Here is a 71,134-nt window from a genome sequence, read left to right on the forward strand (position 1 = left end):
GAGGGGGGGATGGGGATGGATGAATGCCTGAAGGGGTCAAAAGACACAAAACAAACTTCCAGTTATAAAATAAATAAATCCTGGGGATGTAATGTACAGCTTGACTATAGTTAATTACACTGTATTTTATATTTTAAGATTGCTAAGAGAGTAGATCTTAAGAGTTATCACAGGAAAAAAAATTGTAACTATGTGTGGTGATGGATATTAATGAGATTTAATATGGTGATCATTTCAAAATATATAAAAATATTGAATCATGTACATCTGAAACTAATATAATATTATATTATATATCAATTATATCTCAATAAAAAAAGAAAATTCAAGGTGGATAAATACTCTCTTTTCAAGAAAAAACATTCTCCAAATAATGGAAAATCAGTTACCTGTTGTTTGCTAGTTCTTCCTCCCTCAAATGCTCTATCACCAGTGGTTTACCTCCACAGCTGTATGGCAGCTGAGAGACAGTTGTTCCTATCCCCCATTCATTTTCCCTAGAATAATTTGAGGTGGTAAAATTAATCTACCTCTAATGAGATCTCTTTTTCTGCTAGAAGCGCAAATAACATTCAACTACTGGTTTCTGACGGATTTGTACCCACAGCTTTGTCTTTCCATTTCTATGACATCAGAAAGGACATTTTTTTTTTTTTTTTTTGAGGTACGCGGGCCTCTCACTGTTGTGGTCTCTCCCGCTGCGGAGCACAGGCTCCGGACGCGCAGGCTCAGCGGCCATGGCTCACGGCCTAGCCGCTCCGCGGCATGTGGGATCTTTCTGGACCAGGGCACGAACCCGTGTCCCCTGCATCGGCAGGCGGACTCTCAACCACTGCGCCACCAGAGAGCCCAGGACATGTTTGTTTATGCAGTTTATCTGTACATTTTTTAGGTCACTTTTCTATTTTTTTCTTCACATCTTTATTGGAGTATAAATGCTTTACAATGGTGTGTTAGCTTCTGCTGTATAACAAAGTGAATCAGCTATTCGTATACATATATCCCCATATCCCCTCCCTCTTGCGTCTCCCTCCCACCCTCCCTATCCCACCCCTCTAGGTCATCACAAAGCACCGAGCTGATCTCCCTGTGCTAAGCAGCAGCTTCCCACTAGCTATCTGTTTTACATTTGTTAGTATATATAAGTCCATGGCACTCTCTCACTTCATCCCAGCTTCCCCTTGCCCACCCCCCCACTCCGGTGCCCTCAAGTCTGTTCGCTACGTATGCGTCTTTATTCCTGCCCTGCCAGTAGGTTCATCAGTACCAGATTTTTAAATTCCATACATACGTGTTAGCATACGGTAACACGAGGACGAGGGCCTCCCCCTTCCTGCTGGACCCCTAACCGCGGGTGGGTCCCGCTGGGCTCCCCTCCCCCAGCCGCCCCTCAGGGGTGCTGGTCCCCTTGCTCCGGCCTTTATTTTTGCTCCCCCTTCCCTCCCTCCCTCCCACTCCCCCAGGACCCGCGTGGCTGGAAGGGTCCTCGGTGGGCAGGGGATCAGGCCCGGGATCTCAGCAAGCTCCCAGGGGCCCAAGTGGGCAGGGGAAACCTGGCCACGCTCCCTTTTGATCCTCTGCCCTCTCAATGGTCCCCCACTTACCCTCTTCGGGCGTGGGATCCCTTCCCCTCCCCCAGCCGCCCCTCAGGGGCGCCAGTCCCATCCCGCCTCTACTTCTCCTCCCCGCTCACTCCCCACATGCCCCACGTCCTACCTGGTCGCTGAGGGTTCCTCCCGTCCCCTTCGGTGTCCGTGGTCCCCCACCGGTGCCTGATAGGTGCCCTAGTTGTGAGGAGACGCGAATTCTGCGTCCTCCTAGTCCGCCATCTTGACGCCACCCCCTCCCCCCCAGGTCACGTTTCTAAAAGTCAGCTTTGTTAAGGTATAATTTATGTTTAATCAAATTCACCTTTGGAAAGTTTCCAATTCAGTGAATTTTGGTGAACGCGTACAGTCATGTAATCACCGACACGCTATTTCCATCACCCTAAAATGTCCCTTTGTAGTCACCCCCTTTCTCCACGTCTAGGCCCTGGCAGCCTCGCCCCCCACCCCCCATCTTACTTGATTTCTGTCCTGAGGGCACTCTTCCATCCCTATTTTGTGTTATCATTTATCTTTAGGCAAGTCTCTCTACCACGCAGGATCCTGCTTTGTATCCCTATAGAGCCACATGTGGTACCTGGCACCCAAAATGTACTCAGGAAATAGGTGCTTAAAAAATAAATGAATCACTTGTTTTTCAGATGTTGCCAAATCATTTCAGAGACTCTGCTCTCTGATTTCAGGATGTGCCGTTTGAAAAGGGGCTATTAATGCTGGGGAAAGATTTCTCCTAGAGTTTTAATTTATACAGTCTTAAAAAAAATGGGCCACAGTTATTTCTAACTTCAGAGATTTTGCTGAGCATTTCAACCATTTCCTTAGACTTGGGACTTACAACTTTGCTCAACCAGCATGTGGGCCTCTGACCTCTCAACCTGAATAAACAGATGGAAATAGAAGCTGGGATCAAACGCAGCTGCTGCTCTCTCCTCCCCCTGTTCTTGCCATCTCTGATCTCTCCACCTCCACCGGGCATGGCCCAGCCTATCCTCCGGAGCTCCCCTGAATAAGTTCTATGAGATTCCAGACCCATTTCATGGATGACTCCGGGGGTGGAATCTGACGTTGGCTTAACGTTTCTCATCATGCAGGGTGTGACCCAGCTGCAGCTGGCTCATCAGGCAGGCTCAGATTCCTCTGGTCCTTCCTAATCTGATTCTTCTTCTATCTTGATGTGCATCCAAAAGTTGACATTCCTAGAGAAATGACAAGAAGAGGTGAACAAAATTCCCCCTTGTCTGACCAGTTATCTGAAATGGCCTAGTTCTCGAAGGGAACTGCCCTTTCTTGAAAGGTGTTGGTGCTTTCCTCTAGACTGGCCAGGTGCCCCAAGCCGATGGGTCCCTATGCACTTTCTGTGGGTTGGCAGTCCTTGCTAGGCCCTCTGCTCAGCTGGCAAAGGCCCAACAGCTCAGGCACATGAGAGACCACTTCTTCCCTCCGGGGAGGTTGTACCTTGCCTCCCAGATGCAGTCTTGGTGCTGGCATCAAATTGGTTCCAAATGGAACCTCATTCCCTTTGTCCCCCTTTGCCCTCACACTTTGCCCCGTGGCTTCCCTGGAACAGCTCCGGTGAAGGACGGTTTCTGCTCCAGGATGTAAGCGCATCGCTGCCAAACCTTTCGAAACCTGAACTCCTGATACAAGGGGGGTGGGGGGGTGGAGGTGGAGGTTTCTGCTACCTGCTGCTAGGTAAACAAAACACCAAAAAGGTGGTGCATTTGGACACATGGAGTAATTGTGTAGTTCATAACCCTGTGGACAGATAAAGTAGTAATCAATGGAAGGGAGCTAAAGAAATTCTTACTACAGTAATGATGACAGGTTTGTGTGTGTGTGAGAGAGACAGAGACAGAGAGAAAGAGAGAGGGAGGGAAAAAGAGAGAGGGGAGAGGGAGAGGGAGAAGATGGGGGTTGGGAAGGGAAGGTTCAGGGAAAAGGGAAAAACAAAAGGGAGAAAGAAAAAAGAAGGGTTAAAGTCGAGGACAGCATATGTCCTTCAGGAGGATCTTCTAAAGCTGCGACTCTCAGACTTTTGTTTTATTACTATCATAGTAAGGAATGTATTTTACTCCACGCAGGGCGCGCGCGCGCGCGCGCGCGCACACACACACACACACACGTATAGAATAAAACAGAAAATAAGTTTGCGCGTAGCCAGCTAGAAGAGCAGGGCACTTATTTCCATCACACATCAGTGCGTCGGGCGTCGCGGGCGCTAGGGCAGCCCCCCCCCCGGCCGCACCCAGCCCCGCGCTGGGTCAGCCGCCCCGCCCCACCCCACCCGCCGCAGGGTCCCCGGGTCACCACCCCCGCGGGGGAGGAGAGCGACCGGGGCGCGGCTCTGGGCTATGGGCGGCAGCTCCCGCGACGGCGGCGGCGGCGGCGGCGGATCCGGACGCGACGCGGGATGGAGACAGACGAGCAGGGCTGCGTGCGCGCGTGGTGGCACATGGTCGCGTGGAACCTGAGGTGAGTGCACGCCGCGCCCTGTGCGCCCCGGCAGCGCCCCGCCGGCTCCGACTGCCCGGAATGCGGCAGAGGGGGTACCGCCGAGCGGTGACGCAGGGCTGGTGGCCGAGCGCTGACTCCTGGGGCTTCGGAGGCCCCCAGAGCTCTTGGACGGCTGTATCCTCAGCCCCAACCCCTACCCGCGGCGGCGAGACTCGCGTGTTTGATTTTTCAGGAACCTATGTCCCTTTGGGGCTTCTGAACTAGAGATTCCAGAAAGCTGGTTCAGGTTCCTGTGCCAATCTCTTTCTTATCTGCCTTGACATTTTAGTAACAGCAGGACGGATTTTAAAAAATAATAATAGTGACAATAATAATTGGTGTTGTAGTCTTGGAAGGCATTCTGTTAGGTCAAGGGCCTATCTGTGTAGATGGAGAAGGATCGGAAGGCCACCTCCCTGAGTGTGAAGCGTCTGGCGTGTAAAGAACACCTCTCCATAATGCTAGAGATGCATGGTACATTGAAACCATAACTTGGCATCATTGCCTGTGCCTAGTTCTTATATCCTTTAAATGTGAAATGTGTAGGTCAGCACAGGTTTTTCATTTTCTTCCTTCCATGAATCCTTGGCTTGAGCAGTAATCTTAGACTACCTCAATCGACCAGCAATGTACTGACATGACAGTCTTGTTTGCGTTGAAGCCAGGTATTGGTTGGAGACCTTGGACCCAAAAGACTGCGTGTCTTGTTTTGTTTTGTTGGTGTGGGAAGGTATTGGCAATTTTGTTTACCTTTCTTCTTTCTATTCCTTTGTTTTGCTTTGTTAGATTTTTGCTGATTACAAGATATCCAAAAATCATATCCAGGCACAGGAGACTTCACTTTGGAATGACTTGAGTGGTGAAGACAAACAGCAATCTCCTTTCTTCTCTTCCTGCTGTGGCTGAGGGCAGGAAGCAGAGAGCGGCCCTCTTCTGGCCCAGCGGTGCAGGCCGGAGCCCCCTTTCTGTGTTGGATCTGAACACCAGTCAGAATGTCCTGACTGGCTGCACTTTTCACCATCACGGGCCTTACCTCCCAGATACGGTTGTTCTGGGAAAGCTAGCATTTACCACCTTTTAGTGGATGGCTGATTATTTAACATTTATTTGGTAGAGAATCAAAGCTGCAGTTCACGCTTTTAGAGAACAGCCCACTTTGTTGATAGTGGAGTGGAGATGGGGATTTGGGGCCCCTTACTTGCCTTCGTAGTTACTAAAAATAATCTCGAGATGCTTCGTGAAAGAATAAAATACTTGGGCATTTCTTCATCTGAGCAGAAAATTACTGATCTAATTTAGGCCGTGCTGAGGCACAGACTGATATCCAGCATCCCGAGTCCTTTTTGTTTCTTGGAGCCTGGTTAGTTCAGCAAACATTCATGGAGGGTTTGCTGTGCACCTGGAACAGTCTGTAGCTGTGGATCTATTGTGATATGTTGTGAGACTCAGGGAGAACATTTAACCACGATGTTTTCAGTGATTACTTTTTTATTTTATTTTTTTTGCGGTACGCGGGCCTCTCACTGTTGTGGCCTCTCCCGTTGCGGAGCACAGGCTCCGGACGCGCAGGCCCAGCGGCCATGGCTCACGGGCCCAGCCGCTCCGCGGCATGTGGGATCTTCCCAGACCGGGGCACGAACCTGTGTCCCCTGCATCGGCAGGCGGACTCTCAACCACTGTGCCACCAGGGAAGCCCTTCAGTGATTATTTTTTAATGCCTTGGGGATCTATTTATCTATTTTACAAAAGTCTCATCAGATTTAGTTGCTTCTGAAGATGGATGGGCCCAGCAAAGTAAATCTCCACTTGCAACTGATTTTCTTCAAATCAGAAAAATGGAAGCCATGTTCAGGAAAGAAGTTGGGGGAAGCCGAAGGGCTATTTTCCCCTTCATTTCTCCCTATTTCATCCCAAGTTTTTACTTTTCTAGATAGTGCTTAGAAAATCCCCATGAGAAGGCTGATAAACTTATCCATCCTCACCAGAGTATTGGACATCCCACTCCCTATCAGGCACTCATCTAGGCCCTGGGCACGCAGCCATAAATAAAACAGGCAAAATCCCTGCTCTTGGGGAGCTCACATTGATTAATTTTCAGTTGTATCAATAATTCAAAACAGGGAAGGAATCCCTTCCCGTCCCCCAAAGCTACCAATAAGCCTTGCTTCCTTCTCCCTTATGAAAGAAATACACTCTTCTTTCTGTTCTCAACCTTTCATTCAATGAATATTTATGGAGCTCGGCCCTGTGCTAGGCAGAGTGGAATGTAAAAGCAGTATTATCTGTCATGTGGTTCTTGTGACAGATAATACTGGGGAGACTGGGGAGACAGGCCTGATAGTGGGAAAACAATCAGAAAACAATTCAGGGTCAAACTGAGGCCCCGATTATAATTAGTGGGATGAAAATAGGGGGTGAAAAGAGGAAAAGTCACCATGAGAAGATCTGTCTAGAGAAGCTTTGAAAAAAGAGGGACACTTAAGTGGATGTGAAGGAAAGGGAGGATTTGGTTGGGAGGAAAGAAGGGAGGAGGACACAGATGTAACTTGGTGCTTGGTGAGTTGGTGATCAATACATGTTGGCAGGATGAATGGGCACAGGGTGGATGTGTAGCATGTCTTAATATTTGGAATCGTTGTCTTGCCCAATGTGGTCAGAGTTGGGCTTCCCAAAGCTGGTACCTCTGAGCATGAAGGAGAAATGAATCGCCCTGTAGCAGCTGGTTCCACCAGGTTTTGCCAGTAAGGATCATCCAGTTAGGTTCCGTAGCCCCTGTGGGATGCGGTGCAGTTACAGCCACAGCTAATCAAAGGGCAGGCGAAGAACACCAAAGCATCAAGGTGGCTGTTTGATGTGCTGGCCGTGAGCGAGGATTGGGCTGAAACTGCATCCTCTGCTCAAATAAGGTCTATTAGCCACTGGTGACTTTTGATCCCCTATTGATCTAGGGGAAGTCAAACTGACAGCCCCCTAGTTAAAAGGAGCCGTTGTGCATTATTGATGCTGTGAGGGATGTGGTCACTCTGTTCTCTTCCCGCAGCAATTCTCACAGAAGTGCCTTGAGCTATTTGAGAGAAGGGTCCTGTATGAATTATTCTTTAAAAACAGAAACATATTTCCCTCTCTTGCCCCTGCTTCCCAAGCACCCTGCTACCTGTAAAAGGTAACTTAGCGGGAGACTAACAGGCAGGGTAGTGGGAGTTCAGAGAGTCAGGAGAAAGAAAGCCAGAGCCAGTCAACTGGAAGGGAGCATAAGAATTCAGTTCTGCTCATCGGTCTGGGCTTGATCTGTGGCTCAAAGTGGCTCCTCTGGGTTTTGAATTCTTATCTCTAAAATCAGAACAGCCATATCCTTTGCTTCTGACCACCTTCATGGAGGCTATTTTAAAGTATGATACAATCATTTTCATTTCTTTCTTGCTGATTTTATGTGTAGGCAGTTGCCCATGGCTGATGTATTTGAAGAGCTGTCCATCACCCTTAGCCTGCTTATCTTTTCCACTCCCAGCAGAATCGCTGGAAATTCATCAGCGATTCATTATCTTCTGCCTCCATGCCTTTTCCAAACATGTATAAGTGCCCTGATTTTTAAGTTACTAACACTTGAGGGAGAACTTTTTTAGAGGTCTTTCTTTGATGACTTTGGTTATCTTCTGAGGATACGGGAGCAGGAAGGAAGAAAGTGGGAGGAAGGAGGGACCCTGAGAGGAGCAAGGGTGCAGAAGGGGAGAAAAGGATCCTGAAACAACTCTAAGAGCTGAATTTTACCAGAGCCCAGCCTTGTTCCTGGGGCTCACTTTTGCTTCAAGGATGACAAGTAGAACTCACCAGGACTGTGACAGCTCATTGGAGATCACCATGGAACTCTGGGGTTGTACAGACCTGGGTTCACGTGGCTCTGCCATTCATTGGCTGTGTGACCTTGGGAAGGGTCCTTAACTTTTCAGCCTCCTCATCTGCAAAGTAGAGGTAATAACAGTTGTCTTCTAAGATGCCTGTGGTCTAGCAGAGGAATCAGGGCAGGGGAGACAGTGCATCAGAAATGCTTTCCATCCCCTACAGCCTCACGATTTGATTACACCGATGGTCTTCACACGGGCCGTTCACAGTAGGGAAAGGGACTCTTGTCATCGACGATGCGGACAAAAACTGGGAGCAGCAGGTGGTGACACTGACCTCCTGTGTCCCTCGTTTCTCAAAGGTAGGAGACACTCAGTCCTCACGGGAGATGTGGCTAGAGACAGAGGTAGCCTGAGTGAGCCCTCATGGACAAACCATAACTTGTCTGCTGGTGGCCCCCAGTCTGGATGGTTCGTGTCACAGGGGGCAGTAGAATGAACAAGATGCGCATGGCCCCCCGTGTCCCATTCCCTGACCAGGCCCTGCTGCGTCCAGCCTCCAGGTCCCCCCCGCATCCCACGCTGCTCCTCACAGCCCCGCCCACCAGGGATGTCGCCTCAGATGTGAGGGTTTTGTCTCATTGCTTCCCAAGACCCAGCCAGAAGGGGCGGTGGGGATCTGACGATTGTTCATTCACTGCTTTAGACTAATAGTAAGAATAGCTAGTACATACAGCAGTGAACTGCGACGTGGTTGAAAACTGTGGCAACTGTTAAACAGTCTGAATCCTGTTTCCCGGTGACTTCGGGGTCCAGCCTTGGCCTTCTGTGGGGTACACTGAGGAAACAAGTCTGGCGCGAGTACATCCATGTCCCCTCCCCTCCTGTCCTGTCATACCTGGGCTTTCTGAGCAGCTGGTAGGGGCCCTGACTTACTGCTTTCCTCTCCTGGTTCTCCCTTAGTGCCTGATCTGGATCTGCCCTAATTACATACAGTTCCGTAAAGGATTTGGCTTAAATGCCAACCTGCCTGTAATTCCCAGTGTCAGTCTGTGAAATCTGATTTGGAGGTTAAAAGGAGAAACGAACCGAGACAACACTTGGACTGATTTTGAATACCTTGTTTGTTTCACAATATCTTACAGATCTTTCCCATACTCCTGTTCAACACTCAGAAGAAAAACTGCCACTCTGTGCGACAGCTTTACAAGTAAATCATTAAAAGAACATATTTTCCCTCCTCTGATGCACATCTTGATTTTTTTCAACTTTTGTGAGTATGTACGTTTTGCGAATTTGCCTTTATATTTTTTTCCCAAATAGAGAACTTACTGCCTTTACAGTTATGGCATAATGAAAAAGATATGTCAGTTATAAAATTGTGGCTAGACTTAAATGGTCTGAAACCTATTTAATATTGGCTTTGGGGTCTAGGATGAATCCTTGCAAACTGTTGGGATAGATAGAAAAATATGGCCTTGTGGGTAGGGTTTCAATTCAGAAGCTCAGTCTTCAAATTGGCTATTAATCTGTATACCTTACTGCTTCCTGTATTCTGTGCCTTTTCTCTTCCTCTTCTTGCCTGTATCCCTTGAGAGAGAGAGAGAGAGAGAGGTTGATGTGAGAAATCTATTTTCCCGTATTTTTTCTACCAAGTGCTGCGTTAGTCAGTGCGACACACAGTTCTTCTAGAGCACAGGTGATGCTCTCACCTGCATGTCTCCAGGTGTATGTTGATCTTGGACATTTCGTGGCTTATGACTAATGACTAGGTTTTACTTAGTGCAAAAAGTAACTCATGACTTAAGTAGCAAAATACTCATTACCTTCTTCTAGACCCTCTTACTTTTTAGGTGAATGTTCTCCTTTGCTTTTCGCTTGAAACGGGGATGAAGACTGAATAAACTCCATTAGAGGCTGTAACACTGGTGGTATTTTTAAGTCTAGCTTTAGTTTTTTTTGGGGGGCGCAACTCTTTGCGGGCTAGTCCTAGTTTATAAAATAAAGTACTTTGCTTGGAACTGAGTGTAGTAGCTTGCAACTTAGAAACATGTCAATCATGAGGCTAATTACTTTTTTTGATTGTGATGAAAAGACATGGAATTGGATTCTGGGAGTTGATAATGAATTCTACTTTCCAGTCAAAGCACCATTTCTTGTGGATTTAAAGAAACCGGAGTTAAAGATTCCTCACACAGTGAACTTCTACATCAAAGTTGAACCTAGGGTGATTCTGGGAATCTGGTGAGTGCACTGATTGGACCCTGGGGTGCTTGGTGGGTGTGGCTTTCATATCTCAAGGGCAGAGGTGAGCAGTGCTCTGTTACTTGCCTGGGGAGAGGTCGGTGTTCCTTGGAGGAAGCTGTTCCACACACCTTCCCTTTATAGTGAAGCTTGACTTGCTTGCATTTGCTTTTCAGGAATCTTCTGTTGGAGTGTTGAGTCTTTCAGGTGCCTTGGGTCTGTCTTCTTCCCTGCCTTATTCCTCACCCCCTTCCCACCCTGCTCCAGACCCACTGGCCTCCGTGTATAGAAGCCATGCTCTGTCTGCAACATTTCTTTCTCTCTCTGCTCCCTCTGTTCCCTCCTTTTGCCTAACTAACTGCTGACCCATCTCTTGGGTCTCATTTTAAACGGTAATTTTCAGGAAAGCCTTTCCTCACCCCCCATTTTCGGCATATGTTAGTGCAACCTGTGCTTGTCCTTTACTGCATTTATCCCCACTGTAATTGAATAAGTGCTTGTGTGACTATCTGATTTGTGTTTGTCTTCCTTATGAGACAATAACTTCATAGGTGGAGGACTTTGTTGGTGGGTTTCCACTGCTCAGCACAGTGCTTGGCAGAGGGCACTCCATAAATACTTGTCCATCAAGGCCATGAGCATCCTACTGTTTCGCTATGCTGATCTCAATATTTTCTTCTGTTTGGTTCACCTACTTGTTCTTGGCTGCCAGTTTTCCAGTGCCCTGTTTTATATTTCATCTCCCTGAGTTTAAACACGTGATCACAGAATGTTTAGGAACCAATATGGATGGGTTCACATAACGTCTTCCTAATCTGCAGGGTACAGTTCCACTAATAGTGTTGGAATTTGAAAACATCTTTATTCTTTACTCTTGCCCCATCAGTCCTTGTTTGGTGAGTCAGCTGTCCTCATGACTGGCTTATCTAGCTGGCAGCAATGCCTGTCTTTGCAGTACAGAGGCCTTGGGGTTTGATGTCAGACTTCTTTTGCCTCTAAATGATTGAGAGACTGGGACTTCCCTCGTGGTCTGGTGGTTAGGACTCTGCACTTCCACTGCAGGGGCATGGGTTTGGTCCCTGGTTGGGGAACTAAGATCCCACATGCTGCACGCGGTGTGGCAAAAAAAAAAAAAAAAAAGATTGAGGGACTGAAGATTTATCATCACATGGCCAATTCTCCAAGTCCCCTGGTGACATGTCACATGGCAGTGTTTGTGTTAGCAGGGTTCATTCATTGGTTTAACAAGGTGGAGGGGGCTTCCCTGGTGGCACAGTAGTTGAGAGTCCGCCTGCCGATGCAGGGGACACGGGTTCGTGCCCCGGTCCAGGAAGATCCCACATGCCGCAGAGCAGCTGGGCCCGTGAGCCATGGCCGCTGAGCCTGCGCGTCCGAAGCCTGTGCTCCGCAACGGGAGAGGCCACACCAGTGAGAGGCCCGCATACCGCAAAAAAAAAAAAAAACAAAAAACAAAACAAAAAATATGGATTCCCTAGGAGAGATCACCTGGAATTCTGATCACGGGTACTGGGGGCCACCTGGCTAATTCTAGGCTGGAATACTGATGCCTCGGCCTGCTCTCTGTGGTCCCAACCTTGCTTGGTAACCAAGAGCACCTCCCAGAAGGCTGGCTCTCCTTTGGTGCACTGCCAGTCCCTCTGTGGGCCTGTGTCATTATGGTGGGTGATGAGTATTGGCTGTGACTGCGGGTCTCAGCATGGGGGAGGGGCGACGTGCCTCAGAGACCCACAGACCTCGCTGTGTCTCTGGGAGGACACTTCAAACTCAGTGACAAGGTCTGGAATCTGCCCCTCGGCTCCCTTGCCTGTGTCTCTTTTACTCACTGTCTTTTTGTGTCAGACGATGGCTTTCTCAAGACTTGCCGTTGCTCAAGGGGCTTTCTTGAGGTGTATGTTTGAGTCACATTTACAGAGATTTCCTGTGAAATCAACATTTTTCAACATTGCTTAACATTGTTCTGATTGTGTAAACTTGGGCACGGTGTTAACAATGCACTTTTATTTAAAGGGTCATGTGAATCACATAGTCACGTCTGCCCTCTGAGTGAATCCGCTCTCGCCCTCAGTTATCCCAGATTTCCTGGTCAGCTGCACCTTCCTCTGTCTCCACCCGGAAGTCTCAGCTTGGTCTCAGCAGTACTGAGCTGGGAGGAGGCCAAATGACAGATCACAGGGAACCTTGATGAAAACAGCGGTTCTCTACTTGGGATCCATAGAAGCCCCAGAGGGTCCACGAACTCCCAACACAAAACTGTACACAAAATTTGAAGAGTGGATACATTTTTCGGGGCAGTGGGTCCATAGCTTTAATTACATGTTCAAAGGGCTCCATGACCCACTAAGGTTTAAGAAACTTGGCTCTAAAACAAATTCAAATGGTTTTTTAAAGAATCCTCTGCCTTTTGAATCATCTTTATCTCCCTTTTATGTGGTTAACAGAGAGGAGACTGTGGTTCTTTTGGAAAAAAGTATTTCTTGTACCTCCAGGGCTGTGAGTCTCTCTCCTTCACTTCATCTTGCACCGCATGGCAGAGCGGACAGGATGCAGGCAGATCTTCCTTTAGTGAACTTGATTATATCATCCCTTTTTCTGAAAAGCCACTTTCTGGAACTTTTTTTCCTTTAGCTTCTAGAAGTATTCTTAGAAATAGGTTTTGCTGTGCAGCAGTGAAAGGAGATGGATTGTCAGCAGTTCAATCAAATGCTTACGTTGAGAAGCTCTAGCGGTCCGGGCAGCTGGTGCTCACTTGGGGGAAGGCAGCGGCAGAGGGGAGCTGTGGGTCATTCATCCTGACACAGGCGCGATGGGCTATGACACCAAGAAGCATTGCCCTCTCTCCTGGTTATTTGTCTAACCTGAAAAAGAAAGGCGTGAGATCAGATGCCAGCAGCATGGTAGTGATTTTTGTTGAATTTGTCATTGTAATTCCTAATTCTTGCTTTTTTTTTTTTTTAAGCCTCCTCTACAGGGCAGCTCCTCATAGACCTGAGCTAGTAAAGGTAAGTCTGAAAGGGCCTCAAGGCACCGATTTTATGTCTCCATTTATTCTCTTCTGGGCTACAGCCCTAAGATCTTCCTCCACCCTCAGCATGGTTATCTCCTGAGAGCTCCTGGAGATGAGGGTGGGTTTGTGATGTCTGGGCCTAAAGTCCCATGAGTAGACTTCTCTTCCAGCTTTGACCTTGGGGGATCAAAACAGACGTGAACATCTCTGAGTCCCAAACACTTTAATGAATTTGTTCCTTTCATCACCAGATGGAGTTGAATTTATTTGCTTTTTCTAAGGGCTAGGGGATGGGTTGAGAAAATATATTAAGTGCAAAAACCACTCCTTCTACCAGAAACAACCTTTTTGGTGGTATGGGATAAAGATGTAGCATGTCTTCTCTTAAGTCATTCAGGCCTTTCTTCAGCCCCATAAGAGGCTGGGCCAAGGGAAGGTGGCCACACCTTGGTGTCCTCACCAGCCTGCTACAGACTCCAGTTTTGGGGGGCAGCCCCTATATCTCCCAGCATGAGGAAGATGGCAGGCTCTCCACCTCGCCTTATCTGACTGAGAGCTGGCTGGCGGGCTCCTGTTTATGCCCTCCCACACTCCCCTCAGGTAGTCAGTAATCTCTCCCTTAGGTGATTCAGCCGCTTGTCTAGTTATCGATCCCAAGACCTGGTCTCTCCTCCCACAAGCCAGCTCCCACTCCAGAGCCCTTTCCTGATTTCACAGCGTTAGTGGGGCCCAGAATCGTGCCAGGCCCAGCACCCCAGCACCTTCTTCATCCTCCCTCCCCTCTTCAGACATGGCCATCCTCTCCTGTCTACTCCCCTCTCTCATCACTCCGAGGAGTGGTGGGCTGGATGCAGTTTTGCCTGGGGTGATGATGTCTATTAACTTTTAGGTTTGCTTTCCACCTTGAACTCCACTCTTGCATAGGGTTGTTGTGCATAGAGTTGTTGTGAAGGTTGAATTAAGTAAAATAGTCATGCAAAGATATGGGCATTCAACAAATGCTTGTTCCTTTTTTCCACTCTTTTTATAATACAGTAGACTAAGTTAGGTGTTAGGGGAGCACCCAGAACAATAATATCAGGGTAGGGAGAATTCAGGGAAGAGACGGGTCTTGTGTGCAGGTGTGACCAATGATGACTTACAGGGAGATAGGATCTAAGCTCATTTCTTGAAGGCGAGGGAGAGCAGTTAGAAAACACAGACAGGAGGGGAGAATGTGAGCCAAGGCACGGGGTCAGAACGGGGTGATTATGTGTTATGAAATACCTGAGAGTCACAAAGGGCCTCTATATAAGATCTTTCACACTCGTCATTCTTTTAAATCCTCACAGCACCTCTGAGTTTGCCACCATTGCCTCCACTGAGCGAAATGGAGGCTTAAAGGCTTGCCCAATTGCCACATACCCTATAGAGAGGAAATGGGACTCAATCCTGCATTTTCTAACTCCAGGCAGTCAGATGGAGGTGCACAGCTTTTGGGATGGAAGACTGTGGCCAGATGTGGATGGGCTTACAGCCAAGAGAGGAGTTTTTTGTTTGTTTAAATAGATAGTGTTCCACTCCCAAAGCTTGGTAACAGCAGATTTCAGGTAACTGGTATTTTAAGAATATTTATCTGGCGGAATTTGAAGCCAGGGAAACCAGTTAGGAGCCCCTCGCTGTGGTCTGGGCTGGAGGGGTGGTCTGACCTGTGAGTCTCGAGGGGCACCTCTGGCTGGAGAGGAGTGACGGATAAGGGGAGTAGATTGACTGGGGCCCGCTTTCTCCTTACGCCTTCGGAATTTGAGATGAATTGCTGAAGGGCTTCTCTTACTGAATTCCCCTCAGAGGAGTCCTGATTCCAGGGGTAGCAGAACCAGAAGACAAAGAAAAGAGAAAACAAGAAATCTTGCCCGTAGCACGGGTAAGAGGAGGGCAAGGGAAGGAAGGGAAAGAGAAGCAGTATTGGGATTTCCAGACTGTACCCAAACGCGAGTCATTTGCTGTGAGACCATGCAAAAAATGCAGGCCAGACAGACCCTGGGAAACCGTGCAGGTTTCTGCAAGCAGCAGGCCCGTGTCAAAACTGTGAAGCAGAAGTTTGTCTTTACTGACCTCGACCTGCATATTCTGTACCCATTTCCCTACCAAATTCCCTACCAGGCATGAATTTCCTTTTTATAATCAGGAAAAAAAAATGTTTTTAAAGGTCCTTATATTTAGAAAGTTACTATTCTCTCTATTACTACAGTTCATAGTGGGAGACTACAGCAAATGATGTACTACAGTGCTGGGGAAATGACCACTAACTCTTATTTCTCCATACTCATAAAGGAGCAGTGAAAAGCAGAAATCTAAAACTTGCTTCTACACTGAACATAATTCTTTTCTTTTTAAACTGCGAAGCAGACGTTTGCATTTATGGCCCCAGCCTACCTATTCTGTACCCACTCCCTTCCCTTGGCAACGTCCCATTTAGTACATTGAACCCCCCTCCCTGCTCAGCACCGCAGAGGAATACACATAATACTTTGTTGGTCTTTTCTCTTTGCAAATCTGTTCCAAGGAATAAACTCTGAATGAAATTCAGTCACACTGAGATGAAAATGACAGATAATAGCTTAAAGTGTACATCAGGGATATCTGCACAGTCGATTCATTCCTTCTTTAGCAAATATTTATCAAGTGTCTATTAGGTACCAGGAACTTTTCTAGGTTCTGGGGATACCACAGGGAATAAGAAAGCTGTGGTCTAACCTCCTATGAAGTTTGTATAGTTGCTGGAGAGGCACACAGAAGACAAGTATGCAATAAGAGGATTTTGAATAGTGAGAAGTGCTGTACAAGTAATAAAATGATGTGAAATGACTGGGAGGTGATGGGGGACAAGCTTCGATGGCTAGTTAGGGGGGCACCTCTGAAGAAATATCATCTAAACTGAGACTTGCATGACAAGGAGCCAGTTGTCATGGGAGAATCTGGAGGTCTCGGCTGAGGGAAGAGAAAGGCAAGGGCCCTGCAGTGGGATCAAGGCTGACATGTTCCAGGAGCAGAAGACAGCAGGGCCTGGGGGTGGAGAGGAGTGGGCTTAGTGATAGGCGATAGAGGCTGTAGCCAGATTCTGTAAGGCCTCCAAGGCCAAGGTGATGCTTGGATTTAATCCACGTGCCTTTGAAGGATGTGAAGCAAAAGAGGGATGTGATGAGGGTTTTGCACGTTAAAATGATCATTCTGGTTTCCCTGTGGGAACTGGGTTACAGCAGGGCGAGGGTGGAACAGGAAGCCACCTGGGGTTGTTGGTGTAATCCAAGCAAGAGATGAGGGCTGGGTTAGGCTGGGTGATTAGTGGAAATGGAGAGAACTGAATGGACTTGGGAGTAGTTTAGAGGCAGGGTTAAAAGTCTGAGGAAGGTGCAGTATTGCTCAGGGTTTATGTCCTTTCCTCATTTTCAGTTGAAATGGATGTTTTTAGGGCATATAAACTAATTTACCTTTCGACTTAATCAAAATATGGCAAGAGCTGATTTAGCTAGCATTCTTTTTACTGGAATTTGCCATTAATGAGGAAATTCAGCATGTTTAGAATGATAATTGTTATATTTGAAGTCCTGTGGTCATTATTAAAACCTAAAATGCCTTTTTAAAACATTGCAATATTAAATCATATTCAACAGAGTTTATAATGTTCAAATCCTTTAAAACCAATTATCTATGTATTGTATACTTTATCAGAATCTCTAACTAATCAGAATATTCTTTTCCCCAACTAAACCACTTAATTATTCTACAATTATTCACTTAATTAAAAATTAGTCTTAATTTTTAGACTATGCGTATCACTGCTCCTTTATGAGTATGAAGAAATAAGTTAGTGGTGCTATTTGTAGTTTAAAAAAAGATAAGTAAAAACCACAAAATGTTTAATGTGATTATCTATGGATGGTGGGATTATGTGTGATTTGTTTCTTCTTTCTTCCTTCTTCTATTTTCCAAATTTCCTACAATAACATGAATTACTTTTAAGACATAAAAGTTATATTTCCAAAAATAGTTTATTATATTTAGAAACTCACTACTCTCTATATTACTACAGTTCATAGTGGGAAACTATAACAAATGACATAGCTATAGGCCATGTTTCAATTTTTTTTCCTTTTTAAAAAATAGATTTACTGGAAACTTCCAGGATTTTTAAGCATGGTTATGGATGCCCTGAGGAAAGACGAACTAGTCTTCCCCAGTGATGAAAAGTAACTTAATTATGTAAAGATGTCCATTATTACTATATCTATAGGATTCTGGTGGGTAATTATCACGTGACTTATTGAATGGGGAGATGACCAGTCTGAATGAGTAGATGAGAATTCTTAGATAGGCACTAGGATTTGGGCTAAGGTATCTACAGTATCTACAATTTTTTAGTATTTGGTATTATCCTTATGTCTAATTTAATGACTTTACCAATTCAGTACTTTCTCTGAAGTTATAAAGGGAGTTGTAGGTTTAGGGTGTTTCAGGACCCTTTAAAGGTCCTGTACAGTCTAACCTAGCATTCCTTGGAGGAATCTCTGAGTTCTAGGTCTTATTCCCCATGTAACCAAAATCCACACACCATCCAGCCGAATAACCCAACAGCAACTCCAGTGACTAGAATCTGGCAAGTTAGCCTCTCACAGTTGGAGAATCTAGAGTGCCTACAAATAGACAGTCGTTATCAGTATTTCTTCTATTTCAGCATACTTGAGGGATCTAACATCCTCAGAAGTAACAGTGAGTCACTGTGGCAGGGGTGGATGGTATCAGAATTTGGAAGGGGACAGGGAAGTACTATTAGTCATTCTTCATGTCATAGCCTTTTCGAATTACCAAATAGGAAGTTGACCAGGAGGCTAATCAAACCTATTGATCTCATGTCCATCCTGTACATTTATGGGGAAATGTAAACAAATTGCTACAAAGAGTTCTCCTTGGTCCTGTGGTAGTTCTTGTTATTTTTTTGGTTTTGACTTACTTTGTTTTCGTTTAATTAAAACATTCCAGATATTATGAAATAAGGCAGAATAAGGAAAAGGTGAGGTTCTGCTAATTTTGTACAAATTCAGTGTTTTTGTTCCTTATTTTCAAAAATCACATAGGAATAAATTAAATCAAATAACCTAAGTAGGGCTTCCCTGGTGGTGCAGTGGTTGAGAGTCCACCTGCCGATGCAGGGGACACGGGTTTGTGCCCCGGTCCAGGAAGCTCCCACATGCCGCAGAGCAGCTGGGCCCGTGAGCCATGGCCGCTGAGCCTGCACGTCTGGAGCCTGTGCTCCGCAAGGGGAGAAGCCACAACAGTGAGAGGCCCGTGTACATCAAAAAAAAAAAAAAAAAAAAAAAGCTACGTAAATTGTATGAGTAAACAGAAGAATCTTGCCTGGAGGAAAAAAAAGTCACTATATGAAGCTTATTATATATGAAGTTGTTATTCCTGGGAGGGATGGAAAGAGCATTCCTTTATTTTGGGCAAACCTCATGTTTTGCTAAAGCCTTAACTTAGAAGAGGAGAAATCTCAATGTATATTTCTTGAACTGAAAGCTTTTCTTCCACTTGTTCCTAGTGTTAAATTCCTGTCTTCTCCCCTTCTTATCATACACGGTGAGGATGACAAAACGGTGCCTTTGGAATTTGGAAAAAAAGTAAACTAAGTTCAGTGGCTGACAGAAACATACTATACTAATTTCACCATTTTCTCAGCCAGCCAAATTTTGATTAGGACCTAAAGAAGGGTCTCTGACATTATAAGGGATTCTCTGCACCCCTGAATTGCTGTACCGCCTGGCGTATACAATACACTGTTGTCACTGTTCCATGAGCTGTGCAGCTTTCAGTTCCTTGGTTGTAGAGGCAACCACTCAGGGATATGCAGGGTGCCCATATCTCTGAGTTAATGGGACTAACTCCTTAAGTTGGCTGTTTCCATACCCTTTTAGGAAAATTAGACTAGGAAAACAACTGCTTCAATGATCAGCCTTTGAGTCCTTGTCTTTCTGCCCATTGCAGCTCTATGAAATTGCACACAATGCATATAGGAACAAAGAGAGGGTGAAGATAGTGGTCTTTCCTCCGGGCCTCCAACACAACTTCCTGTGTAAAAGCACCACACTCTTAAAAACCGTGAGGTAAGATTTGCTTTGCTAAATGCAATGAGGGCTGCTCTGGCTTACTTAGACCATGAGGTGGGGAACGCATGTGAGCTCATCTAGGTCCTTTTCCTGCAGAGATTTCCTGAGCCAGCAGTGGGCGTGAGGTCTGAGTACAGCGGAGAGCGAAGACTTGGTCCAGACACCACTTGTGGTGTATATTTCTTATGTAAAACTGTACTGGGCTGCTTGGGTGAGCTGAAGCTACTGACATTTCTACAAGTCACTTGCCATTTTAGTAAGGGAAAGCATGGATGCTGGGCATTATGGAATGTTCTTGTTTAGCGTGTCATAGACTACTTTGTGGAACATGCCGAAACTTCACTGTGGAGAATCAGAATTTGGTAAAAATTTGATCCCATCTAAAAATGTACAGTTACCAAATATTCTGGGGATATCTATGGATAAGGTGGTTTTTGATTTGCACCTAGACAGCAAGCAGTAGCAAGAAAGATGCTCCAATGTAGTTAAATATTTGTATTTCAGTTTAGTTAATTTAAATGGCATTAAAAAGTTCCAAGCTGTTTTCTAGCTTTCTGAATAGCGTTGGGGAAAGTCCTAGCATGCTACTCAATCTGCTATAAAATAGTAAGATTTGGCACTCATGTAACCTTTGGAAATTAACCCTTCATTTTTAGCCCTAATATAGTCATACACTTTCCCTCCCAATTCCCAGAGATACTTAACTAGATTATTATTTAATAAAACAAAACAAAATCAAAGAATGTTGTGAAAATGTTGAAGTCCAGTAAGAAGCTATTTTTTCTCAGGACATTTTACAACTTACTTTCCATTGGCTTTGTTCACCCCACTGCTGGGTTCACTGGACAGGGAAATCTTTAGGTCAGAAGGCTCCATGTTCCAGATGTCCCGGGCATACTCCTTAATTGTTCGGTCACTGGAGAATTTCCCTGAGGCGGCTATGTTTCTGAGTACCGTGATGTTCCAGGCCTTTGGATTCTGTAAACAAGAATTATACTTGTTTAACTGAATTAAATTAAATTAACGTGCATCTAAGGCTCAGGGCCTGAGTGCCCATCAAGCTGTATGACAAACATCAGGCCAAGCACATCCAAGTACAATTTATGGGGAAAGTGACAGGAGTAAATTGTAGTGAATCATAAATACATTTGTTTCACAGTTGGGAGCTGGACAGGGCAGACTGTGCTCTTCTGCTATTTTAGATTATATTTCTCTAAAATGAAAAAGAAAGTATTTTTCACTCTTACAGAAACCCTAATTGGTAATTTCTGCCATAGTTACAATGTTTTGGCATGTAAGCCTTATTTCCCGTGCTTCATTTTGAATGAAGATACCTCATCTCCCTTTAAACTACAGGGGAAAGGAAGAGACTAACATTCATTGTCTGCTAGATGCCACGTAAGAAATTTATCCCGTGGCTCACAGCCAAAGCTCGAAAAACACTACTCTAGAACATTAGCTACCATGCAGGCAAAGAATCCCATGGGAGACTTTATTCACCGACTTCTCTTTTCCTGTTTTTTCAGAATGTAGATACTCCAATAGGTTTACACTGAATCCCAAATACTCCACTGGGGTTTGAAAACAGGACCAATTAAGGTTTTATCCTAAATAAAAATATACATCTATATATCTAAATAAAATATATATCTCTCATAATTTTATGTAAAAAGTATAAGAAGCTATTTATTTATTTTTATTAACATCTTTATTGGAGTATAATTGCTTTACAGTGTTGTGTTAGTTTCTGCTGTATAACAAAGTGAATCAGCTATATGTATATGTATATCCCCATATCCCCTCCCTTTTGGTGGGTCACCCTCCCACCCTCCTTATCCCACCCCTCTAGGTGGGTCGCAAAGCACCGAGCTGATCTCCCTGTGCTATGTAGCTGAGAAGCTACTTTTTATAGCCTCGTGATTTTGTAAAGAACTCTAAGAAGGAGTTCTATGGAAATGACCAGAATATTATTTGAAAACAACAGCAATGAATTATAAACATTTAAAAGAAAAACTAAAACAGAGTCTGAAATTAGTTTATTCAGACTTTGGAAACTTACTAAAATAAGAAGAGAATAAAAGCTTCCTCTCTTCACATTCTTTAGTTAAAGGGATTATGACTAGACTTTCCAACCATGTGGGCCATGTTTTCTACGCTTCAACAATACAATTATTGTTAAGAGTAAAAGCTGCAGGGGCCTCCCTGGTGGCGCAGTGGTTGAGAGTCCGCCTGCCGATGCAGGGGATACAGGTTCGTGCCCCGGTCTGGGAGGATCCCATATGCCGCGGAGCGGCTGGGCCCGTGAGCCATGGCCGCTGGGCCTGCGCATCCGGAGCCTGTGCTCCGCAACGGGAGAGGCCACAACAGTGAGAGGCCCGCATACCGCAAAAAAAAAAAAAAAAAAAAAAAAAAAAAAAAAAAAAAAGAGTAAAAGCTGCAGTTTGCATTAATGAACAAGGAAGATGGAATAGAATGCTGGCCTTCTAGGTGGGCATCCTTTGGATCAGGGCCATCATTTTAACAGAAGGGACCATTGTGCAAAACCAACATTCACATTTGTGCATGCCCTCACTCATATTTTCCTTTCCTGCTCTGTTTCACTTGTTTCTTTTCCTATACAGCTTTTCTACATAACAAGCATGGGTTGAGATCAAGGGGAAGGAGCTAGAGGGGGCCATTTTCTTTCCTCTGTCTTTGAGTTCTTGGAGGCTGTATATGGCTGCTCTCTCCAGTGTTCGGGGAGCAGGAAGTGAGCCATTCTACTTAAATCTAGCACTGCCTCTCCTTGGGAAGTATATAAAACTCTGGTTTGTATACACTTTTGGGGGGCTGGATATGCTGTAAAGCAGCACAGGCCTTAAGTGATCCTGTAAAACCCCAATGGGATATCTGGGATGACTATAGGAACCACCTTGTCACCTGGCTTTGGGAAAGGAATAGAAAGAAATGTTAGTGCAGTATGTTTCTGTTGGAAATAGTTGCTGATATGTCCAGAGGGCAGGAGGTGGAGAGTTTATGCATTCCCACTGGTCTGCTCTATAATGGCTTTCTAGTTGGAGAGCCAAAATGGAGACTGTGTGGGCAAGGACGGCTACCTCAAGAAGCCCAAGCTGGAGTCTTAGCACAGGGCCAGCCTCCTCCTGTATCTGTTCTTCTGTGGTTTCTGCAGTTCCCTAAAAGTCTTTCCTATCAGAGATGATCGCCTTTCCATATATTTACTAAATGTACCTAGAGGGCTGGGCTCTTTGGTAAAGATGTATGACTTTGCACATGAAGGGTTACTCACGTGGCTCTAGCCCTTTTCTTTTTTCTCTATCCCTTTCCTTCCTTTTCTTTCTTTCTTTCCTTCTTTCCTCCCTCCCTCCCTCTCTCTCTCTGTTTCATTCCTTTTTCTGTTTCTTTTTTTAAAATTCAAATGTGAAACCTCCCCTCTTTCTATACATTTATATTCTATTCATATAGCACCACTCCATGGATAATCCAGGAGAGGAACTTACTTTACAATTTTCAAATACTAGGGGGGGTCAGTCCTTTCCCGATAAACGAAGGTTCAGCCTTAGAATCAATTTAGCAGATTTTTCAAATGCTGATGGTGATCCCACCCACTATTGGGTCAGAATCTCTTAGAGGGTGCTGGGCATCTGTACTTTGAAAAAACTGCTTGGTGATTTTGATGCACTTCTGGTTAAGGGCCCTGGCACTAAACAGGCTCCTCGAGGGGCCTTGGCTTTGTCCATGCTGGGGCCTCAGTGCCCAGCATGATGCCTGCCATGGAGGAGGCCCCAATGCCTCTCTGTTGAATAAATGAGTGGGTAAAATGAGTATTTAATTTCACTTTATACTCTTAGTCTCTAGGATATGCCTGCTACATGGTGGGTGCTCAATAAATATTGAATTATTTGTGACTTTTTACTTGGATATTAAAAAACCTACAAATGCAACTGAAATGTCAAATGCCAACCTTTGCCTGAATTCGGGAACAGTCAAGTTTTGATCTGAAAAACCTAAAGAGCTGCCTCACTTCCCATTTTCGATTGGTTGGTGGGGCCCTGTTATTTAGATTTAATAAAAAGAAACCAAAATTTTAATGAACTGTAAACTGGTTTCCTTTATAAGTCTCAGCCATGTACTCACCATGTACAGCTGACTGACTTTTTCTTGACACTTGACATAGGCTTCATAGTCTGCAAAAACTTTAAACCTTTTTTTGTGATTAGAAGGAAAAAACAAAAAGCTTCATTAATAGATGTGTGCTAAGATTCCATTTAAAATTCTCTTTTGCTTAATGTTAGGCATGGCTGGCTTACCAATCTGACACTTCTATTCACAAGGGTTTCAACCAGCCCTCAACCTTTCTTCCCATACGTGAGAATGTTATTACATGGATGCATCTGAAAGTTGGTTACACCCATGGAAGGAGAAAAAGAATACCAAATTTGTGGGTCTTATTCTTAAGTCTTCTCCTTGCATTGTTAGTGGAGAATATCTAATTTTCCTTTCCAAGTCTAGGTTAGCTTATCAGATCACAGATCTATGCTAATCTACATGTGTTGTAGTTGGTTTAAGATAGTCTCATCCCCTTTCCACGGCCCAAACAGCACCATCTTCTTGTGGGAACTCACCTGTCATGATAAAATAGCATGTTGACTAAGTCTTTGAAGAGGTCAGGCTGCTTGGGAGAAAAGAAGCCCTTGTCAATTTGATCAATGGCCAGCTTTAGCTCTGGAAGTGCCTCGTAGTATTCTTTTGCCTTATACCTGTAGGGTCAGGGCGGGGGATAAGAAAAGGTTCTGTTAATGTTTGTTAACGACACACTGGACGCTACATTAGCTGTGAAAAATGCATTCAGAAATATGGCATTTATAAAGTCATTATAGAGTTCAACAGGGTATAAATAATACTTAACTAGATCCTGAAATTTTTTTCCCAACTAAATTTGATTAGTTCCTTGTAACCAAAGACACTAAGGACAGTAGATAATTAAAATCCTAGTCACAGAGCAATAGTCTAATCCGGTAATATACAGTAGGATTCATTTCAAAGCAGGCTTTGTGGCTCTAAACAAGCGTTGTACAGTTGCCTTTTTTAAAAAAAGATTTATTTATTATTTATTTATTTCTTTAATTTATTTTTGGCTGTGTCGGCTCTTAGTTGCGGCACGCGGGATCTTCACTGAGGCATGCAGGATCTTTCGTTGTGGCGCATGGGCTTCTCTCTAGTGTGGTGGCGGGTTTTCTCTTCTCTAGCTGTGGTGTGCAGGCTCCAGGGCATGTGGGCTCTATAGTTGTGGCACACGGGTTCCAGAGCTCGTGGGCTCTGTAGTTTGCAGCACACGGGCTCAGCAGTTGTGGCACACGGGCTTAGTTGCTCCACGGCATGTGGGATCTTAGTCCCCTGACCAGGGATCGAACCCGCGTCCCCCGCATTGTAAGGCGGATTCTTTACCACTGGACCACCAGGGAAGTCCCCAACAGTTGCTCTTTGGTCCCACAGATTCCCAAATTTGTTGCTCCTGAACAAAAATTTACTTCCAAGGGTTGGGAAGTATATTTGACACCCTCCAGATTTTGTGATTGCTGTGGTTCCTTTGAGCAGCATCTTTCTTTACTTCTTATTTGAATCCAGGTTAATAAACCTATCCAGATATTAAGTGGAACAAGTATTCTGGGTGCTTCTATACAACCAGGCCTATCATCTACCACATTTTAGTCCATCTCTTTGAGGTCTTAAAGGAACACTAGATGGTTTAAATAATAGGCAAAAACTTCAACTACACACTGGTTCAGTTTTTTGATCACAGTAAAAATCACAGATGTGGAGAAGTGAATAGCTCATGAGGCCAGCTCTCCATGGCTGATCACAAATAGCCACGAGCCCATGTACCTGTGCCCAAGCTCCTTTCACTTTCACTTGCTGCGTGTAACAAGACTAATCTGTGGCCAAGAGGGTCCCCTGACTCATGGGAGATGTTCTGCTGTCACTCTCATGTGACCTGCCTCAATGGGACACCGGGATGGGCAGGTACCCTCCTGGGGGGATACCTGCTCAACAAGCAGGAGTACTCTCTCACCCTTTCTTGTCCAAAGCAGCCACGTCCTCTACTCTCATGCCAAAGATGAACAGGTTCTCCTCCCCGGCTTCCTCGGCCATTTCCACGTTGGCCCCATCCATGGTCCCGATAGTCAGGGCCCCATTCAGCATGAACTTCATGTTGCCTGTCCCCGAGGCTTCGGTGCCTGCAGTAGAGATCTGCTCCGACAGATCTGTGGCTGGAATGACTGCAAGCAAGGCATTAATGATAGGATTAGTGATTCTGTCTCTCTGGATCTCCTTGTATGGTATCCAAGCATTCACCTAGCTGGCCTGTTTTAATCATTAAAGTAGTACATGTACATCAAGATAAACACTCAAATGGTGTAGGATGGATCTCACTCTTCCCCTTGACTCTGGCAACCACTTTTGCCCATGTCTGATGTGCTTCTTGGTGGTTATGGCCACAATGCTAAGTAACTCTATGCTTACACTACTCTTCCTTGGTCTATAAACTTTAAAGAGCATCTATTGACTCTGCTATAAAATCGACACTACTGTGAAATAAAATTCATATTTTATGGCAAGACAAGAAAAATTTAAACATGAAAAATTTTCTCTGCCCTTTGGCCTCCTCTCTCCTTTCTCTGTGCATTGTATATCTGCATTATGCATGGACCAAACCTCCCCATCGGCAGAAATATCTACTCAGCCATAAGGAGCAACATTCTCCTAGAACCAACAAGACAACTCCTTTAAAGATAACATTCCTTCTTGATCTTGTAAGGGGTCACAATGACCCACCACTTTGTCCTTGAAGATCTGGATTGTATAAACTGTCAATAATACAGCATTTAACGTAGAGCCCTCTGTCTCGAAAAACTTCTATAACTGCTTTGACTTCTAATGGGTGGAACAGTTCTTGGAACTTTCTGAGCTGCTGTTCCTGGGTTATAATCCTCAGTTTGGCTCAAATAAAATTTTCCATTTCTTTCTTGGATGGGCTACTTTTTTTTTTTTTTTTTTTTTTTTGTGCGGTACGCGGGCCTCCCACTGTTGTGGTCTCTCCCGTTGGGGAGCACAGGCTCTGGACGCGCAAGCTCAGCGGCCATGGCTCACGGGCCCAGCTGCTCCGCGGCACGTGAGATCTTCCCAGACCGGGGCACGAACCCATGTCCCCTGCATCGGCAGGCGGACTCTCAACCACTGCGCCACCAGGGAAGCCCTGATTAATTTTTTATCAACCTTACATTTCTCTTCTCCCCCTTCTTCCTTTCAGTTTTTGTTATGGTTTTATTTTTATTTCTTCTATTTTATAACTTTATAAAAATATATCTAAACTTCTCTTTCTTGATCCTTAAAATTCAGAATCTTCCCTGACCCCTCTTTTGCAATCTGAGGAAACTGGATTGTGCCGTTCCTTCCACTCCTTACCACCTTCCTTCCACTTTCACTGCAGGGAAATAAGCCACAGGCAACTGAGGTGTGCCCAGGGCAGACCTTTCAGTCTGATTCAAACAGAAGTTCCTGCTGCCTGCAGCATCCCTCCCGTGCCTCCACTACAAAGCACAGGACCAATTCTCTGCTTTACTTTGAGAGCTTATTTGTGGATTAGACATATCTTCATTTGCACCCATAAAAATCTGGCTCGTTTTTCTTTATGCAGACAGTTCTTAAATTGTAACATCAGAGGACCCAAAAACACCTCAAAAAGAGAAAGGTCCCTTTTCAATTTGGGAAAAGGGCGAACACACAGTTGGCATTTGCATGTGGGTGGTGCTTTGTGATGCAAATAAGAAAAGAAAGGGATGTCGGCTTCTCGCCAGCCTGGCTGTCCCCACATGGGAACTCCGCACCTGCTCTGAGTGCCTGTCTGAGGCACATCTAAGCCTAGGGCTTTGGCAGCCTGACATCTGCCCTCATTCCCTGCTGCCACATGAACAAAGGACAGCCCCTCTTTCCATGGAGTGACCAGAGGAATATCCAAGGATTGGGGCACTGGTGTTCTATTGCAAAACTGGGGCTGGGAACTGAAGATCTTTTTTTTCTTTTGTAGAGCACGGTCTGTACTTTACCAAAACCTCAGGGCCACCTCCTCCAACACCCAGCCCTGAGCAGCTGAGAGGAAAATGTGCTTGCAGATGTAACCTCTGATGTGGAGTCTGGGGACAGTCATCTCAGTGTCAGTTGGGTCACCTTAAACATTCTTAGCTTAGGGTCGTATTCTGCCTAAGAGTGACACCTTCTATCCTAAGCCACTGGCTCCCGAGGTCAGCTGCCCCATTTTTCTATAACGTGTAATCCATCCCTAGCGTGTGCCCTGGCCCCGCATGGTTTGTGAGGACAGCACTACCTTTTTCGGCAAGAGACACTCTGTAGTTCTCCAGGAAGATGAGTTTCAACTTGCTTCCAACCATGGGGTCATTGTTCACCACCTCTGCCACTGAAGTGATCAGCTTTATGATCAGTTTGGCCGTGTGATATCCTGGGGCAGCCTTGGGGAAGGGTGTGGACACATGACACAATGCAGGCATGATGAAGTGGAGAAACGGCAAGAGACAAGAGCCCCCAAGTACCCAGGGAAGAGAAGCAACTTACTTTGCCACCGATTATAACTGTTCTGGGCACGAATAGCTTCTTTGGGTCTTTCTTAATGCCTGCAAAAGATGGAGAAGGGGATGGAATGGAGAACGGTGAATGGCCAGGGTGGTGAGAGCTCCACCTCTGGGGGCTGGTCGGGGGCTACAGGGCTGACTCACGGTTGTACATGGTGACCACATGCAGGCAGTTCAGGAGCTGCCGCTTGTACTCATGGATCCTCTTCACCTGCACGTCAAACATGGAGGATGGGTTGATCTTCACTTTGTACTCCTTCTCCAGGAACTGAGAAAACTTCAGCTTGTTCTCCTGTTGAGACAGTGCATGGGGCCAGAGCCCTTTGGACTCAGAAGCATTGGGTGGGTGGTCTGTTGGGGCATAAACCCTCCAAGCAAGTGCCGCCGGGAAAAGCATCCACACCGGGAAGCCTCACCTGCTTCACGTTGGAAATCTCCCGCAGGAAGACGTCGTCGCCCAGGAAGCTGTTCAGCTTCGTCAGCTGGCTCAAGTCCTTCACATAGTCCTCCCCGATTTTCTTTCCGTTTCAAGGAAAAGGTGACTTTAATCAGGGGAGGCAGTCAAGCCCACATGAGCAGTTTCTGTCAGTCTGTGGCAAGGCCTCACATTCCCCCAACATTCACACCCCACAGCACACAGAATGGCTTCATTCACAGGAGATGCTAAACATGCCATGTGGGAAGAACACTTGCTATACCTTCAGTGGTATTAAGTGTTAAAACCAGGAAATCTACCTAAAAAGGGTGACAAATAACCCAGGTTCTACTAGTTACTATTAGAGGACAAACAAAGGTCCTGTTAGAGGACCTTTGTTATCCTCTTATTAAACAGGGGTACCATCTGTGTGTCATGTGAGCACCATTCACCAGGGCCAGCTATATTACGCGTGGGATCTCTTTTTCTGAAATTAAGAATTTCAAGCTGGCTACAGTGGAGAATGAAACCAGTGCGGAGCCCTGTGGGGTTGCACAGGCCACTGGCTTGGGGATGAAGCAGGCCCTGCTGCAGACTGGATTTGCAAGTTATAAGCGCACTCTCTGCCTCTTGAATTCTAGTCAGAAACCCCCTTTCCCTCAGCACTTCCCCGTTACCTCTGCTATTAACTCTGCCAGTCCTGGGTTGCAGAGTAACAGCCAGCGCCTTGGAGTGATCCCATTGGTTTTATTCTGAAACTTGTCTGGTTCTAGCTCACTGAAGTCCTTGAATCTGGAGATGGAAGAGACACATCACTGAACTTGGCTGGAGCGGCAGGTTCCTGCATGCTGGATGAAGTTCAGAGTTAGATCTAAGAAGCAGAGTGTAGGCTTAGAAAGATTAAATAAAAGTGGAGAGAGGGGCTGACAGCAGCTATGGGTGTCATTCTAATTAGGAATCCATTTGCAATTCAAAATAATTACAAGAAAAAATCCAATCTAATCACCTTCATATGATTTCCTGGCACTGATATATATATCAGACTTTTGAGCAGAATAGTTTAGTTTCTTGTAAGTCTAGAATGAGGATGGTTCAGAGAGGAAGGCCTTTTCTTTTCCTTTTAGAGAAGGGTTCTTTGTATAGAAGACGTTACTTTTAAATATTGAACGGGGCCTTTCCTCATCTCCAACCACAACCCCGCATTCACGAGCACCGTTCTATTCCTGAGCAATGTGAGACCGACTATGACAGGGATGGAGGCTCACACTTGGTTCTTCACGATGTCTGAGTGAATTTTAGCTACGCCGTTCACAGCATGGGAGCCCACAATGCAGAGATGGGCCATGTTGATCCTTTTGCCTCCTTCCTCTTCTATCAGAGACATCCTTCTCAGGCGGTCGACATCTTTAGGAAACAAGGCGGCAATTTTCTAGGCAAAGGAAGAGAAAGGCCTTACTGGTCACTCAGGTTTCCAGCAACCCTGGGATAACGCCATTCACTTCCCAACCAAAACCTTTGATGGAGCAAAGGTAAAACTTCACTCCCACAGAGAGGAGTGAAGATGCCTAGGGAGATGCCATCTCTCCAGGTTAGTATTTTCAAAAGGATGTCATTAACAGAGCCCCATCCAGACTTGAATGCTTTTGATGTATCAATGACTGAAAGATGTTTGGGCCTCAGGTTTGGTAAGAGGAGAGACTGCAGCCACCCTTAACATCTCTAGACCTCCTTCTCAAAAGGGTTATAAGGGCTTCCCTGGTGGCGCAGTGGTTGAGAGTCCGCCTGCCGATGCACGGGACACGGGTTCGTGCCCCGGTCCGGGAAGATCCCACATGCCGCGGAGCAGCTGGGCCCGTGAGCCATGGCCGCTGAGCCTGCACGTCCGGAGCCTGTGCTCCGCGACGGGAGAGGCCACAACAGTGAGAGGCCCGCGTACTGAGAAAAAAAAAAAAAGGGTTATGAATCTGTCAAAGTGACTTACATCTAAATGCTTTTGATTCATCTCGTAAATGATTTGCAAATGTCGAGGAAGCAGCTTTTCCACCAGCTCTACGGGCCAGCGCTCCAGGGCTTCCGGGAGCACTGTATGGTTGGTGTAGGCAAAGGTCTTCTGGGTGATCTCCCACGCCTGGGGGGAGAGGGGGCTCAGTGCTTGCCTCTGCAGGAAAGGTGGCCTGCAGGTGTGCCCCATCCTGCAGGCCAGACGCTTCCTCAACTCCTGCCCATCAGCAACAGGACAATTCTATCTGCATGTATAGTTAGACACAATTCCGCTAGGTTCCTGAATGGTCCAGGTAATGGGAACATGTTTTTTTTTTGGGGGGGGGGAGGAAAAGCAGTAAATGGTCTGATAAAATTTAGGACAGCATGCTGATAAATCTTCTCTCGTATCCTAACTTGTCTTTCATTTATTAAGTAAACAAAACTTGAGGAATAAAACTTCAGTAATGTTCTGAGAAAGTACAAAGTGTGTTTAAAATCAGTGGGGACACCTTCAGTTAGCTGTATTCTGAGGCTAGAGAGTTTAATTTCGAATCCTTTTAGACACAAAAATGGCAAACACAATATAAGCCTTAATATAGCTACTGAGCTGTGTCCCATTAGTAATGTGTTTATTTATTTCTTAGTCCTACTCCCTGTAAAGCAGTAAGAACTAAGACATGTCAGCACCAGGGCAAAGTTTACCTTTCACTGTTGGAAGTTAGCAACAGTAACTTATTTTGAAAAACTGTAAAAGGCGCATTTGGCAGAATCTCTTAACCATAGATATTCTGGTCAATCAAAGGAAAAAGAAGCCAAACTATCCAGACCTCGGACCAGGGCAATTTCTCAATATCCACAAAAATCCTCATCAGCTCAGGGATGGCGAGTGCAGGGTGAGTGTCATTCAGCTGGATGGCAACCTGCAAGGGGGAAACCGACGTGAAGGTAACCGATGGCCCAGGTCCTTGTCGTCATCCACGCCTCATACGTGCACCAAACAAAACGTCTGCCCTCTATGGAAGGCTTTAAGTATACTGTAGCGACTCAATTTTTTTTTTAATTGAAGTATAGTTGATTTAAAATATTGTGTTAGTTTCAGGTGTACAGCATAGTGATTCAGTTATATATAAATATTTTCAGATTACGTTCCATTATAGGTAAGTAAATTTCCTGTGCTACACAGTAAATCCTTGTTGCTTATCTATTTCATGTATAGCAGTGTGTATCTGTTAATCCCATACTCCTAGTTTGCCTCCCTCCACCCCCTTTGGTAACCACAAGCTTGTTTTCTATGTCTGTGAGTCTGTTTCTGATTGCTATATAGACACTCAGATTTTTTCGGCACGGAGACAGAGGAGTAAATCTGATGGAAGTCCTGATGCCCTCAGTTGTTCCCGCCTGCGTTCAGGCTGAATACTCGCCTGATCTGGGAAGGCATCGAACGCAGTTCCGGCACTACTGCTGGACCCAAGCTTAGAGGCTTTGAAACGTCGGATGACATCTTGCAAGGTAGCAGCCACCACAAAGTACTCCTGCTTCAGTCTCAGCTCCTTCCCTTCAAAAAACTTCAAGACAGAGAGACTGAGTGAGAGGGCTTACATTGCTAGGAGTGGCCAGAACATGGGTGGCGTCCCCTACCAGGGGACTTGAAGGCTAAAGCCCATGGGATGACTGGTGGAAGCTGGCAGGTTGAATGCCAAGCATCAGCCTCCTGAAACTCCACTAAAATGACAGTAAAGGGATTGAAAAAAAGGCATACTGATAAAGGATGAAGGGAATGGAGAGAAGACAACAGCAACAACTTTTCAGAAGCTGAAAAACGGATAAAAGGTAAACTGAACCAGAAGACCCAGGAAAGCTGCATCCTGACCTGGTAGTGGAAAAAAGCCAAAGGAAGAACCCAGTGTATACACTGAAGCTCCCAAAAGGCCCAGGAATTGTCAGCATTGGGTGCCTTCAGAAGTAGGGGGTGAAGAGGGGGTAAAAGGTTAATGGAGAGCCTAAGAAGCAGTTGGCCTCAGACCTCCTCTCCAGTTCCCTCAACTGGATAATCTCCTTTGCCAACTCAGGCAGAAGCTGGAGGTCTGTTCTCTGGAGATGGTATAACAGGGGTCTCTGGACTGGAGGGCAGCAAGTAAAGTTGGAGGCAGGGGTACCATCCCGTACTAAAAATGGGGGAAGAGGCTCAGTGAAAGTTTACTGAATACTGATGCTTTCAGTCTTCATCTCCCAACTGAATTTGAGAACACAGGCAGCCAGTGTTAATTCCACCAGGAAAGAAGCTGCAAGCGTCTTCTCTAGGGAATTCGACCAGCCCAGGAGGGAGGACCTAAAGACATGGACATGAGGAACTCCACCAGGAAGTGGCCCCAGCAGGTCACAGGTGAGGGAAACCAAATAGATAAATCCCAAACTAGTGTACAGAGCTCCCCAAAACTTCTTGGTACCTTTCTCTTAAGTTCCAGTGGGCAGATAAGGACCATTGGACAGCTAAGAAAAACTTCTAAAAGATGTTAAAATAATAAAAGCCAACTTAGAGGTAACAGAGATTAGAGAAAAGAATGATTATAAGAATACTATCAGTATCCTCAGATAGATTAGATATTGTATTCAAGAAATAAGAATAAGATGCTTCAAGAAAATACCTAGAGCAAAAAAAGATTACTTGGAAATTAAAACATGACAGCCAAAGTGAAAAACCCAATAGAAAGATTGGAAGAGAGAGTTGTGATTGCCCAAAATGTGAGCAAGAAGACAAAGAGATGATAAATAAAAGAAAAAAGGTAAGAAGACTAAAGAACCAGTTGAGGATGTTTAACAATTCCAGACCATTTCTCAGAGAGCTGTAGTCCTGTGTCCCCAGACTGAAAGGGTACCCAGGCGTGATAAGTGAAAGCAGACTTACACCAAAGCACACCCCCCAAAACTTTTAGTACACTCGGAGAGAGGGGGTTTGGAGAGGGACAGAGGGAGGGGAAGAGGGAGAGGGAGACTAGAAGCTTTCAAAGGGGGAAAAAAGCAGAATTCAAACAAAAGATCAAGAATCCAATTGCACTGTACTTTTCGGCAACACCAAAAACTAGGAGATTAAAAAAAAAGAAACTTTGAGTCTTCAGTATCCAGGCAAACTACCAATGAGAGGGCAAAATAAAGACATTTTCCAACATGCAAGGTCTCAAAAAAATTGACCTCACTTGCACCCTTTCCTAGGAAGCCCCAGGCACATGTACTACCAAAACAAGGGAGCAAACCCTTGGGATCCTGGAAACAAATGACCCCAGAGAGTATATGAGCACAGACGTCCTCAGAACAATGGGAAAAGTAGATCCCAGGATGACACTGGAGCAGCCAGCCAGAAGAGATCCAGAAGAGACTTCAAAAAGACTGAGTCAACAGAATACCTAAGGTGTTTGAATATATTGAGAGGAAATTTCTACGACTGGGGTAGAGTGTAGGATAAATTAGGGAAAAGTACTCAGAAAACCAAGCAAACAAACAAAACAATGATTAACTCCAGGAAAGGAGAACATTTTAAGGAAAGGAAAAATAATCATGAGATGATGACATGTATGTGCACAGATCAGCTATCTGTAGCACTGAGAGCGTCATAATAATGTAAACACTGGCTGAAGAGCTAGTGCAAATCACCATGTAATTATGTTGAGAGAGTGGGCATAGAAAACGTGTTTTTGTGGTGGGGGTGGAAGTCTATGGGAGGAAGGGAGCTAAATTCTCATCTTCAGTAGCGGGGAGTCAATATTGTAAAAAGAGGAAATCACGAAGCAGCAGTAACAGCATGTTGTTAGAAATATGGAGGTAAGTATCCAGAAAAGCAATGCAAAGCAAGGGGATGTAGTTGCTTTGGGGAAGTGGGAAATAGGAGACTGATTTTATAGTAAGCCTCAGAGAGCTGCTTTTCTCTTTAAACTATGTGCAGGTACAACTTTGATAAAAGTTTAAAAACCAAAAGAAAAATTTGAAGTCATTAATAGGAAACTGTCTAGATTGATATTACCAATGGGAATTTATAGGTGGTAGAATTTGGAAATTTTTTTTTACTTGGTAGTTTTTATATTGCTTATATTTCTTTTTTCTAATAGCATGTTTCATGGTAAAAAAATATGATGAAATCATTATTCTAAAAAAAGCACATGAATCCATCCACAATGAATTTAAATGTTTACTGAGTTAGGGAATTTTTAATGTCCTAGAAATAAAATGATTAATTAAACAATCACTGACCTCAGTTAAGTTCAAACTACTGGGGAGAGACAGATGTGTAATCAAGGCTTGAAATAAAACACGACAGTTTTTAAAAACATTTATGTTGTATTTAAGTGTATACACAGTACTTTGGGAACCTGAATATTCAGGTGATTTCTTTATCTGAGCCCTGAAAGGTAAGTAGGAATTTGAGGTGAGCACAGAGGGCCAGAGTATTCCCTGCAGGCAGAGGAAACCTGGGCAAAGCATGGAGGTGAGAAAGAACAGGGCAAATAACCCTCTACAGCTGGGACCTATTGCTAGGGCAAGATCACAGAGGATGTGTCAGAGAACTGATGACCATATAGATGAAGATACACCTAAGATTCTGTACTTCTCTTAGGGGTAAGCAAAAGCCTTAAAGAATTTTAAGCAAGGAAAAAAAAAAATCTCATTAGTTGCAGAGTGAGGAAGGGGGCAAGACTCTTGGAAGACAGACTAATAGGGCGATGGCCAAGTTGGGGAGAGGGAATGAGTCTGTTCTTGTGGTTACAGTACGAAAAAGATTGATCAACTTCTACTTAAAAACAAGCATAACCCTGAGAGCTACCTTTTTTGCCCAATGAATTTAGTCAACTTTGCACCCCATGCTAACCTAGTATGTGTTATCAATTATTGTGGATGATTATTTCCAAGTAAAGTTAGGTTTGGGCCCTACTGAAGATAGGAGGATGAATTTCAAGCCCCTTCTAGTTAAACAATCCTGCAGGCTTGGGTTTGGCTAGGCAGTGTGGCCCCAGTCTTGGAAGGATTCTTACTTTAATTTACCTTGAAACAGAACAGTCTTTTGCTTTTGCGTTACAGATTTCTTTTAAGGTACTGAAGTCACATCGTTTCTCCCAAAGGAAAAATAACATATACCATTAAGTTCCTAAAAATGCTGCAGCAAACCCACTTAATCCTCCTTGGAGATGGGTTTAACATTAAGTGGATAACACTAAGTGGACATCTGGTCTTAGGATCATTTATGTCCTAGTCCCCAAGATCCTTGTTTTGTGACATCTTTGTAGAGCAGAGTACTAGTTTGCTTGCTTCTGAGATTATTATTTTTTTAAAAATCATTATAGCATCCAGAAAATTATTTTACTCATGGAGAAGTTAGAGCTAAGTATATTTTAACCCACTAAGAATCCATAACAGTCATCTGAGATCCAGTTCCAAGTGTTTTTTTTTTAAACTAAGTTATTTTTCGTGTAAACTTTGGAATGATCACCTATAAGAAAAAGTTTAATGAGATAAATAAGTGGCATAAGAAACAAGTGTCTGCTCCTGGGTCTATTCTGAGGTCCATGACCCCACCTTGCCTTGGGTCAGAGGAGACCCATGAGTGAGGGGAAGAGGACAGGCAAGACACCTCCAGGGACTTCTGATGCAGTGGATGAAATTTCTGTTTGGAAAGGAAGGAGTGCATCACCTGTACTGCACCTCATCTTTTATAGCCAGGTTTTGTTTTGAAATACATGTACAGAGCCTCCCAATTAGTGATGGGGTCACTAATCAAGGGTGAAACACCAATTCTGATTTCATGAATTGTACAAATTCGTTTTCTTTACATGGGTGGGAGGGGAAATCTACACAATCCAGGAAGAGATATGGTGATTATTCCTCACTGAAGGAAAAAACCCAATATTAAGTATGTGCTTTATGGCTACTGAATAGGTGCTTCTGAAATAAGCTGCTTCTGTTTCCACTGAGAAAGCAAGCTTGATCACTCACATTATCATTGGGATAGAGGACCCGGGAGATGTTCTCGGCCAGATTCCGGTCCAGCACAGCCTGAATGTAGTCTCCAACGTTAACTGAGGGAAATATTAGAAAAATGAATAAACAGACGAGCCAGCCACTGTTTTCAGAAGCCCCCTGATGTCACCTGATGCTTGTTGGGTACCATGTGGGATTCCTAAAAATCCAAAAAGATTTCAGCAAACCTTCATGCTGTGATTCACATGACAGTCTAAGGGGGTTAGACTGAAGGACTGCTTTAATCATGTGCTCCATATAATGCTTTAGTCACTAAAGAGTTCGGATCAGAAACTCAGTGCAACTTGGCTCTAATTATTGGACAGAAAGATTAAAGATACACATGAGGAAAGGGAGCCCATGCTGTACTCACAGTCTCTGAGGTTAAAGTCATTGGGTGCGCGAGCGGACCAGAGGCGCATGGTGTTGACCGTGTTGTTCAGATATCCAGGCACCGGGGTGTCATATGGAAGAGCAAGGACCACCTGCGGGGTGAAACCAAAGCAGCTACTCACTGTTTCCCACATGGATGGAGGAGGTTGAACAGAGCTGGGAGACAGCAGCTGGAATCTGGTTCCTGGCTCCATCACTAACTCAAACTGTATGATCCCTAAACCGAGCTAAGGGTCCCAAGGCTGGAGGTGGTATTAGGGGCCATGTCGGTCCTCCTCCCACTTGGAACAATCTGGATGGCTGGAATGACTCAGACAGATGGTCCCAGATGGTCCTCCACATCATTTTCACGCTGACTTCCCTTTGTGTCCCTTGCCCTGATCTGGACACAGATCTTTCATGTTTCAAGATCAAGCCATTGCGCTAAGAATAGCAAAATATGATGTGCAAAGTGGTAAATGTGGATCTGTACCCATTAAAAAACAGTAATCAAGATAAGTTTCATGTAGGTTATTCAATGATCTGATTTCAAATATGGTGAAAATTAGCAGAATAGGAAATTTATGAAGATAAATATTACATATGATATTTAAAATGCTATGCTAGATTTTTCAAAGTTGCATGAAGAAGAGTTATTTTAGTGGTCTAACAAATAAGCTGATAATTAGCTGAGATGTGTCTAAGAGGTGAGCTTTGGAAAATTTAGCTCAATATTTGTGACAGTCATGGAAATAGAGAAGAACAGGAAGATGAACCATGTTTCACATGAATTTAAAATTTATGTGGGAGAAGACAATTTTCTATTTTCTACAGCCTCATCAGAATCAAGCTCTAAGGAAGGGGAATGACGGATTGAATTGGAGGATGCTAGAGATCATCTAGTGCAACTTGAGGCGTTTTGGATGGGAATGAAGCTGAGAGAGAAGTGACTTACCCAAGGTCACAGTCAGTGGTAGTGTTGAAACCTAACCCCAGATCTCTTTAATTTGGTCTGCTGAATGATGAAGGAATGAAACACTCTAGCCTCTATCAATCAGTCATATACATTCAGTCACGCTTTCATGAACATCATAACCACAGAGTAATAAATCACGTTTATTTGAATATCTTTTACTAGGAAATAAAGACCTCTGGAGTTCTAAGAGCAAGTTGTGGTCAATCAGGAGAAGTCATTTACAGAGTTGGGCTCTGAGTCTGGGTTCAAACATGACTCGTCCTTCTGACCCTCGAAGCATAATTGAGGCAGCTGGGGAAGCACGTGGCTTGGAGGTCCCTTTAGAGAACTTCAGGGAGAAGTTGCCACCTCAAAGCTCACATGAGGCTGTGCTTTCTTTGGGATGCTCCCGTCGTGGTGGGAGCATGAGAGCCAGGACTCCCCTCATGAGCAATGTCCCATCAGCCTGGGCACTTGTTCAGAGATGCACTGCAGTGTGAGGCTCCTTCCTGAGAATCCTTCTTTCCCTCTCTCTCTTCACAGGTGTCACACCTGCGTTGCAGTCTGAACGACTTCCCCCCTCCTCCTGTCCCCTTTCCCTTTATCTTTCACAGGAATTTCTGCAATAGATCACTTGTACTTCTAATTCTCCCTTCTGTCTGCTTCCCAGAGGACCTGAACTGACACAAGAAATGAAACAAATAACTCAGTTCACTGGAAGTCTTCACAGCAGGCATACATGAGGTCTGACCTCAAGCTCTCTGACCTCACTAGCTACAAATCTGGGGCTGATCAGGCAGTGGCGTCAATCCATAAAATTCTGCACAGGTTGGGTCAGCTCACCCTTTATTACATCTGCCCCATAAACTTGCCTTTGTGGGCACAGAAAAACACACTCTCCCTAATTGAATTTCTGGATGTATTATGAAAATGTCTAGAGGTGCTTTGTAAATATATCATCAGGTCATCTTAAGGTCATCAGTGGGACCTATGAAGTAAACAGAATGCTTCCAGGATTGGGAGTATAACCTGCGTACGTTTAAACAGATCAGAAGCCACTGGAAGTTTTAGACACCAAATACTTGCTAGATTAATACCCAAAACATATGAGAATTCTTTAGGCATATTAACAATTGATTTGTTGCAGTTCTTCTGATCATATTTGTAATCAACTGCAACTTAGTTGTGGTCTATTGTTTAACCAAAATAAAAGGGAGGGGGTGGATAGAGGGAAACATCTTGAAATTACAGTATTAGTTTATTCCTTATTATATATAATGACCTATTTTAGCTTCTAATCCATTATTTCATATGCTGAATAAATCATGTTCAGGTAGGAAAAACTTCAAAAGAAGTCTTTCTTTTGTGAACTGTGAATAGCCTTGCATGGATTAGCAGAATAAAGCATCAGCTTAAAAGTCCACTATAACATGGGTCTTGAGTCCACAAACCAATGGAATTTAGCATTACAGTACTGAATTTTGTTCCTGATTTTGCTATATAAGAACAGCATTTCCTTGGTCTTTACCATTTTCTTTAAGCTTTTAAAGTGGCCAGTGAGACATCTTTTCTGGTGTAAGACTATATTTACTAAACAAATATCTCAAGTGGAGCCTCCAGTGATTGGACAATGCAATCCAGTAGTTCTTAGGGGTTATTTATCAGGACGTATGAAGACAGCAAAGCACAAACCACCACTAGAGGAGCTGAAAAGTAAATTGTTCAGTAGCAGGGTAACACTCTAATCTGGTGGCAGGATAAATACATGGCCATGAATTAAGTACACTTGGATTGACACCAGCATTATTTCTCTAGAAGTGATTTGGCACACAGTAACAGAGTGCATTTTGCAATATTTTGCATTGTTTTTCTTGACTTTGTAATGAAGAAGAACTTTGGTAATCCTTTGAATAAATACTTCACTTTAAAAATATTTACCCCTTAGAATTTACAAGTCAATTGTACATATGGCAGTGGGGTGAGGAATGACATTTAACTTTATTCAATCTTGGTTTCAACAGCTTTATATAAAACTGGAGAGCTAAGCATGCTGGGATTATAGAATTGATTAATCTCTTATAAACCAGATGACAAAATGACCCTGGTAAGTCACTTGACCTTGGGGAAGTCACTTCTCTCTTGGCCTCAGCTCCCTGGTCTCCAAAATGAGTGGGTTCTACTAAGAGAAGTAACATTTATTTATAAAAATATACTCTATTATTCAATATACAACACACTATACTCAACACATACACGTCGCACACTGTGCCATCCTCTATACAATGCTCAGTGCAAGGACTTCTCAGAATACCTGCGTGTTGATCCACTTGGTTCCGGCCTCTGTGTGCTCTACTTTCCCGTAGAAGTGAACAGGCAGCATGAACTCGGGGCGGGCCTTCTCCCAGGGGTTTCCATGCCTGAGCCAGTCATCTGCCTCTTCTATCTGCAAAAAGGACATGGCTTAGAATTTGTTTTTCAGGAGTGGTGGACCTAGCCCTTCAATTATATCAAATCAAAAATATTTTGGGGGACTTCCCTGGTGGCGCAGTGGTTAAGAATCCGCCTGCCAATTCAGGGGACACAGATTCGGTCCCTGGTCCATGAAGATCCCACATGCCTCGGAGCAACTAAGCCTGTGTGCCACAACTACTGAGCTTGCGCTCTGGAGCCCGCGAGCCACAACTATTTAGCCCACATGCCACAACTACTGAGCCTGCGCTCTAGAGCCCGTGAGCCACAACCACGGAAGCCCACGCGCCTAGAGCCCGTGCTCGGCAACCAGAGAAGCCACCGCAATGAGAAGCCTGCACACGGCAACGAAGAGTAGCCCCAACTCGCCACAACTAGAGGAAGCCCGCGTGCAGCAACAAAGATCCAACGCAGCCAAATAAGTAAATAAATTTAAAAAAAAATATTTTTTTGACTGAATCAACTCAAGAATACTGTTTTGGCAAGAAAGATGTTGGTTCTGTCAATCTCAATTCATCTTTGTTATTGTCATACAGCCTAAATCAACAATACTGGCTAGTATTGCTCTAAATGTTTTATACATATTATTGCATTTAATCCTCATAGCAACACTATAGGAGGGAGCTATGGCTTCTCCCTTTGTTAAGGAAATTGTAACTTGCTCAAAGTTGCACGGATAGTAAATGATACAGGTAAGATTTGATGGTAGTTCTGTGGGTTCTAAAGCCTGTGTCTTAACATCTGTGAATCCAATTGTCTAGTTTGAAGGAAAGAGAGAGGCTTCCCAGGGATGTTTATTGTTGAATACCTGGACCTGATGGGTCCTACATTATGGTTTCTGTCAAGAGCTTTGTGCCTTGAAAGCACAGAATCGGTTGAGAAAAACTACTCATAGAAAGCTCCCTTAATAAAGCTTATTTCAGTATAGGTACGGAACACTATTACTTTTTTCATTTTTTAACTTGAAGTATAGTTGATTTACAATATTGTGCTAGTTTCAGGTGTACAGCATAGTGTTTCAGTATTTTTGAAGATTATATTCCATTATAGGTTATTATAATAGGTATAATTTCCTGTGTTATACAGTATATCCTTGTTGCTTATCTATTTTATACATAGTGGTTTGTTAATACCATATCCCTAATTTGTCCCTCCCCCAGTTCCTTCTCCCCTTTGGTAACCACAAATTTGTTTTCTGTATCTGTGAGTCTGTTTCTGTTCTGCATATGCATTCATTTGTATTATATTTTAGATTCCACATATGAGTGATAACATACAATATTTGTCTTTCTCTGTGTGACTTATTTCACTAAGCATAATATTATCTAGGTCCATACATGTTGCTGCAAGTGGCAGTACTTAATTCATTTTTTATTGCTGAGTAATATTCCATTGCATATATATACACCACATCTTCTTTATCCATTCATCTGTTGGGCACTTGGGTTGCTTCCATGCCTTGACAATTGTAAACAGTGCTGCTATGAACACTGGGGTGCACGTATCTTTTTGAATTAGCATTTTCATTTTTTCCAGATATATACCCAGGAATGGAATTGCTGGACCATATGGTAGTTCTATTTTTAGTTTTTTAAGGAACGTCCATACTTATTTCCATAGTGGCTGCACCAATTTACATTCCCATCAACAGAACACATTTTGTAGTCTTTGTTTAATTTAATCCTTATGTAATTTTGATCTGATAATGAACTATTATTTATTTATTTATTATATTTTTATTTATTTATTTGGTTGTGCCAGGTCTTAGTTGTGGCATGTGTGCTCCTTCGTTGCGGCCGGGGTGGGTGGGTGGGCTCCTTAGTTGCAACTCACCGGCTCCTTAGTTGCGGCACGCGAACTCTTAGTTGCAGCACGCATGTGGGATCTAGTTCCCTGACCAGGGCTGGAACCTGGGTCCCCTGCATTGGGAGCGTGGAGTCTTAACCGCTGTGCCACCAGGGAAGTCCCATGAACAATTATTTCTAATTCGTTTTGAAAATGACATATACTAAAATGGAAGGAATTTATTTTATTGACAATTATAACATTTTCCTATATATTTATGTCAATTTATAACAAATATTTCTCATAAAAATTTTAAAATCTAATTTGTATTTAGGGTATCCTGGACATCAAATGCATTTTGTTTTCTATAAAGAAACAAATAAAAATGCCAAAAGAAGAACAAAAGACACATGGTGGGGTGGGGGTTGCATTTTTAAAGTAATGGTATTATGAGTGAAACTTTAAAAATATTCCATGTATATTAAAAAATGCAATCGTGTTCTGGCAAGAAGGGAGGGGTAAGGTTTTTAGTACAAAGTCCCTTGTCAATGAGATTACCCCCAATATGGTTATTTTACCTACCTGATTCCTCATCCTTCCCTCTTAGAAAACTCAGCTTTAGTTTAAAAAGATATTAATGATGAATTATGACACAATGCTGGATGCTTCATGATCACCTATATATGAGTTCAGTGTCTGCCCCAGGCACAGTGTGGAGAGAGGCAAACAAATACAGCTATCTTTTGAGATGTTAGACAAAACATTAATGTCAACAGCCAGACAAGCAAACACACATCCATTTATTCAAACATTGATCATATTGGGAATGTTAGTAAGCTGCCCATTAACAAGAGCTACCAGTATCATGATGAATGAAAAGGGGACACACAGAAACAACATCTTTAGATAGAAGGTCTGGAATTAGAGAGCTGCAGAAGGATGTAGCAGATGCAGGATGAAGCCTAGGGAAGGCTGGACCTAGATGTGAGCTAATCAGTACAGTGCACCTTGTTAAAATGCAGAGTCTCAGGCAGTCTGGGGAGGGGTCTTAAATTTTGCATTTAAAAATTTGCATCTTGGGGCTTCCCTGGTGGCGCGGTGGTTGACAGTCTGCCTGCCGATGCAGGGGACATGGGTTCGTGCCCCGGTCTGGGAAGATCCCACGTGCCGCGGAGCAGCTGGGCCCGTGAGCCATAGCCGCTGAGCCTGCGTGTCCGGAGCCTGTGCTCCGCAACGGGAGAGGCCACAACAGTGAGAGGCCCACATACCGCAAAAAAAAAAAAAAAAAAAAAAATTTGCATCTTAACATGTAGCCAGCGGGTACACGGTGCAGCCAGGAGCTACACGGCGGTACAAAGTCAGGAACTGTAATTCAGAATTGAGACTTCGGCTATCCCATTCATAAAGAGAACAAAAAATACAATTAAAATTTAACAAGGAAAGGATTGAATTTTATCAGTTGATAAGAAATTGGTTAAGTTAAGAGTCCTCTAGCTCGTGTTAATAACTAGAAACTCTAAGAAAAATAAATGACGATATGCACAAAGATCAAACATCCTGACTTACAAAACACTTCAGGCTGCACTTAGGCAAGGGCAGGTTCTGGGTTTCAAATTACTGGTCAATGTGAACACACAATGCTTCCTGTAACAGGAAAGAAACTTATGGCCTATTTGCCTCATTTCAGCTCTCAGGACTGTTGTAAAATACACCTTAAGTTTTTACATGAACCAGGAGGATGATGAGGCAGAAACATCATTCCTCTCGAAAATCATGTGCACAGGTGAGCTGACAAGATATTTTCTGCTGAAAAATGCAGCAGAAGCAGACTCTTCTCCCCTCAAGCAGCATGAAATGCCCGTAGAAGAGAGGCTGAACTCTGGGCTTCCCACCACTGGCCGGCCCCCCCTGGCCTCCTTTGCAAATCAGAAGCTGCATTTGCTCTTTTGAGGACACGCTGTTAAGTGACAAGGGACTAGTCAGCCAGTCACTCTCAATGTTGGTCTGATTTTTCCCTGCCAAATAATGGCTGGTTTTAATTTCACTGGGTTATTAACAAGTTCTGTAGGAGAATAGGACTCCTAGCTTGCTGTTCTTTATTGAGTCTCTTCCTAATTTTGGCAAGAAATCAGAAAACAATTCCCTCAGTTATGCAAAGCTTGTTTTTAAGGTAAATTGAAAAATAGATATTTCATAAAAGCAAGCTGGTCTGAGCAGATCAGAGGAGAAAGAGAGAACTGCCTCCAGCCACCCCAACTCAATCCACAGAGGCTGCGGGATGGTGATAAACCTCCTTTCTATCTTGCTTTCTTCCAACAAATTAACAAACTGGTCTGTAAATTTAGACTTCCACGTAACCAGTGATCCCTGAGTGCACTAACTTGCTGAGTCATATGAAGGGCAGGGGCCAGACAGGAGGAGAGCTTTCATTTATATCCAAGTGGGCTGTGTGGATCTGAACATCCCAGATGAAAAGGAGCTGCGACAAAGCAAGCAGGAGACTGTGGCGTGGGGAGCAGCGTGCCCGCCTGCGTGGTGGTGGCAGTGGTGCTCTGTGTGTGGGGGGATGCATGGCAGCTGGATCTGGGGTCTTCCTAGATATCTATCTATTGGTGGAATCTATTCCAGCCAGCATGGAAGCAGAGGTCAGCTCAGGGCCTCTGTGAGTGACTGAAGTCGAAGAAATGCTTTTCCCCTCAACTGTGGGATACATGGGATATGAAGAACCAGTGAGCAAACATCAGGAGTTGTCAGCAAACTTTGCTTTCTGACGGTACCAGTCATTGGTAAATGTTTCTGGGGAGCACCAAGAATTCAACAATGGCCAGGAGAGGCTTGCTGGGTAATATGAACTGTGCATGGCTAGGTATAGCAGGGTTCTAAGAGAAAGAATGTTCCAGCAGACTGCTTGATTCAACCCTGAGATTTCTAGTGTCAGAGTCTTTCCACTCAGAACTTTAGTGTGTGACTGTTTAACTTGAGGCTGTCGCAACTGCCTTTCCCCCTCTTCCCAGTGGCCAGTCATTTTCAGAGGACTATTCTGAGAAGGTTTCAATGATCCCCTTTAGTGTTCGAGGTAAGTCAAGCCTTTTAGCAATAAAATTATTTTCCTTGGGGGGTGGGGTGGAGTTCACAACAAACACTTTATAACTGCAAATCTTCCTTGAAGAGAGCCTTCAAAAACGGAAAGTCTATCAACCTTTAAAAATCTTCCTAGGGCTTCCCTGGTGGCGCGGTGGTTGGGAGTCCGCCTGCCAATGCAGGGGACGCAGGTTCATGCCCCGGTCCGGGAGGATCCCACATGCCGCAGAGCGGCTGGGCCCATGAGCCATGGCCGCTGAGCCTGCACGTCCGGAGCCTGTGCTCCGCAGCAGGAGAGGCCACAGTGGTGAGAGGCCCGCGTACCGCAAAAAAAAAAAAAAAAAAAAATCTTCCTAGCTTGTGCAATTTTCATCAGCCTTCTCCATTGTAAGAGCAACCATGTAGCTGATGTGGGTAGAGCAGTGACCATGCCCCCAAAAGGCATTCTGCTTTCCTGGAAGATATTTTTTGTTTTTCATGGAAACAGTTTCTTTTTTATGTTTGCTTTTTAAAATCCCATCCCAGTGAACAATGGCTATGGTAGATAAAATTAGGTGTCCTTCTGACTCAATTTCAGTTGTAATGAAAGAAGTGATGATGTAGTAAAGCTAGCTTTGGGGACTAGCAAAAGCCACTTGGTCTCTCTTTCTCCTTTAAAAACACTAGAATATATATACTTCTTGGGTCTCACAAGAGAGAAGGGATGGTTTCCTGAAATAAGGCCTTTTAAAAGTAGCAAAGGTCATAGGTGGGATTAATAAAGAGTGACCTTTCATAAGACTTTGGGGAAAATGCACTTGAAAGACAATTTTTTGCGATTGATCTGCTGAGTTAAAAAAAATCTTTCACAGAAAAGTAAGAAATAAAATCCTTAAACATTCTGGGGTATAATGAGTACCATACAGGATACAAAGACTGAGAATGGATACCATGTATCGCTTGGTCAGGTTGTGTTAAAATCTTGGTCCTACTGGAAATGCCTGCCAAGCTAGGCTTCTCACCATGTAGCCCTAGATTACTTCACTGTAGAAGGGAACCAATTATTTTGTTTTTATATCTTTTTTTTTTTTTTTTTTTGCAGTACACGGGCCTCTCACTGCTGTGGCTTTTCCCGTTGCAGAGCACAGGCTCCGGATGCGCAGGCTCAGCGGCCATGGCTCACGGGCCCAGCCGCTCCACGGCATGTGGGATCTTCCCGGACCGGGGCACAAACCCGTGTCCCCTGCATCGGCAGGCGGACTCTCAGCCACTGCGCCACCAGGGAAGCCCTGTTTTTATATCTTTTTATGATTATAAAATACACATTTCTTATGAAATATGAGTCATGTAGGAGAACAAATAGAAGATAGTCAAAGTCACCCATAATCTTATCTCCCAGAGATAATTAATTACTGTTGAAGCTTTGACATATTTTTTTTTTCTAGCACTTTATCTTTTTGGTTTCCTTTGGATAGGTCATACTATCCAAATGATCCTATACCTCCTTTTTTCAGCTATCATAAACAATTTCCCATTTCATTATAATTAATTAAAAACATGATATTAATGGTTACATTAATCTTTTATTATATAATACCACAATTAAAAAAATTATCCTCCTTTTATTAGGCCAAATTAACATTTCATTGAGCGCCTATTTGTGCAACAGACAGTTTACATATTTTCATAGTTCTGTGAAGCTGGCATCTCCATTTTGCAGACAAGAAAAGTGAGGCTCAGGGAAGCTAGGTAACCTAATTAAGGCAACAAACTTCATAAGGGTAATCAGTTGCACTCAGGCCTCAAATTAGAAATTAGATCTCATATTAGGGCCCAATTCTTTTTCTACCCAATGCTACCTCCTAACTGATTTAGGAGTAGCTAAAGATACACTGGTTCTTAACAAAATTTGGAAGTTTGTCTTTCAATATGTTCCCAATATTCTCCTCCTGGGACTTCCCTTGGTGCGTTCTCTTATCATATCAAATCTTTTAGTGCCCTCCTTCTTTGGCCCAGAGTGTCCAAACACTGAGGGAGGGGAAAGTGGATGGCGGTGACACTCAGCTTCTCATCCTTCCTCTCCCCTGGGATTAGTGCCAGCCTAGGTCCCCCAACCCAATGCCTGATCACACTGACCTTGGACTGACTCTTGGGAGGGCTCAGAGAGCTCAGGCTTCTTGAAAATCCAGTATCTTTTTGTCGATGTGTGTGTATGAGACAAAGATAGGGAAAGAAAAAAACCTAAATCACACTTAGCATCAGGGAAAACTGTCCATGCCAGGGCTGACTGTAGTTCAAAGAGTTACCAAAGATAAAGAGAAACAAATACTTAAGAATCTGGTTTGGTTATATAAAAATAAAATGAGAGTCGTTTGTATGGATTCATTACTATTTGTGCAGTTTTCTACAGAGCACTGTAATTATACATATTAAATATGTGCCAGAGTTTTTTAATATAATAGTTAACAGGATTGCCTGCTTTCGTCTTGTAAAAAAATTAGAACACTGAGCTTACATATCTTGTAAGATAGGCATGTTAAGGAGGGCAAGACTCTGAGTGTAGAAAAGAATACTGAATGTGGACCTGGAAATCTGGGGATATACAGCCTTATTTGCCAGCTGTGTGATCTGAGGTGCCTTCACCTCTTAAGACCTTCAGTTTTCTCACCTACAAAAATGGTGACTTGCTTCCTACTATCAAGAGTTATTGGGGGACTTCTCTGGTGGCACAGTGGTTAAGAATACGTCTGCCAATGCAGGGGATACGGGTTCGAGCCCTGGTCGGGGAAGATCCCACATACCACAGAGCAACCAAGCCTGTGTGCTACAACTACTAAGCCTGCGCTCTAGAGCCCACGAGCCACAACTACTGAAGCCTGCGTGCCTAGAGCCCATGCTCCGCAACAAGAGAAGCCCACGCACCCCAACGAAGAGCAGCCCCCGGCTTGCTGCAACTGAAGAAAGCCCACGCGCGGCAACGAAAACCCAATGCAGCCAAAAATAAATAAATTAATAATAATAATAAAAAAGACCCAACACAACCATAAATAAATAAATAAATAAATAAATAAATAAATAAATTTATTTATTTTTAAAAAAAGAGTTATTGGGGAAGATCATGAGCCAAAAGATGTGCTCCTCCATTTTATATGCTACAGAGATAGGACACAGCACATTATAGGTAGTCCACATCCAGGCAATCAGTGATAAATATTTTCAGAGCACCCTTGTGAGTCTGGCACCGTACAAGATGCTACAGATCTGGTGGTGAATGATATTGGTGATACTGGCAGGCTCTCTGCTCTTAGGGAGCTTACACCTCAAAGTGGGAAGACTGACAGTATTCACTGATGTCAACCAAATGCCACAGAAAGTAGTAAAGCTCTATGTAAAATGTCCATAAATTATAAACCATCCAGAACACCATGAAGACAAAGTACTTTAATGACAAAATTAAAAAATATGTCTCACATACCTGCCATCCATCTCGAATCTTCTGATTGAAGATTCCATATTCATATCGGATGCCATAGCCATAGGCTGCAAGTCCCAGAGTTGCCATGGAATCCAAGAAGCAGGCTAAATTCAACAGAGCACAGGCAAAAGGCAGAGTCATCAAGGTTAGTCAAAATTTTGTCTTTCTCTAAAAAACATGGCAGCCACGAAACATTTCTCTGTGAGAAACCATATATGTGTCTTAAAGCACAGAGACTGCAGCACCAGTGGGTATTAAGTTTTTAAAATAACATTTTTTCTAATTATAAAATAAACTATAGAAAAGGTAGAAAATACAAACATGTATAAAGAAGAAAACAAACATTTATTACCTCACCATCCAGAAATAAGCACTGTGTTGGCATTTCATCTGAGAAATGCCAGATGTCTACGTTAGAAATGTCCTTTATTATGTCTGTTCCTTACACTGCCCTTTCTAGGGGAAGCTGTCTCCATGCCCCCCTGTTTGAAAAGACGTGTATAATTTGCATGTGACCCATCTGATGGACTAGCTGGACATCTGGGGCAGACTCTCTTTCTCACTAATGGAATTCCAGTGTGGTTCACATATCAGGTGGCCTTATGCTTCAGGGAGGCTGGACCAGGAACTGAATCTTGACTAAACTTCTAAGCTAATCATAGTAATTTTATGTCCTTCACCAGTTTGGGTTTTGGCATGAGCATACAATGACATTCAATCCAATGAGAGGTGCTAGAAAGTCTGCTGGGTACAGTGAAAGGTTTTCCTTACTGCTGCCATCTTTCTTCCACGAAGGTGAAGTCAAAAGAACCATAGAGACCCAGAATCCTGACAGAATTGTGCTGCTGAATAAATTAAGCTTGGAACGGCCAACCTCTGAAGTTCTCGTTCTGTGATAATACATGTCCTTATTGGCGGAACTAGCTTTCGCTAGGTTTTGTTTCTTTCTTTTTTTTTTTTTTTTGCGGTACGCGGGCCTCTCACTGTTGTGGCCTCTCCCGTTGCGGAGCACAGGCTCCGGACGTGCAGGCTCAGCGGCCATGGCTCACGGGCCCAGCCGCTCCACGGCATGTGGGATCTTCCTGGACTGGGGCACGAACCCGTGTCTCTTGCACCAGCAGGCGGACTCTCAACCACTGCGTCACCAGGGAAGCCCGGTTTTCTGTTTCTTGTAGCCAACGGCTTTAATGACAGAGCACCTGATCTAGAGCAGCCAATCAACAGGCTGGGTAGGATCTATCTTGTGGTCGGGAGCAATTTTAGGGGTTACACTAAGCATGTTGCCCCTCTCAGGAATCTGAACTGAGAAATATACAGAGAATGAGAAAACATAGTAGGATCTAAAACTGAAAAGAACACTGAAAATTGTAGATCCAACAGGAAGAGACTGAGCTAGGTTCACGGTGGAGTCCTAAAACAGATCCACAAAGGCCAGTGGCCAAGACCTTCAAGTTACTGTAACATCACAATAGTCTTCCAGTCCCTGTGCTCACGTGGCCTGGCTCTGTCCCAGTTCCTGCTCTCTCGGAGCTGTGGCGATTTGTCTTTTCCTGGGTCCTGATCAAATTATCCTTAGAGCCTCACCAGAATGGGGTCCCAGTTTTTTCAGTCTGGTAAGAGATGAGGTCATCTAATGAGAATTACTCAGCCTCATTCACCCCTTCCCTGTCAGGCCCAGAGTGGGGTTAACCCTGCCAAAAAATAGGCCTGGGACTTTACATAAAAGGAAGGCAGGGGCTTCCCTGGTGGCGCAGTGGTTGGGAGTCCGCCTGCCGATGCAGGGGACACAGGTTCGTGCCCTGGTCCGGGAGGATTCCACGTGCCGCGGAGCAGCTGGGCCCGTGAGCCATGGCCGCTGAGCCTGCGCGTCCGGAGCCTGTGCTCCGCAACAGGAGAGGCCACAGCAGTGAGAGGCCCGCGTACCGCAAACAAAAAAAAAAAAAAAAAGGAAGGCAGCCTACCTTGTCAGTCTTAGATGAGCATGCCGTTGGCTCTGCTTGTCTTCCTATAGCTCCATGGAAAGCCTACTAATTACCCGATGATTAACTTCTCAAGGTGGCCAAGTATGCCAAAGGCAGTGTTTTCTATGACTAACTGCAACGTTAAAACACATGGCCACTAACGTAGTAAGGAATAAGCAATATGAAACACATGCAAATGGAGTTCTAGTCATTTGAAACTGTGTGCAAAATTAAGAGATTGTGGAATCATTTCTAAAAGAGAAGATGTAGATATTTATTTTTCATAGAGTACAATCTGATACATACATGTGTAGTCGTACATTCTATTATTAAATTTAAACTTCACAAGTAAATAATATAGTAACATCCTCTTTGTCAAAACAATTAAAATGTTACCGACAGGGCTAGCATCCCTTTTGACAGCCGCCCCCAATTCTGCGCTCCTCTCTACAGAAGATCCCAGGGAGCAGTTCAGTATTTCAAATTCCAGACTTTTTTTATGGATTTACATATATACATTCTCACATAAAATATTAATTTTTTAAAAACATAAATGGTATCACACTGTGTGGCTTTTTTTTTTTTTTTCTGTACGCGGGCCTCTCACTGTTGTGGCCTCTCCCGTTGCGGAGCACAGGCTCCGGACGCACAGGCCCAGCGGCCATGGCTCACGGGCCCAGCCGCTCCGCGGCATATGGGATCCTCCCAGACCGGGGCACGAACCCGTATCCCCTGCATCGGCAGGCGGACTCTCAACCACTGCGCCACCAGGGAGGCCCCACTGTGTGGCTTTTAATGCAACTTGTTTCCTCTGCCCCCGGCTCCCCACCTCTTGGAGGTCTATGCAGGGAAGTACAAATAGTTCACTTTTAGGTTGACACATATTATTCTGTAACATGGTGTTCCTCTGCTTATTTATCTATTCTATCAATGGACATTAGGTTATTTCTAAAATTTTGCTTTTACAAACAATACTGTAGCAATTTTTTTCACATGCCTCCTTGTGTACATGTTGGAGTATTTCTTTAGGGTAGATATCAGGAAGTAGAATTGCTTGGTGGTAAGGATGCATATTTTTAATTTAATGGCATTGGTATTATATTTTTAATGTTTTCCTCTATATTTGTGGAAAAATCATTTCCTGGATAAAGCAAAGAACTCAAACTTCATCCATACAAAAAAAAAACCTCATTAATTAAATCATACCAATAGTATAACAAGTGTATCACTGCCTACTAGTCAATCAAAAAGCAAACTGTTAAGTGCACAAGACGATAACACAATGGCTAAACAACTTAGGTGCTACCACACAAGTATGTGAATTGAGCAGCTGTGAACAAATAACAGTGAAGTGAAGGGGCCACTTTGTAAACCCTTAAGTGCACAGGAAGGATCTGGTTAGCTTTGGGGTTTGAAGCAATGTCTCCAAACTTTTTAAGCAATGTCTCTTTTGTTAAAGATCCTTTCTCTACTGTTTGTCTAGAACTGGTCAAACCACCGTGCAGACTCAGAAACAAACACATGTACAACCGGCTCACACTGTGCACTTCTAGACAGTCTTCTGGTTCTTTGAGCATGGCTGTGCATGGCATCTGAGACGGCGTCAAGGGCCAGACAATAGCACACTTACCAGCAAGCCTCCCAAGACCACCATTGCCAAGCCCAGCATCTTCTTCAATTTCTTCTAACTCCTCCATATCCAATCCAAGCTGAAAGAAAAACAACACAGGACGTGGATACAAACTTTAGATATACAAACAGGCCACTTCAGAGAGAACAGTCATTTCCTAAAGCTCTGGGTTGGGTCTTCAGGTTCATCTGCGAACTCAATCCTGCCAGGTCCCTCACTGCTTGAACTGGCATCAGATACCCGCTGCAGTGCTGGTGACTGAAGACGCAAACTGTCCGAGATGGCACAGCAGCAGCTTGGAGAAGAGTATGGGCTGTAAATGTCCATTACCGACTCTGTTACTTCTTAGCTATATGAACCTGAGCAAGGTAGTAAATGTCACTATGCCTTTCACTTCTCGTTTAAAAATGAGGATAATAGTATCTACTTCATTTAGGGCTGTGAATTAAATGAGATTATACAAACAAAGCATTCAGAATGATTCCTGGGTAGGTATTTCTCGATAAATGTTGGCTATTACTATTTCTTAAAATTATTTTTTGTTGCCAGGGTAAAACCTCAGAAATAGTCCAGTACCAAGTTGATACTAACTGGACTAAATTTTGAAAATTACCAAAAGGTATGAGGTCAGATTTTTTGGGATGGACTAAAGTTCATCTTTTCATGACCACAACTCAGTAAAGTCAAAGGTGGTTAACCCAAAACCAGTTAGTGAGTCACTGCCCATGACACCAGGGGCCAGACAGCAGTCAGGGAAACCTCAGCCCTGTGGTCCTGCTGGATGGGCCTACAATCCTCTACTTCTCTCTGGGGTAGATAACAGACTGTGGGGGGATAGTGGGAGGGGGAGATAAATTAGGAGGTGGGATTAACATATACACACTACTGTATATAAAATAGGTAAACAACAAGGACCTACTGGGCTTCCCTGGTGGTGCAGTGGTTAAGAATCTGCCTACCAATGCAGGGGACATGGGTTTGATCCCTCGTCTGGGAAGATCCCACATGCCACACAGCAACTAAGCCCGCGAGTCACAACTACTGAAGCCTGCGCGTCTAGAGCCCGTGCTCTGCAACAAGAGAAGCCACTGCAATGAGAAGCCTGAGCACTGCAACGAAGAGTAGCCCCCGCTTGCCGCAGCTAGAGAAAGCCCGTGCGCAGCAATGAAGACCCAATGCAGCCAAAAATAAATAAATAAAATAAATAAATTTATTTAAAAAAACAAAAACAAAAACAAGGACCTACTGCATAGCATAGGGAACTATACTCAATATCTTATAATAACCTATAATGGAGAAGAAGGTAAAAAAGAATATATAGCTGAGTCACTTTGCTGTACACTTGAAACTAACACAACATTGTAAATTAACTATAGTCAACTAAAAAAAAAGAGAGAGAAACTGTGGGAGGCCAAGGAGCATCTGTGACCTTGGGGATGGATGGAATTGGTTGCCAGTCAGCTCCCTGCCACAAAGTGTTGGGACCCGCACAGCCAGAGGTCACTAGCAGCAGTGTGGACTCATATCAAAATTCTGCAGCTCTAGAGGTCACTTTGGACTGTTCATCTTACAATGAGGAAATTGATGGCCAGATAAATTAAACGACCTGTCCTCTGCTGACTAGATAATAATGTAGCCCATGCGTGGCGAATAATGGTCCATTGTGAAATGACTGCATTCTTATCTGAAAGTGATGCAATCCATGAAATTTTACATGGAAACATAATTTACACATTTGAAAACATACGCACAAGACATAACTATGCTTGAAGTGGATGCCACAGTTGCCATGGGGTTACCTGCGTGGATCCCTACCCTTATTCAAAAGTTGCTTTCTGACACAAGTCCTGATAACTAAATCTTCTAAGAGTTCAAAAATGGATTTGCTTCTGTTCATTGTTCAAAGGGCTTTCAAACTTGCTCCCTGGTGACTAGAGTACTGGGGTCCTTGTGACATCAACTGCTAATGCTAGTGCTCAGGATTTTTAACATTCTAAACATGTGAGTCTAGAGTAGGCTATAAACCTTGAGCAAGGAGACATGGGTCACTTCATCCCACCTGGTTAGATTATGGTGCAAAGGAGGTGTATTTTTTTCAGCTGATATCAGGGGAAGCAAAGAAAAGGGAAGCAGAGAGGAGCTGCAATGGTTCTTTCACAGGAAATGCTCTACTAAACCCACACAAAGGAAACCAGCCCTAGTGACAAGCAGCTGGCCACATGAGAGGACAACAACCCTAAGCCAGGACAAAAGCAACTTGAACAGTCTCTTATTTAGACTGCATCTTTGCAAATACACGTTCTTCCTATTAACCACATCAGAAAGGTTAAGGACTATTTTTTGGTATGAAGATGCTTGAAGGTCAAAGGAGAAACAGTTAAATATGTTCATTCAAACAAATTAGCGCATTAGGTTCAAGACCTCAGGCTCCTCATTAAAAGAGGAAGTGTATTTTACATCTCATTAAGCAATAGAGAAAGTATGACAACAGAATTTTTAAAGTTTATTACTTTCACATATTGCCTTGATATACAAATAACAGTCAAACTTCGATCCCTTTAAACAAGTATATAGGAGCCCAAAGTAAAGCTTGTGCTTCTGATAGCAGGGACTCAAGTACTTCTAAAGGCTTGTTCAGATGCTAATTTCTAAAATGTAATTTGTTGCATAATGCTGTCAAAAACTGATTGCAGAACAAAATTCTCATGAGGCAAAACTAGTTCTCTAGCTTTGTTCCTCTTAACCCAGAGATCAGGAGTACTATAAGTTTAGATTTCTAATAGTTTGTAATAGCCATGTCTATAGTAGCAATTTTTCACCATTTTGGGGGGGGTGGTGGGGCGGCTATATCCCCAAGGTTCCTGAGTTGAACTTGAAATTTAAAGGGAGAGAATGAGAGAAATACGTAGACAATGTACCTGGTAAATGGCCTCGTCACAGGCATTCTGCAGGCCAAGGTTGATCATGGTGTTCTGTAATGTTCGGCCCATGTAAAATTCCAAAGAGAGGTAATAAACCCTCTGAAACAAAGAAGAGAGAGGTCATGTTAACGGCTATGAGGCCAACCTTACTTGTCAACATAAAAACACAAGGTCACCAGTAAGAAACAAACAGGCAGGACTACTTTAACTCAGGTTCAAATGAGACTCCTATAGATGCATGAAGGGCTAAGGAAGAGCACTACTGATAACTAACTGGCTTTGGGAAAACCATTTCATATCCTGGTTTTGGTAATACTTAAAAATATATATATCTTTTACCCCCAGGGAGGGGAAAAAAAAGCAAACTCATCCAACTCATTAGATTCAATGTTTTGTGGGTTTTTTCTTCCTGTTCATGAGTCTCATGAAAAAACGTATGTTTGGGGTAAACGGAAGTCAGACTGACATAGCTCATCATTCATCTGTAAAATGTTTATAGGATGAGGGTCAGGTGGGGTTGGCTGTGAGCATCTCAAGGCATCCAAGAAACACAGAGATTAACTCCTTCAAGATACACCCAATGGCTACAAAGTATTCCTCCTTAACTGTTACTGCAAGTAATATTATAATTAAATATTTTAGAATTAAAATTATCCTAGAAAGTCTATGAACTGGCAGTAGTTCCTTCTGTATAACAAAAGACTGCCTCAGGTTTATTGGTGTCTGTTCTTGGTGAAATAGGACATTTCTCTATCAGCTTAGAAACTGTTTGCCTTTGACATAATAAAAGCCAAGTAAATATCATTAGTATCAGAGTTGAAAGCAAAAGGTGCAAAGCTCAGACTTACCTAAAACCCTTTAAAATACAAGCAAGGTTTACTAGTCAAAAAAACAAAAAGGGTCAGTAACTTCATCATCCTCTTATAAAATATCTTACTCTCTGTATCAGTTCCTCTTTTCTTTTTCACCAAACACAAAACAAAACAATAAAAATCTGTAAATGCATCAGTATCAATATAAAGTCACCTCAAATTTTAGGGACTTCCCCATTTCTCAATAGGAAGAACCCCCAAGAAAAGGATTTGGTCAACCAGGAAGTACTAAAAAAAAAAAAAAAGAATATAGTTCAATATAAGAAATGCCTATTATAAAAATAAAAAAAGAAGAAATGCCTATTATGATATTTAAATCATTAGTTACACATATACACTTATATGTATATACTGATATATACTTATATGAAAATGTCAATTCAGAAATCTTACTCTTCCCTACTTACATTTTATGAAACAATTGAATTCTAAGTCTTCCCATGGATAGTCAACATGTTATCAAACACTATTTTCCAGAGCATATCATCATTATTTTTATCCAAGTTGTTTGAATATCTATAATGCTGTCATCAGGGCCCTCATTAGTTTATTAGATACCTTTCTGTGAGCTGGGAAAAGGTATCTTTCCTGGGGCAGACTCAGGCCAAAGAGGTGCAAGGCGTCGCTCACCCCCCACGGCTTGCGCCCTTGTACCAATGCATCACAAAAAAGAGCATCTCAAGCCACAAATATCCATTTACATAACATCAGGGCAGTTTTCTTCATTCTTCCCTGTGTGCATTTTCATGATCTCTATAATATAACCACTACCTATTGCTTTTTACTTTTTAGTGATCTATAAAACGCTTGGTTATAAATACAGTATATATATCCGACACTTGCAATTGTGAGCTCATAGTCCCAGGAATAATGACGACATCTGTGTTAAGCTTCTTTGTCTCCCTTTTAAGGATTCTAAATTAGCATGGACTTAAGAGTTTTTAAGACATTTCAAGGTCTTCCTAAAAAAATGTTGCTGCTTAAAATAAAGTAGTTGATACAGAGCATCTTGTTACATGACAGATTTTCCAAGGACATGAATTTAAGGTGATTTCCTATTTTTCCATAAAAAATTTTTTTGGGGGGGGATAGCACCTTATATTTGGGGGTATAAAAGACCTTAAAAAATTGATCTCCCTCATCCTCTTAGTTAGTGGTCCCTAAACATTTAAAACATACTTCTGACAGAAAGATACTTGAGCAGCTCCAATATAGCTTACAGATTATATGCATGCACTACTATTACTAATATCTTACATATATTTTACAAAAAATAGAAATTTCCAAAAGGCTTGTAGAGATAAAATAAAGAAGACATAATAATAAGCAATACTTTAAAAATACTTTTAATTTGCTCCTAGTATTAATTACTAGGTGTATGGAATAGGCGGCAACACAACTGAGACTTGCAGGGCAGACAAGAGTCGAGCAAAGTCCCACGTGGTGGGCAGGGCATTCCGGGTGAAGGGTGCAGTGTGGGCAGAGACCCGGAAGTGGGGAGAACAGGGCATGGATGGGGACGGCAAATTGGCCTGGTGGGAGAGCAAGGTAATGGGAGGAAGGGTAATGGAAGATAAGATGGGAGGGACAGGCTCACCTGGGCTGAGGAGGGCCTTCAGTGCTTAAGGACTGTGGAAGGCAACAATGCCAGTGATATAGATCTGAGCAGAGGGCAAGATGGATCTCTTTAAGAGGTTTAATCAGACTATAATACATAGAATGAGATGGGATTGCAAACTCAAACGCCTTCAGGAGCCAGACAGAAAATAAGTGTGTAAAGGCAGTCACAAAAAACAATGAGGAGTACTGGGCCAAGAACTGGAGTGTCCTGCCCGAAGGTACGGAAAATAAAACTGCTTAAAGATGTCTAACCGACCAAATAAAATAAGTCTGCTAGCCATATTCAGTTGCATGCAGCCAGTTTAACCATTTCTGGGAAGCAAGGTAAACACTTAGAAATCTACTTCATCGAAGACCAGAGGCCAGGGCCTCAGTTAGGCAGAGAAGTGAGAACGGAGGAGAGTGGGTATTTTCAAGGCAAACTGCAGAAATCAACAGAATTTGGCAACTTGTTGAACGGGGAATACAGGAGGAAATCAAAGGCGAAACTAAAGTTTTGTGTCTGGGTGACTGTCAGGATGACAATGCTATTAACATTAGAAACACAGAAGAGAGGGCAGGATTGGGAGGGATGATGATTTGAGTTTTTAACATGCTGAGTTTAAGGGAATAAGAGGAGATCTAGGTATGTTTACCAAGCACTTACAAATGTAGGAATGGAGCCAGAAAAGGAATTGAGATTAGAGATCCAGATTTGGGATTCATCTGCAGTTACTAGAAAGCAGGGGAGGTGGGAGAGAAGATTGGACACACCTACTGGCTCCACTCCATGCTGAGGGCAGGGACCTTCTGTTATATGAATGACTGTCACAGAGTAGACACTTTATGAACATGTGTGGAATGGATCTTGTTCGCTTGTATCACTATCAGAATACCTGGCTTATACCTGCGTAAGTAAGAAATGCTTGCCCAGTGCAGAAACTCACAAGAGAACAAGAAAACCATAAAGTACCAGATAAGTCACTGGAGGAGAAACGTACAAGGCGACTGTGTTCTATGGCACTAAATGCTTTGGAAGTGTGTGGGGAGGGGAGGGGGCCAGGTTCTAAAATATGGCTCATCATCTCACTCTCCAGCTTAAAAACTTAAATAATAATTTTTAATGTAAGGTGCAGTCCCCTCTGTGCAAATAAAAATTACGGTAAATATATGTGTACATAAAGTGTTTTCTAAGGATATAGTTTAGCAGTTGCTACCTTTGGGTAGAGGCCTAAGCCTCAGGGGTGGGGAAGTTACTTTCCATTTGAAAGCTTTGTTACAGCTGCAATTTCTCACTCTGAGGACTGTTTTGCTTAGGGGTTCTTTGAGCACTTGGAATACGGGCTATTCTTTTTCATGCTTTACATATTTAAAAAAATCCTAATAAATGTTTATGTGTATTTCCCACTACCTCCAGTATATTCCCATCTTTCACCCTTTCCAATATGCCTCCAACCAGCGTTTCCAGTTTCCTCTCTCAAGACTCACAACCATCCTCACTGCTGCTGCCAGAGCTGCTCTCTCACCCGCTCTCTACACAACACAATCCCTCTGGCTGCCAAGTCCTACTCGGTCCTCCCCACCCCGCCTTCCCAGGTTGGCCAGGTGGAAATAATGTCCCTCCGTGCTCCCAGCGGCGTCCACTCTAGCCCCCGCGCACTGGGTAGGGGTGGTCTGTGAACAGCAGTCCTCAGCAGTTCCCGGGTGGCCTGGCCCTCGGCCTCCAGTCCGCAGGAATCGAGGAAGTCCAGAAGCTCCACACCCCACTCCTAGGAACTGCGTGTTGGGCGAGGGGCGGGGGGCGCTCAGAGCTCAGACCACGGGGAGGGACCTCTACCCCTCCCTCTTCACCACACTCGGGCAGTACCTACGACAAGCCCGGGTCTCCCGCGAAACCCCCATCTAGTCCTCCAAAAGTTCTGTGGGCTCTGAAGCACCTTCTTCCCACTCTTCCCCACCTACCCCCCCTTTAACTCTTATTACCGTTTGCATTTGTCTCCCTCCCTAAACATTCAGCTTCCCCGAGGCAGGGTTCTCATCCGTTTTGTTCTGGGTCGATTGCCTGGGGCCGAGAACTGTGCCCGGCATACCGATAGGAGCCGCCCGATATCTCAGAGTAAAAGCTGAGAGGAGATGCTCCAAAAAAGTTTGTGAAGCAAGTGAACAGGCGAGGGAGGCCTGGGCGTCGGCTCCAGGCGGTCCCCACGGGCAGGAAGCGCAGTGAGGCCCACGAGATGTGAACGGGGTTTTGGCGGAGGGCCGGATCTGTCCCTTGGGCTGCCCACCCGCCTCCCAGACGCTCTACCCCGGACTTCGCGGGGGGCAAGAACGGGGTGAGGAGAGGTCACTCCGGGGGCTCCACCCACCCCGCCGCGGACACCGCCCCGGCGCCCGGCTGCTGGACTCGCGCGGTCCCGGAAGGGCACGACCCGGCGAGGGGCGGCGAGGAGCCCCCCTCCCCACCCCGCGCCCGGGCGCGTACCTTGGGGCACGTCTCGTAGTAGTGCTGCTGCGTGCGGATCCAGCGCCCCACCAGGTGGTCGCGCACCGTGTGCGCCAGCGCGAAGAAGTAGTCGCGGGGGGTGGCCACATTGCGGTCCTTGACCAGCGTGAAGTGCAGATGCCGGTTGAAGCTCTTCTTCAGCTCGGCCACGTTCTCCACGCCCACGATGCCGCGGATGCTGATCTGCCGCCGCTTCTCCTGGTCGGTTAGGGGCTTGGCCATGGCGGCGGCGAGCAGGACGTGCGGCTCCGGACGCCCGGCGGCAGAACAGGGGCGGAGTCGCCCTGCGCCTCTCGCCGCTTTTGAGTCGGTGAGAAGTCTGGGGTCCGCCCCTCGGTGCGGCGCCGCCCGGGGTTGCAGCCCGCCCTCCCGGGAGGCGGAGGGAAACCCTGGCCCCTGCCTGGGACTCTGGGCCGGGCAGGGCGCGTAGGGCGGCGGGAGCGCACCTGTCGTGACCTCTGCGCACCCGATATGCCAGGGGGTGGAGGTGGGGGGCTGGCGGCCAGGGACCTGGGCTGAATCCTCTTGGCAGTTGAAGGTGGGACCTTTGGTGATTCACATGGACACTCTGACGCCTCCTTCCGGATCTGGGGAATGGGGCTGGGGGGTGAGTAGAGGAGGGAATTTGTCCTGCCCCCCCCACTCTAGAGTCTTGGGTAGAAGGAGGATGTCTGGTGTGAAAGCGTTGTAAGCAGGTGGGGGGCAGGGGGAAGGTCCCTGGAGATGGGAGAACCACCTGCATGGCTTTCTCGACGTAAGAGAAGGCATTTTTGGCCTAAGCCATGTTGTGATCTAAGCCTGGCCACAATGCTTTTTCTTGAAGACGTCTCAGTGATTAATGAGCCTAAGGGAAGTAAGGGAATGCAGGAACAAAGGAAAAGCAGTCAAGAAATAATAGTTCAGTGATAAAACAGTCCTAGTTACTCCTCAAAGGATATACATAGCAATCTGATACCCATCTTTGAGGTCTGCAGGAACTAAGGGCCCCCACCCAGGCGGATGGTGGAAGGATGATGTTGACCCTCATGACTTAAGTCAACTAAAGCTTGGCTTCTGTCTACCTTTGCCCCAATTCTTTGCCGAGTTCTCCTCTGCTCCAGCCCTTTCATGAATATGCATACACCGCCCAAACCCCTTCATGAATATGCATGTACCCTTGGCTTAAAACACCCCCAGTTTTGCTGTTGAGGGAGACTCTGCTTTGGGAAGGATTCCGGCTGTTCTCCTTACTTGCTGCAAATAATAAATTCTTCCTTCTCCCGATCTCTGGCTTGGTTGTGTCTTTTGGCTCGACACCCACCAAGAGGCGAACCCAGTTTTCAGGTAACAGCAGGTCGCTGGCAAACTTTTGTTTTACAGAGATTGATTTACAGAGATTGATTTGCTATGCTGTTATTATCGCTATTATTTCTCGCCTGGAATGGGTTCTACCACAAGCTTCGGAAGGGATCCTGGAGGGTCAGCACTCTTTAACTTCGGTTGTCCCACGTCCCTGTCAGTCCTTGGCATCCCCCGATCTGGGATCAGAAAAGAAACCCAGGGCACCCCCTTTGCTTTCATTTAGTTTTTGAGGAGTCAGGAATTCGGGCTTCTTGACTCTTAGACTCATGCTTGCTCTGTCAAAGCATCCTACTGCTCACTGTACAGACAAGTTAGTGAGAATCAGAAGTTCTGAGTTGGACCTTCAGGCTGATTAGGTGGCAGGGGCTTTTACCTTTGGCCTCTTGTTTAAGCGAAGGCGGGGTGGAGGGAGGAGAAAAGAGACAGGTGTGTCCTGTAAAATGAAGGGATAACTCACTGGGCTGGTTGCCTTGTTTACAGGAAACAAAGCAGTCTGTGTTACTCTGCAGTACAGACTGATCTTTGCACCATTCACCTCCAGCGTTGGTGGTATTTATTTGTGTGTGTGCATGTGTGTGTGTGTGTGTGTGTGTGTTTAAACATTGGCAAAGGCAAACACATTGTACTTTAGGATGTCAGAGGCTTTTTCTTTTTCAATAAGATGTGGTAGTAATCTATTATTTTAGAAACAGTCCATTGCCAGAATTGAATTTCCCCCAAAAAATCTTAGTGCAACTTTTAATGGACTTTACTGTTAATAATAAACCAAAGCTGATTATTTTGAGTTGATGTGGTGTGTGGGGGAGGATTACTTGACTCAGGCTAAATGCAGCTCTCACCATAAAAATAAAACTTCAGATCTCATAGGTCTGGCAAAAATATCCAGACCCCTTGTCCTCCCAATGTCAGGGCTTTAGACTCTAGGCCTTTGGGGCAGAGCCAGGACTGAGTTACAATATGCAGTGCCTGTAGTACTGATGACCTGCATAGGAAAGCATTTAGGAGACACAGGATGAGGGTCTGGCCAACTGGATGAGGCCAGAAATACCCTGAATTAAAAGTGAGAGTGGAGCAGCATCAAAATGGTTGATCTTACAGATAGAACAAGCTAGTGGTTACCAGTGGAGAGAAGGGGGGGGGGAGGGGATTAAGATATACAAACTGCTAGGTATAAAATAAATAAGCAACGAGGGACTTCCCTGGTGGCACAGTGGTTAATAATCCGCCTGCCAATGCAAGGACACGGGTTCGAGCCCTGGTCCAGGAAGATCCCACATGCCACGGAGCAACAAAGCCCGTGTGCCACAACTACTGAGCCTGCGCTCTAGAGCCCGCAAGCCACAACTACTGAAGCCCAAGTGCCTAGAGCCCGTGCTTCGCAACAAGAGAAGCCACTGCAATGAGAAGTCCGCGCACCGCATCGAAGAGTAGCCCCTGCTCGCCGCAACTAGAGAAAGCCCGTGCACAGCATCAAAGACCCAACGCAGCCAAAAAAAAAAAAAAAAAAAGCAACAAGGATATATTGTACAGCAGAGGGACTATAGCCATTCTTTTGTAATAACTTTAAATGGAGTATGATCTATAAAAATGTTGAATCACTATGTTGTACACCTGAAACTAATATTGTAAATCAACCATACTTAAATAAAAAATAAATTAAATAAATGAAAAAAAAAAAGTTGATCTTAAAATAACCAGGCCTCTATGGTAAAGTTTGAGGGGAGGCTGAAAGGGCAGGTCTCTTGACAAATTAGATGATAAAAAATATGTTTCTAAAAGCAGTTTTGAATACCTCTAGGATGGTCACAGCATTAAGCCAGTTTTGGGTCATTCACAGGTTAGTGTGAAATAGTTCAACAGTTAGATGGAAAATAGGGTGGAGCAGTGAGATGAGGGGAAGCTAGGTCTGAGTAGATCTTACTCCCAGGGAGGCCTGAGCAGCAAAAGGCAAAAGAATTGTCTGGGTACTTGGATGGGGAGTGAGGAATTAGGGGGTGCAAAAGAAGAGATGGAAGACACCAAAGGCAAACTTGCTGCTTCTTAGTTTTGTTTAAGAAAATTTCAAATAGGTGGATCCTAGCCCCCCTATCTATTTAGATGGACTAAGTTCTTGTTGGAAACCCAGGATAATGATGAACTAATAAACACACTATTTGCTTGATTCTGTAGCCAGTTAGTAAACCTACACCCCTGAGTTGCACATCCCTCAAAGTGGAAAAACTGTGAATGGTAGACTGTCCAAACTACAGCATGAGGGGAGGGATCATCCAAGCCCATGTGAAAGGGGTGACTTAGGTGACTTAGGAGTGTGTCATAGATCTAGTCTTGAAGGACAATGAATCACATTGACAGATAGTCTTTTCACTTCTCTTCCAGTCTTTCTAGAAAGTATTTGGTGTTAGCAGGTCTTTATCACTGGTTAATCTATATTTTTTAACAGAAAGCAGGTCCAGACTCTCCACCTTCTTCAGGTTTTAGCATCTAACAAGAATTTAATAACGTTGTCTTCCATTTATGGTAAATGATACTTCTCCAGTTAACACTCTGACATAAACTTCGCTTTTTAAATTTTAAGTTAAAGTGAATTTACATAAAGAAAAGTTAGCATTTTGGTGGCACATGGGTTGGCCTAAAAGTGTACAAATGTAACTGAAGTTTGGGAAACACAGAGCTTATGGTCTCCCAGGTCCCTTTGAAATCTAACATCTGCTCATTCTGTACTGGTCTAGGACACTGAGGCCCAGAGAGGTTAAGTTACTTGACCAAGAAGATTACAATCTTTAAAAACCTTTCCTTCAGCCACTCCCTGACTAGAAACACCCAAAACTGTGGTTCCCTGAAAAAGTGTCAGACTTAATGATGCTCACCTCTATTTACACCAGCCTTGGCAAAGATGACCCCTGTTAATTCCTGTTTCTCAGCTGCGGCTTCCTCATGGCTGCTCTGATGAAATGGCCCTTGCGAATAGCTGAACAAACTGTGCAGACCTCACAAGACAAGTGTAAGTTGGCCACTGTCAGAAAAGAACTTGGGAAAGTGTGTCAGTCCGGGTCTTCAGAGAAGCAGATGCCAAGACAGGATTCAGCATGCAAGGATTTTGTTAGGGCAAATGCCTGTGGGAAAGAAAATGGGGAAGGAGCCAAGTTAGCCTGGTAGAGTGTCAGGCTATGATGCAAGTCTGACCCCCAGTGAAGAAGAGAGGGAGGGAACAATGGGAGGAAGCATCCCAGTCTGCCCTCAGTCCCAGGAAGATCCAGTAAGGCTATTGGCAATTCTGGCACCAAAGCCAACTGTCAGAGAAGTCACCATGCTCTCTTAGCCATTGCTGGGAGCAACCTGGGGAGGCGTGGCCTTTTCACAAGCCCAGCAAGGACATCCGTGGCCCTTGGTCAGTTATGCTCCTTGCAGTTGGAGGTCTATGAGGCCCATTCTGGTAACCACCAGAAAGATATCAGATAACAAACATAGGTTAACAGCCACTATATTCCAAACTAGGGCTTACCGTGTTGGCACACCACTTTCAGATTCATCAAATCTGCAGCTAGCATTTTCCAAGGGCTCTGGCTAGGCTCTTAATGTGTGTTCCCTCATTTAATCCTCTTACCAGGTCTGTAGGGCAAGTTCTATTTTTCTTCCCATTTGTAGATGAAGAAACCGAGGCTTGGAGAAGTTAAGTAGTTTGCTCAAGATCACTTAACAGGTAAGAGGCTGAAGAGGTTTTCAAATATTTGCATATTGTTTTCCGGTTTGGGATCGGTTAAGTAAGCATGAATTCTCACTGCACTTTAGCTGACCTACTTACTCTGTCCCCTTAGTTTGTTTTATACTGTTCTCTGGCCTTTTTTTTTTTGCGGTACGCGGGCCTCTCACTGTTGTGGCCTCTCCCGCTGCAGAGCACAGGCTCCAGACACGCAGGCTCAGTGGCCATGGCTCACGGGCCCAGCCGCTCCGCGGCATGTGGGATCTTCCCGGACTGGGGCATGAACCCGTGTCCCCTGCATCGGCAGGCGGACTCTTAACCACTGCGCCACCAGGGAAGCCCAGGATGGGATTATTTTTTGAAATATTAGTCAGCAATTCCCTTATTCTCCTGGTGGTTTACTTTTCCCCATCTCCCTTGAGGAGCCACTCTAGCTTGTGCTCCTACTCGCTGAGGAAGGACGTAGCCTTCCTGGTTTGTAGCTGGTCTAGGTTAACATTTGGGAGACGCTGAATGAGAGCCAAGGGTCTGAGAAGACTCACAGGAGTGAGAAGCTATCACAGTGGGTGTGAGGGGAGTAGAGATGTCACTGATATTGGAGCAAGGAGCCTGGAGGGAGCCTGCCTCCCTGGGGAGGCAGCAGAAACCCCAGGGAGCAGCCTGGGGTGTGGCCCTGCTTGCCTGGAAGATCCAGGGGAAGTAGCAGGACCTCAGGGAGGAGGCTGTCAGTAGTCAGGGGTTAGACACCGGTCACAGAGACTCCCCATCCCCAGGGAGGCGTGGGGCAGCCCTTGGGTGAAGACCGGATGCCGGAGGCTGACTCAGAAAATACCCAGGGGGAGACTTGTCAAGGCCTGGGCTTCCCACCCCCAATCCCCTGCCACTAGTGCTTGGAGTGAATGGGCCAATTAAGTGAGATCACATTTTCCCTTTCCTGGAGGAATGAGTGTTCCAATTAGAAATTCAAATTATATATAAAAAATAAAGCTGCATTTCGTACACACCTGAGTTTTCGTACTGTTTGTACCTGCTTTACCCTTTGGCATTATTACTAATGCAACAAGACTCATGTTTCAGAAAAAGTTTTCACCTTGTTATGGGAATGAATAACATTTATAGGAGATAAATTCTGGGAAAGTTTTGCAAAGAGATATGAACAAATCCTGACAGAGGAAGGGAAGTGAGAAGTGTGCTAAGCCTAGGGTTTCAGCAGATAATCAAGATGCAACAGGCACTAGAGACAGCCTCCCTGCCACCTTGTCTCAGGGCCTTTGTCGTGCTGACCATAGTTGGTCCACATTTTGACTTGTTCTTTGTGCGTAATAGATTTATTGCAGGGACTACCTATAAAACATATAGCTGCCATACAAATATTACTGTTCTTTAGAATTTTGTTCTCTTAAGGAGTAAACTGAAGGAATCACAAACACCAGGTTCTCAAATGCAAACACTTTAACTTCTCTGAGCTGTTAATCATCCATCTTTAAAGCTCTAACCAATAGGATGCTTAGATTTGAGGTAACATTTATCAGCTTAAAACATATTACAGAGAAAAAATAGCTTCCTTTTCATTTAATTTTTTCAAGGATGAAGGCTGGGAGTCTGGATGATGTATTAAAAGCTGATCTCATGCACAAATGTCGGGCTTTTCTTTTTGCATTTCTGGTTGTTTGTGCTAGAGTTCATTCAGCATAGTTTCGCATAGCATAGCCTATCTCTGTTTTTCAAATTCAATGTTTTAATTTATTGATTTATTTCAAACATATTTGTTAAGAAACTACTATGTGTCCAGCCTTTTGCTGGGCACTTGGGATACATCAGTGAACCAAACTGATGACAGAGTAGCCAGACACATTGTTTCCCCAGTCCCTGGTTTCCTGGGAACTCACTCCCTCTCTTTATCTGCTTCCCCTCTCCCCTTTATACTTAAGTATATTGTGGGAGTGGTCATTTTACAACAAAGACTATAGAGGACTCCCCTTTGGTCATGTTCCTGGTGAAAGAAGGAACTGGAAGAATGGACCAACTTGGAAAGTCAACAAATCAATCATTGAATGAGCACCCATTGTATGCAAGGAACTGTGCTCACTGCTAATGGTACAAAAAATACAGGCCACGGTCTCTGCCTTACCAAGAACCTTTAAACTAGGTTAAGGCACCACACTCACATGAAAATACAAGGCAGAATATGCTGAAGGAAAAAACAGTTAGCCCAGAACTTAAGTGCTCAGTTCACAGGAAAGAAAGAGCATCTTATATTCATCTTGAAGCCAAATGACAACAGCTGTTTCTCTTTCTTCTTGGAAGTGCTATTTCTTATATATCACAGTACATTTCCAGTTTAAGATGAAAACATGAAGTTTCACTCCACCCATAATTTTCATGACAAATCATCATTTTATATTTTTGAGATTTAAGTGTGAGAACTGCAGAGTCAAGCTTATACCAGCAGGTGGAGGAATTTGTTATTTGAACTCAACATCTCAGGCCATGGAGTGGTTCAGCAAAGGATGTGATTGCAATTTTAATTATTGCTTTATTTCTCTTTCTTTGTTCCAGATATTTATGCACCAAAACACTCTGAAAAAATTACCTATATTCTGATGAAAAAGAATGTATATATATATGTGTGTGTGTGTGTGTGTGTGTGTAACTGAATCACTTTGCTGTACAGCAGAAATTAACACAACATTGTAAATCAACTATACTTAAATAAAATAAATGAAAAACAAACAAACAAAAATTACCTGTATTCTGAAGAAGATGAATCAAAATTGATTATTTTCATCCCTCTAGCCAGAGCATAAAATAGATGGCACTTTCTCCCTTTCAAAATCTTAGATGTAGATGTATTGACATCTAAAGAAATAATTTATTCTCACACAGAACATTGAAGAAGTCTTTTTAAAAAAGAGGATTTTAACATTTTGTTAAGAATCTTAACATTCTTTTTTTTTTTACATTTTTTAAAACATCTTTATGGAAGTATAATTGCTTTACATTGTTGTGTAAGTTTCTGCTGTATAACAAAGTTAATCAGCTATGCGTATACATATATCCCCATATCCCCTCCCTCTTGCATCTCCCTCCCACCCTCCCTATCCCACCCCTCTAGGTGGTCAGAGCACTGAGCTGATCTCCCTGTGCTATTCGGCTGCTTCCCACTAGCTATCTATTTTACATTTGGTAGTGTATATATGTCCATGCCACTCTCTCACTTCGTCCCAGCTTACCCTTCCCCCTCCCCGTGTCCTCAGGTCCATGCTCTACGTCTGCATCTTTAAGAATCTTAACATTCTTATGCTAGATTTAGAACACACTCAGAGTTGGGTGTACTGGTGGCTTGGGCTCCCATATGAGTCAAGCATCTGAGTTTGCAGATACTAAAGTAGCAGAGTAGAGGGATTGCTACACTGGTTTATCTGGGGTCTATCACAGGTTTTCAGGCCTGTCTGAGCACATCTGTGAACTGGTGAGACAGGCCTGAGTGACATCAATACACCCAGGGGAGGTTGGAATCATGGGGAGAGAAGTCATGCCCTTTCCGTTGCTGGGGTGAGGGCATGTCCAGCTGTGGGAGGCTGGTGGAGGCTGAGGAGTTTCCTGGGCAAGAATTCACCCTAAGGGTAGAAGGAATCTGCTGATGAGCTTGAGCCAGCAAGAAACCTTAGTTGTCAGAGGGGAGCAGTAAGTCTGATTGGGGCACTGTAGCAGTTTCTTGATACCCTGGTCTAAGTATCTAGACACATGATTTCCACGAGCACGTAGAAGGCCGTCAGTAAAAACTGGAAGAGTTTTCTCACTGAGCTTTATAAAAAATACTCAGATCCAAGAAACACTGTTTTAACATCCCACCTGAGCAGGTGAATCAGTCTCTTGCGCTTCACTCCTGCACAGCTTAGAAGGTCTGGAGGAAGCACTTGGCTCAATGGGCAGAGGAATTGCCAGCATGACTGGGAGCACAGGGAGGCTCCCAGAAATACACGACTTGGTGCACAGGTCATGGAGGTTTGCTATGGAAAATGGGAGCAAGACCCAGACATTTGCGCTAGAGTTAAAGAGATTCCTCCGACTCAAAGACGCATAAAATCTGGAGAAATAGGCGTTACATATATACTGTTGGTCAGGTTCTTAGAGTTATTGAACATTTACTAAAAGAACCATAATAACTATGTCTGTTTTTGATGTATAAGCTCTTTGTAAAACCCTCCTTTTTGGTTAATATTTATTTTATTTTTTACAATTTTATCTATTTATTTATTTATCTGTGGCCACGCCACGCAGCACGTGGGATCTTAGTTCCCTGACCAGGGATCAAACCCATGCCCCTGCATTGGAAGCGCAGAGGCTTAACCACTGGACTGCCAGGGAAGTCCCCATGAGTAGTATTTTTATAGCAGTAAAGTATACAGACAGGTGTATAAATCTTAAGTTTTTATCACAGTGAATTTTTACAAATGAATAACTTGTGCAAACTCCGCCAAGACTGAGGTACAGGATGTTATGAGCAGCTCGGAAGTCTCTCTTGTGCCCCTTCCCTGTCTCCCTCTCTAAAGGTAATCACTACCCTGATTTCCAATATTGCAAATTACTTTTGCCTGTTTTAAACTTTGCATAAATGGAATTAATTATACAGTGCATCTCTATTTTGCCTGACTTCTTTTACTCAACATTATGTCCGTATGTTTTGTGTTCTTGTCAAACTTCATAGCTTTTCATTGTTGTATAGTGTTCCGTTATATGAATGTAGCACAATTTTATCCCTTTTTTTAGTTACCCATTTTTTATTTATCCACTGTTGATGGACATTTGGGTTGTATCCAGTTTTTGGTAATTATGAACAAAGCTGCCATAAAGATATTGGTACATGTTTTTACTGCACACGGGCCCCCCATTTCTGTTGGGAATATAATTGCTAGATCTGATCTATAGTTTTAATGACATTTTTTTCTTCCTGTTGTGGAAAATGTAGTTTAGCTATAGATGTACAGTTCTCCTGCTGTAAAGGGACTGAAGTGATGAAGAAACTAAGTTCAACTATGAGGGGGGAAATAAAGAGTTGGCATTACTCAGAGTAGCCGGGTACTGACAAATTGGGTACTTAATATTGAATCCTTGCTGGTTATCATAAGTTATAATAAGTGGTAACAATGTAAACTGTTGTATGGCTGATGCCAAACTGAAAAACATTTAGGATCGTTTCCCACTGCTACCTAGAATGTGTTTAGGATTCCTCCTCCTACAAGCTAAGTTTTAATATTAACCTTAGGAAGATATGCTTGGAAAGTAATTAAAAATTTTTAAAAAATTGTTTCCATCCATCAGTGGAGATCGCTAAAAGTTGATTGCATCACTATAGTTTGTAGCATTTGCCACTGGAAGCTGAGAAACATCAGTGGATCTTCTGATTTTTTTACTTTTAGTTTATCAGTTGACAAATCTGCTTTAAGTGTTGACCATTGTATTTTCCCAGTTTATTTATGAAGACTGAATGGAAGAGAACAACACTAAGTTTGGGTCCCAAAGGACAAATGCTTTGTGATGTGGGCCTCACCCAGAATGCCTGTGGCCAAAAATATCCCTGAGGTCAAAGTTATCCAGTGGATCTGGGCCCATCCCTGAAGATTCTGCATCTCATCTACAGGACCAACACTCAGATTTGTTGGAAAATAACATTTATTTCTACTTGTTTTTTAATTATAGAAATAGTATGTGTTTATTCTAGAAAATTTGGAAGGCATATAAAAATACAACAAAACTCTCATGTAATAGCATTTTCCTTTGTTAATATATTTCAGAGTATTTTCTTTCAGGTTTTAAATTATCCAATTTTTTTCTTTTTACATGACTCATTTATGTAACATGTTTCTGAAAGCTTCTTATATACTAATGGCAAAACTGAATAAAACCAGAGATCCTGAGATCTCTTACAGGGTTTCCAAGACTTGAGCTTACCCAACAGAATCCGGAACAAGTCCAAGATCAGAGGCGATGGGGATTGGGGAGAGGGGCCTCTGCGAGACTGTGCAGAAAAGAGTTGACACAGCAGCCCTGAGACACCTGTTCTTAGCAAGCCCTGCTTGCAAGGTTGGCC

General features: G+C 44.0%; 2 protein-coding genes across 5 annotated transcripts; one reads left to right on the top strand and one right to left on the bottom strand.

Moving 5' to 3' along the window:
- The first annotated feature begins 3,903 nt into the window (after positions 1 to 3,903).
- Positions 3,904 to 20,149, top strand: ABHD12B (abhydrolase domain containing 12B). 3 transcript variants are annotated; one of them, XM_082618640.1, is made up of 5 exons: positions 9,144 to 9,212; positions 10,081 to 10,183; positions 13,173 to 13,203; positions 19,230 to 19,348; positions 19,448 to 20,149. In XM_082618640.1, exons 1-5 carry the CDS (start codon positions 9,185 to 9,187, stop codon positions 19,473 to 19,475), a joined length of 309 nt encoding a protein of 102 aa, XP_082474766.1. In that variant the 5' UTR covers positions 9,144 to 9,184; the 3' UTR covers positions 19,476 to 20,149. The 3 variants fall into 3 exon arrangements, with proteins under 3 accessions (XP_082474767.1, XP_082474766.1, XP_082474765.1); XM_082618641.1 differs by lacking the exons at positions 9,144 to 9,212; positions 10,081 to 10,183 and adding an exon at positions 3,904 to 4,079; XM_082618639.1 differs by lacking the exon at positions 9,144 to 9,212 and having other exon boundaries at positions 9,539 to 10,183.
- PYGL (glycogen phosphorylase L) lies at positions 9,210 to 60,297 on the bottom strand. 2 transcript variants are annotated; one of them, XM_082618637.1, is made up of 21 exons: positions 59,979 to 60,297; positions 55,023 to 55,124; positions 52,105 to 52,183; positions 48,514 to 48,617; positions 40,036 to 40,167; positions 36,771 to 36,882; positions 36,374 to 36,456; positions 31,816 to 31,959; positions 31,222 to 31,314; positions 30,393 to 30,539; positions 29,677 to 29,840; positions 29,089 to 29,203; positions 28,413 to 28,514; positions 28,141 to 28,288; positions 27,980 to 28,038; positions 27,735 to 27,876; positions 25,422 to 25,629; positions 23,974 to 24,108; positions 23,486 to 23,552; positions 20,157 to 20,329; positions 9,210 to 9,529 (listed from the first exon to the last, which is right to left on the bottom strand). In XM_082618637.1, the coding sequence occupies exons 1-21, from the start codon at positions 60,219 to 60,221 to the stop codon at positions 9,478 to 9,480; spliced, it is 2,604 nt and encodes an 867-aa protein (XP_082474763.1). In that variant the 5' UTR covers positions 60,222 to 60,297; the 3' UTR covers positions 9,210 to 9,477. The 2 variants fall into 2 exon arrangements, with proteins under 2 accessions (XP_082474763.1, XP_082474764.1); XM_082618638.1 differs by lacking the exon at positions 9,210 to 9,529 and adding an exon at positions 12,181 to 13,059.
- Between the last annotated feature and the right edge of the window lie 10,837 nt (positions 60,298 to 71,134).

This window comes from Mesoplodon mirus (genome assembly GCF_964341445.2).
Source record: "Mesoplodon mirus genome assembly, chromosome: 4".
Classification (NCBI taxonomy): Eukaryota; Metazoa; Chordata; class Mammalia; order Artiodactyla; family Ziphiidae; genus Mesoplodon; species Mesoplodon mirus.

Bases quoted from the DNA above. Each gene is read 5' to 3' on its own strand.
- ABHD12B (XM_082618639.1), top strand. From the start codon at position 9,990: ATGTCAATCATGAGGCTAATTACTTTTTTTGATTGTGATGAAAAGACA. The intron at 10,184-13,172 runs GTGAGTGCACTG...CCTCCTCTACAG, and splicing joins AGGGTGATTCTGGGAATCTG to GGCAGCTCCTCATAGACCTG. The intron at 13,204-19,229 runs GTAAGTCTGAAA...TGCCCATTGCAG, and splicing joins ATAGACCTGAGCTAGTAAAG to CTCTATGAAATTGCACACAA.
- PYGL (XM_082618637.1), bottom strand. From the start codon at position 60,221: ATGGCCAAGCCCCTAACCGACCAGGAGAAGCGGCGGCAGATCAGCATC. The intron at 40,168-48,513 runs GTATGTGAGACA...TCCTTTTTGCAG, and splicing joins AGATTCGAGATGGATGGCAG to ATAGAAGAGGCAGATGACTG. The intron at 29,204-29,676 runs GTGAGCCTCCAT...TTCCATCTCCAG, and splicing joins GACATCGTGAAGAACCAAGT to ATTCAAGGACTTCAGTGAGC.